General features: G+C 43.0%; 1 long non-coding RNA gene across 1 annotated transcript; it reads left to right on the forward strand.

The window, feature by feature from the left end:
• The first annotated feature begins 9,948 nt into the window (after nt 1-9,948).
• On the forward strand, nt 9,949-25,690 carry LOC107128345 (uncharacterized). Its single transcript, XR_006694738.2, has 4 exons — nt 9,949-10,241; nt 16,844-16,998; nt 20,680-20,772; nt 25,409-25,690. It is a non-coding gene; the product is annotated as an uncharacterized lncRNA (long non-coding RNA).
• Nucleotides 25,691-72,089: the final 46,399 nt, after the last annotated feature.

Here is a 72,089-nt window from a genome sequence, read left to right on the forward strand (position 1 = left end):
ACAAGTTAAGCATCTGGGGACGTGGCATTGCACCTGGAGGGGTCAGGCTGCAGCCCCAGCACTTAGTAGCCAGCAAGGCAGAGCACGCTGTCCTCCACCGACATAACCCAGCAAATACTGCTCATGAGTAAAGCTTTTAGCACCATCTTACAGACAAAGCACGGAAACTCTTAAGCAGGATGACAGACCAGAAGGTCAATGTTCTCAACCTTGACGTAAAGGTAAAATTGCAGCTGATGGAAGACAGCAGGGCCAATATCTAGCTAACTTTGAGCAACGAAACAAAAAAATCGAGGTTTAAGTATATAATTGAAAGATTATCTCTAGAACATAAGGTAATAAACTGTTAGAAATTCGGAAAGAGGGAAGAGGTGGAGAGGAGTGTTAGTTAAATCCTGATCTATTTTAGCAGTGAGTCGACAGATAATACCTTACATTGATAATCCAATAAATCGTTTCCACAAATATGGAGAGAGCTGCCAGAACTAAAAATGGGAAGCAGTTAAGAGTTTTCCGAGGCCGGACGCGGTGGCTCACGCCTGTAATTTAGCATTTTGGAAGACCGAGGCGGGCGGATCACCTGAGGTCGGGAGTTCGAGACCAGCCTGACCAACTTGGAGAAACCCCCATCTCTACTAAAAATACAAAATTAGCCAGGCATGGTGGCGCATGCCTGTAATCCCAACTACTTGGAAGGCTGAGGCAGGAGAATTGCTTGAAACCCGGGAGGCGGAGGTTGCAGTGAGCCAAGATCGCACCGTTGCACTCCAGCCTGGGCAAAAGGAGCGAAACTCCGTCTGGAAAAAAAAAAAAAAAAAAAAAGTTTTCCTAAGAGGAGGTGTGAGTTGAGGCTGGGGACTTTGGCTTTTTGTTATAAACCCTTCTGTGATCTTGCTTTTTAAGCACTTGCACGTTAAAAATAAGGGAAATTGTAGGGAAGGAATTATAGACTCAAGCTACTTTTGTCTTTCTGTATAAAACAAAAAGGACTTGGGTAATTTGAAGAGGGGAAAAACTCATCCTAAATAATTGTTGTGGGTAATAAAATTCAGGGTGTCTCTCTACCTCCCATCTTTGCTCAAATCAGCGTACCCTAACCTCATGCTGATGCTGTATCAAACAGCAGTTGACTCCAGGGTTACCTTATAGCATAGGCTGTAGGCCACTCTGGAGAAATCTTGCCAAGGACGAGACCTCCCACTGTGGAGTTGTTGCCTGAAGTTTTACCCTTCAGTCCTTAAAGGAGACTGCTGAATAGAGTGGAAAGCACAAGGGACCTAGAGTGAGAAAACCTAGAGTTCTCGCCATACTCAGTACCAGCAGAGAAGCCTTTTGGCAAAGAGTTTACAGGAAAGATGATTGTTTGCCTTGCTCACAGAGCTATCTGAATCAAAGAGAGACCCCGAAAGCAAGTATTTTGTGCTCATTTTAAATGTAAGACTGTGTGCTTGTGACCTATACTGTAAAAGTGCAAGTACCCTTGAGGACCAATTATGAGCACCACAATAAATAATCATAGGAATGGATTATAACCCATTGAATAAAAGAAGAAAGAATCCGTGAGTCCATACTGATTTAAATAAATGGGAGAGAAAAGAAAGCTCTTTCTTACAGTAGGATGCCAAGCAAAAAATGTAGAAGGAAAAACACTGTTAGGGAGTAATAATAATAATAAAAGAGGAATGGTAAACTCACAAATCCCTTTCTTCAAAAAGGCAAAATGTTACTGGCGCACCTGTAGTCCCAGCTACTTGGGAGGCTGAGGTGGGAGAATTGCTTGCGCCCAGGAGTTCGAAGTTATGATGAGCTATGATAGGTGACAGCAGAGCAAGACCCTGTCTCAAAAAAAAAAAAAAAAAAAAAAAAAAGGCTGGGTGCAGTGGCTCCTGCCTGTAATCCCAGCTCTTTGGGAAGCCAAGGCGGGCGAATCACCTGAGGTTGGGAGTTTAAGACTAGCCTGGCCAATAAGGTGGCCAGTCTCTACTAAAAATACAAAAATTAGCCAGGAGTGGTGGTGCAAGCCTGTAATCCCAGCTACAAGGAAGGCCAAGGCACAAGAATCCCTGGAACCTCAGAGGCAGAGGTTGCAGTGATCAGAGCCCGTGACACTATACTCCAGCCTGGGCAATAGAGTGAGACTCTGTCTCAAACAAAAAAAAAAAAAAAAAAGAAAAGAAAGAAAAAGAAAAAAGAAAGTGAGGTCCCCTGTAAAGCCTCTTCTACTGCCCTAGTTGTCCATATTCAGATCGAGATATTCAGAGTTCAAATAAGATCACTTAAAACAAACTATCTTAATCACTACAGATAGAGTCCTTTGGAAAGAGAGCAAGTTGGGTTTAGGAATTGCCAATGTGATTTGTGGAAGCTAACGGGGCTAGGGCTAGAATCATGCCCCTGCATGATTATTATTATCATTATTATTATTTTAAAGTCTCACGCTTGTCTCCCAGGCTGGAGTGCAATCGCGTGATCTTGGCTCGCTGCAACCTCTGCCTCCCGGATTCAAGCAGTTCTCCTGCCTCAGCCTCCCAAGTAGCTGGGATTACAGGCGCCCACCACCACACCTGGCTGATTTTTGTATTTTTAGTAGAGACAGGGTTTTACCACGTTGGCCAGGCTGGATTTGAACCCCTGACCTCACGCGATCCACCTACCTTGGCCTCCCAAAGTGCTGGGATTACAGGCGTGAGCCACCGTGTCCCGGCCCCCTGCTTGATTCTTATCACTCAGCTGCAAGGTTGAAAGTTCTGGCTGTTTACTCCATGGAAAACAAGCTCATTTTAACTTCAAATGCATATTGAAATGTTCTTTAACAATTCTCCATTTTTTTTCTTTTTCAGAGTCTCACCATGTGGCCCAGGCTGGAGTGCAGTGGCACCATCTCTGCTCACTGTCACCTCCACCTCCTGGGTTCAAGTGATTCTCGTGCCTCAGCCTCCTGAGTAGCTGGAATTACAGGCATGTGCCACCACATTCAGCTAATTTTTGTGTTTTTAGTAGAGTCAGGGTTTAGCCATGTTGGCCAGGCTGGTCTGAAATTCCTGGCCTCAAGTGATCCGCCTGCCTCAGCCTTCCAAAGTGCTGGGATTACAGGCGTGAGTCACTGCGCCCAGTGAACAATTCTCCTTTAAAAATGAAAAGAAAAGAAAGATACGGAGAATTAAAGTTATTGAGGGCCAGGCGAGGTGGCTCACACCTGTCATCTCAGCACTTTGAGAGGCCTAGGTGGGCAGATCACGAGGTCAGGAGTTTGAGACCAGCCTGGCCAACATGATGAAACCCCATCTCTAGTAAAAATACAAAAATTAGCTGGACATGGTGGCTCACGCCTGGAATCCCAGCTACTCGGGGGGCCGAGGCAGGAGTATCACTTAAACCTGGGAGGCAGAGGTTGCAGTGAGCTGATATCATGCCACTACACTGCAGCCTGGGCAACAGAGTGAGACTTCCTCTCGAAAAAAATAAATAAGTAAATAAATAAAGTTATCGATAGTTTAAAAAAGCAAAAAACCCCACAAACTTTATGTCTTTTGGTATGTTATTGGGTTCTTTTTAAGGACACTATTTAAGAAAACTTCTTTTCCCCTGGAAAATCTTGAACGAAAATTGCATTGAAAAACTGGTGTCAATTTTCAGTGCTAAATTTGGAGGAGTTTTCATTGTTCTTTTAGAGTCTCCTTAGTCATAGTTTAGAAGCAATCATAAGTAACCTCTTCAGCAACATTAATATTATTTGGTTTGATAGGTTAGTAAATAACTACCCAAGTTGATTCCAAAAGGAGAATTTATGGTGTTCATAATAATTCACTGTTATTTAATGAACTTGCCCAGCCTAACTAACCATTGCACCATTTTGCTACTATTTAAGTCTTTTTGTTTGTTTGTTTGTTTGTTTTTGAGACAAGATCTCACTCTGTCACCCAGGCTGGAGTACAGTGGCGCTATCACAGCTCACTGAAGCTTCAACCTTCCAGGGCTCAGGTGATCCTCCTACCTCAGCCTCCCTAGTAGCTGGGACTACAGGCATGTGCTACCACACCTGGCTAATTTTTGTATTCTCTGTTGAGACAGGTTTTCGCCATGTTGCCCAGGTTGGTCTTGAACTCCTGGGCTCAAACAATCTGCCTGTCTCAGCCTCCCAAAATGCTGGGATTACAGGCCTGAGTCACCATGCCTGGCCAACTTTTTAAGTTTTCTATATGAAATATTTTGTGATAAATAAGATCAGATTCAGAAATCCTTTGTCTTTGGTTGTAAAGATAAAATGCTCTTTTCTTGTGTTTTATTACTATAGTAAAGTCATGTAAGAAGAGTTTTTAGGTAGCAATGGGGGCTTTAAAAAAATTGTAAGTGGTGATTTTCAGTTTGATACTTACAGAAATAAGCATTTACTATGATGACAGTAATCTAAAGCAAAATATTAATGGCTCCTTTTGCAGAAGGAAATAAGAAAGATTTTTACTTCACACAATGTGTAAAAACAAAGAAAAGTTCAGACTGTAGACTTTTTTGTTTGTTTTGTTGTTTTGTTGTTTTTGTTTTGTTTTTGAAACAGTTTCTCTGTTGCCCAGGCTAGAGTGCAGTGGCACGATCTTGGCTCATTGCAACCTCCACCTCTCAGGTTCAAACATTCTCCTGCCTCAGCCTCCCACGTAGCTGGGATTACAGGCACCTGCCACCACACCTGGCTAAGTTTTGTATTTTTAGTAGAGACGGGATTCCACTGTGTTGGCCAGGCTGGTCTCAAACTCTTGACCTCAAGTGATCTGCCCACCTCGGCCTCCCAAAGTGCTGGGATTACAAGCATGAGCCACCGTGCCCGGCCAAGAAGTTCAGACTGTAGAGTTTTTCACAGTGCGATTAAAACCTTATATTCTTATGTTTCAGACAGGCTGGGTACTTAACTTAAATCTTTGAAAAAAAAATTGAATTCAACTCTCAGAAAGCTTATGGCCTTTTGCAGAATTGTAAGTTTACAAATACCTGCCATGCGACATAATGATAGATCAGATTAGAAAGGTGCAGCATGCTTCTTGTTTTAGCATACCTGAAATAAAACTAAGAAAAACAAGAGTCCCTAGGTTTTGGTAGGCTAAATTTGTGTCTTGGCTTTTGGTTCTACTGTCTCCCTTATTTTTGACTCTTTTAGTAACCAAGCAACCTCTAGCCTCAGTCTTCATTCTCAGGGATGAACTTAAAGTGAAGTTTTCACTGGTAGTTCCCAGCATTTTGAAATCTGAGAATTACTTTTAAAGTCAAAAATGTTGGCTGGTCTCCACACAATAGTAGTTTTGAAGTGTTTGGGAACTGCATCATGATGAAAACAATCAGATTTGTACTTTTAATCATTACAGCAGAAGCTACAAACATTTTAAGAATACAAGTACACATGTGGACAAAACATTCTTTATTCTGTAGACAATGCTTGGTATGCATATGGGTTTGATAACCCATTTTTGATAATTCTAGGACCCTGCCACTCATAGAATTAGTCTTTTTTTTTTTTTTTTTAATTTGAGACAGGGTATTGTTCTGTTGCCCAGGCTAAAGTGCAGTGGCAAGATCATAGCTCATTGCAGCCTCAAACTCCTAGGCTCAACCAATCCACCCACCTCAGCCTCCTGAATAGCTAGGACTACAGGTCTGCACCACCACACCCAGCGGAGTTATAATCATTCTTGAGTCTACTTGGTGCAAAGTGAAGTGTAGAGACCGTAAATAATTTGGTCATTTGAGCCAAATGCCCACTTCTTCCTTCTGACTTGCCCTCTTTTTCCCTAAGAAATTTGGCAATGTAGACCGAACTGCCTGCTTAATTCTGTTCCTGGATCTACAAAGTTAAAACAGAAGCCCAAGGATTACTCAAGCAAGTAACATCCTTTGACTTATCAGAATTTGTTTCTGTTTTCTGACTCAGTAAGATGCAGAGACCTGGCCAAATATTCAAGTAAGCCAGGAATAGAACAGAAAGATCATGGTATTCTCTTTAAACTATAGTCAAGATTGAAAGGAAGATGAATCTATGCCTTTCTCTTGCTGGGTTAGCCTTTTCCTGTTTTCCACTTATAAAAATCAAAGGGTAAGACGATAGGCTAGATTTAAGAGAGGCCCGTACAAGGATCTCATCAAGGATCAGAGTGTGTTATTTCTATATCCATTGTAGTTACGTCCTTGTGGTCAAAGCTACAGAATATCAAGAATAAGTCTTCAAATGCAAGTCTGTACTACTGAATGAACAACTTTATACTAAGATGAGGGGCTTACTTTCTTTTTGACTTGAGCAAAAGGCTGTCACCTTGTTGTTCTGTTTCTGTTGCACCCTACCAAGTAGGGAGGATAATAATGGCATAAACATATCTCCTTGACACTAGTTAATCATGTCCAAGCTCTTGGATGAATCCCACTTTATTTTATATATTTTTTTGAGGTGAAGTCTTGCTCTGTCGCCCAGGCTGGATTGTAGTGGTGCCATCTCAGTTCACTGCAACCTCTGCTTCCGGCGTTCAAGCAATTCTCCTGCCTCAGCCTCCTGAGTAGCTGGGACTACAGGTGTGTGCCACCATGCCCAGCTACTTTGTGTATTTTTGTGGAGATGAGGTTTTGCCCTGTTGGCCAGGCTGAAATCCCACTTTATAAGTTTGAAGAGATAGATAAAAATATAAGTGGAGTCACACTCTATGCAAACTAGGTTTCCTGGCGAGCATCTCAAAAAATATTGAGTGAATAGATAAGGAAGTCAGGTGTTAAATCTGGGGACATACAGCTCATAGGTTTGGACTCTTATTTAACTAAAATTAAGTACTGGCCAGCAATGTTTTGGCCCCCATCCACTACTGTGTGCAAACAGTGAATTTTAACCTTTTTTTTTTTTAACAAAGGGAAGAAGAGTTCCTCTGCATGGAAAATGGCACTTTTAAATATCAAACCCATTGCTTGGGCATACTCTATGATGACATTAGGGACTGAAATGCTGAATTCTGTCTTTGATTTCTACCATGTGAAACTTTTTCTACATCTGTACACGATTTCAGAAGTGGCCTTTTCTCAAACCCAGGTGAGATGGAATCTTTACTGTCCTTTCACATAGGACAGATCTCCTTCCTTTGAGGGAAAGAGAGATTTTTATTTTTTATTTTAGTTTTTGAGACAGAGTTTTGCTCTGTCACCCAGGCTGGAGTGCAGTGCACGATCTCGGCTCACCGCAACCTCCACCTCCCCAGTTCGAGTGATTCTCCTGCCTCGGCCTCCTGAATAGCTGGGATTACAGGCCCACACCACCACTCCCGGTGAATTGTTGTATTTTCAGTAGAGACAGAGTTTTGCCATGTTGGCCAGGCTGGTCTCAAACCCCTGACTTCAGGTGATCTACCCACTTCGGCCTCCCAAAGTGCTGGAATTACAGGTGTGAGCCACCTCGCCCAGCTGGAAAGAGAGATTTTTAAAAGATTGTTATTTAAAATGTAAAGGTATTAGAATTTAAAGAGTAAGCTTAGGTTGTCTGGAAAATTAATTTATGTGGAAAAATCGGTATTATTACTAAGATATCCAGTCTCCGTCCCTCTCTTTTTTTTTTTCCTGAGACTGCTCTGTTGCCCAGGCTGGTATGCAGTGATGCAATCATAGCTCACTGCAGCTTTGACCTCCCTAGGATCAAGCAATCCTCCTGGCTCAGCTTCCTGAGTAGGATGACAGGTGTGAGCCACCACACCTGGCTTTTTTTTTTTTTTTTTTTTTTGTAGAAATAGGGGTCTCACTATGTTGTCCAGGTTGGTCTCGAACTCCTGGGCTCAAGCAATCCTCCTGCCTCAGCCTCCCAAAGTGTTGGGATTACAAGCATGAGCCACCATGCCCAGTCCTAAAATATTCTGTTTTGAAAAGGCCCGCAGTATTCACAAATTGTATTGTAAGTCATTACCAATTAGGTGGTCAGGCTAGAAGAGTTCATGGTTTTAAAACCCTTATATTTTGTAATGTTACTCATTTATTACCAGTAATAACATACTAATTAGATTTAATTCGAAATGCCAAACATTGATATTTTAACCTTTCCTAATGAAATTATGTAAAACTATGCCTTGGTGTAAACAGGCCATCAATCTTTGCAGAGGCATGGCCCTGTGTGCTGTTGTTGGAAGGCAGTCTAGCACAAGATTGAAAGCACATGCTGTGGGGTCATCTACCTTGGGTTAGACCCTGGCTCTGTTGTTTATTAGCTAGGCAAGTTGCTTAACTTCTCTGGCTCTCAGTTTTCTCATTTGTAAAGTCAGAGTAATAATAGTACTTGCCTCAAAGGATTGTTTTTTGTTTGTGTGTTTGTTTGTAATGGGAGTCTTTCTCTGTCACCCAGACTGCAGTGCAGTGGTATGATCACGGTTCACTGCACCTTGACCTTCTAGGCTCAAGCAGTCCTCTTACCTCAGTCTCCAAGTAACTGGGACTACAGGTGCATGCCACCATGCCAGGCTAATTAAATAAAAAATAATTTTTTGGCCGGGCATGGTGACTCATGCCTATAATCCCAGCACTTTGGGAGGCTGAAGCGGATGGATCACCTGAGGTCAGGAGTTCGAGACCAGCCTGGCCAACATGGCGAAACCCCATCTCTACTAAAAATACGAAAATTAGCCAGGCGTGGTGGCATGTGCTTGTAATCCCAGCTACCCACTAGGCTGAGGCAGGAGAATAATGGAACCTGGGAGGCAGAGGCTACAGTGAGCCGAGATTGCACCACTGCACTCCAGCCTGGGCAACAGAGCAAGACTCTGTCTCAAAAAAAGAGAATTTTTTTCTTTCTTCTTTTTTTTTTTTTTGTGGAGATAGGGTCTCGCAATGTTGCCCAGCCTGGTCTTGAATCCCTGGGCTCAAGCAATTCTCCTGGCTTGGCCTCCCAAAGTGCTGGGATTACAGACATAAGCCACTGTGCTTGGCTAGGGTTTTTAAGGATTTGATAAAATAATGAATGTAAACACTTATACAATGCCTGAATACAAAGTGAATGCAAGCTGGGCGCAGTGGCTCACGCCTGTAATCCCAGCACTTTGGGAGGCTGAAGTGGGCAGATCACGAGGCCAAGAGATCGAGATCATCCTGGCCAACATGGTGAGACCTCATCTCTACTAAAAATACAAAAATTATCTGGGCATGGTGGTGCATGCCTGTAATCCCGGCTACTTGGGAGGCTGAGGCAGGAAAATCACTTGGACCTGGGAGGCAGAGGTTGCAGTTGGCCAAGATTGTGCCGCTGCACTCCAGTTTGGCGACAGAACGAGACTGTCTAAAAAAAACAAAAACAAAAAAAAACAAAGTGAATGCACATTGGCTTTTGAGTAGTATTTGCTGTTATTAAATTTTTTAGCTGGTTCTGAAAACAATAGCTTTTCTACTGATCACCTTTGGTTATTTCACATAAGTAAAAAAAAAAAAAAAAAAAAAAAAATCAGGGGTCATTTTTGTCCTATACTGAGTGCAGTAGTTTATTCTACTACACTGAAATAATCCTGTGTGTTTGTTTTCTTCCTAGATAATTTTAATGATATGGAATGTTCTTAATGACCTGACTGGATATTTTCCCAACAACTCTAAGGCCGAATGCTGTTCAAGTTGTCATATTTCTGTCTTGTACTGTGTCCCTTTCTATGCAGTAGCCTTCCTGCTCCTGTGGTTTCCTTGGAAATACTATTAAGAAGGTGACTGGCTTAGTGGACTTCACCTGGTGGTATCGTTAGGTGCTTTTGATAGCACGCTCACCTGTGTCCAACAAGCCCAGTGTAAACTGTTTGCAGAGATTTTCACTAGACATGAAAGTTGGTTTCAGCTTATTAAAATTAACCAAGTGGCATCACTTCTAGGCTCTACCGGTATCCTCTTCTGTCGCCCGATCTCTAATAACATGGAAATTTTGCCCCATTTCCAGGCTGTTGCCATTGTCATTGCTTTCCTTGCTACTGCCAGCCTTTACGCTGGGATGTATCATGTGAGGTGTTTTGAACCTAAAAGAAACCCCAAAGAGAACCTCCTCTTGGAATCTGAACAGGATCTCACCTGGACTCCTATCATTTTATCCGTGAGACAGATCTTATCCCAGAAATACTTTTACCTTTTTCTGATCATGAATTTCTTTCGAGTCTTTAACCTTCTTCAGCAACTTCATGATGATCTTTGCAGATATTCTCATTCTCAGAGATGTACTATCTTCTTCCATAAGGAGCATTATGTAGGGGGCAGGCTTTATTTGCCCACAGGTATGTAATAGTTCTTTTTTTTTGAGACGGAGTCTCGCTCTGCCGTTCAGGCTGGAGTGCAGTGGCCGGAATTCAGCTCACTGCAAGCTCCGCCTCCTGGGTTGACGCCATTCTCCTGCCTCAGCCTCCCGAGTAGCTAGGACTACAGGCGCCCGCCACCACGCCCGGCTAGTTTTTTGTATTTTTTAGTAGAGATGGGGTTTCACCGTGTTAGTCAGGATGGTCTCGATCTCCTGACCTCGTGATCCGCCCGTCTCGGCCTCCCAAAGTGCTGGGATTACAGGCTTGAGCCACCGCGCCCGGCCTGTAATAGTTCTTTATGTTCTTTATGATCTTTATGATTATTATAATTGTTATAATTATGTTCTCTATGATTTATAATTTGTGATAATTTTTCCTGCAGGGATTAGAGATTTAACTCTTAGCTGGGTGATAGTAGAAACCTGATTTCATCAGTAGTTTTTAAAAGTGACACACAGTTTTTTGTTTGTTTGTTTGAGATGGAGTCTCGTTCTGTCACCCAAGATGGAATGCAGTGGTGTGATCTCAGCTCACTGCAACACTCGCCCTCTCAGTCCTGCCTCAGCCTCCTGAGTAGCTGGAATTATAGGTGCGCGCCACCACACCTGGCTAATTTTTGTATTTTTGGTAGAGATGGGGTTTCAACATGTTGTTCAGGCTGGTCTCGAGCTTCTGACCTTGTGATCAGCCTGCCTCGGCCTCCCAAAGTGCTGGGATTACAGGCGTTAGCCACCGCACCCATCCGACACACAGTTATTAAAAGACCCAAAGATTCAGAGCTCCAGATAGCATACAAGATTCAGTAGAAACATAATGGAAAAAAGAGACAAGATCGAGCACAGTGGCCCATGCCTATAATCCCGGCACTTTGGGAGGCTGAGCCGGGTGGATCACTAGAGGTCAGGAGTTTGAGACCAGCCTGGCCAACACGGTGAAACCCTGTCTCTACTACAAATACAACAACTAGCAGGGCTTGGTGGCGGATCCCAGCTACTCAGGAGGCTGAGGCAGGAGAATTACTTGAACCCAGGAGGCGGAGGTTGCAGTGAGCTGAGATCGCACCATACTCCAGCCTGGGTGACAGAGCAAGACTCCGTCTCAAAAAAAAAAAAAAAAAAAAAAAAAAAAGACAACAGGGGAAAAGGAAAGAGACCCCAGTGAGAACTGAACAATGTGATATTTTAAACATTTTTGCTGTGGAATTTTGTTCCTCTCAGCTTTCTCTTTTAAGCCTCAGCAGAACTATGGAAGAAAACAGCTTCCCGTGAGCATGTCGTTTTGCTTTATTTGGGTGTTTAAGATTTCTGTGACTATCACGTGGAAGAAGAGTTAGTTGGTCAAGTTTCAAAACACTTGGCTAAAAGCCTGAGTCCTGGAATTTCAGAGCACTATTAAAATTCCATGGTCATGACCATTATTGTAGAGGTCATGTCCTCTTCAAAAAATATACTGGTCTGCTGCTTATTATACCATTTGGAGAGCTGATATGTTGTTCCCTTTAACCTAAATATGTCCTCTAAAAATATGGCTTTACCTCGCCTGTGATATAGGTTTTTCCTGTTTTCACAAATGATAAGCAAAACATCTTAGCAATACTCTTCAGGTAACAGGTTATTCTAGATAGACTAGTTTTTACTGTTTACCAGCTTTCAAAAATCATTAAGCCATTTGGGATAGAAATAGTTCTAAAATGTTTTAAGTGTTGCCACAATTTATTTATTTTTATTTCTTTATTTTTTTAGAGACAGTGTCATGCTCTGTCACCCAGGCTGGAGTGCAGTGGCACAGTCATGGCTCACTGCAGCCTTGATCCCCTGGGCTCAAGCTTTCCTCCTACCTCAGTCTCCTGAGTAGCTGGAACCACAGGCATGCACCACCATGCCCAGCTAAGTTTTTTTATCTTTTGTAGAGACAGTGTTTATCAAGACCAGCCATGTTCCCCACGTTGGTCTTGAACTCCTGGGGTCAAGCAGTCCTTTCTTCCCAAAGTGTTGGGATTGCAAGCATGAGCCACAGTGTTCGGCCCACCACAATTTCTTAAGTAAAGTATATAGAATAGAATTTGCCTGTCTGCTATTTTGCCAAGTGCATTGTGTATATTACATGATGTGATCCTCATAACAATCTTGGAGGAAGAGATTCTTATTCTTATAGATGAGAAAAGGGAGGTGGTACCTTTAGAGCTGTATACTTTAAGATTCTGTCTCTAAAATGTACTGTGCTTACATCATTTATTTAGCAGAGCATACCAAATGGAATTTCATGTCTGGCTTGTCAATATAGTCCAGGTACTGTGTGTGCATGATAAAATGATGCTCTCCTTTCAAAGCAATTTGAAGTTTGTCAGGCTGTTTGCTCCTCTGTTTAACCACCAAGAATGGGAAGCTGTTTGATTTCCTGTCTCTGCTTATTATTTGCTACCAGATTCTAGGCTATATATACTTTCTTACTTTAAATCATGTATAGTACTTGCCTATAGTTTCTCCTCTTCACCAGGTTGAAAAAAAATTGTTAAATTCTTATGTAAGCCTGGGCGTGGTGGCTCACGTCTGTAATCCTGGCTCTGTGGGAGGACGAGGCAGGCAGATTGCTTAAGCCCAGGAGTTCAAGACTAGCCTGGGCAACATGGCGAAACCCTGTCTCTACAAAAAATAAAAGAAAATCCAAAGTTGCTTTAAATTTATTCTTAATTTCTAGAGAATTAACACGTGTAAATTATTGTGGTAAAAAATGACAGCTTGGCGGGTGCAGTGGCTCCTGCCTGTAATCCCAGCACTTTGGGAGGCTGAGGTGGGTGGATCATGAGGTCAGGAGTTCAAGACCAGCCTGGCCAAGATGGTGAAACCCCCGTCTCTACTGAAAATACAAAAAATTAGCCGCGCATGGTGGCAGGTGCCAGTAATCCCAGCTACTCAGGAGGCTGAGGCAGAGAACCGCTTGAACCTGAGAGGTGGAAGTTGCAGTGAGCCGAGATGGTGCCACTGCACTCCAGCCTGGGTGACAGAGCGAGACTCTGCCTCAAAAAAAAAAAAAAAAAAATGACGGCTCATTGGAATCTGTTTTTATTGTTATTTATTTGGCTAAGTCTCTTTAACACTTTATTGGGTAAAATAATGAAGGTGAGCACTATGTTTTCATTTTCTTTTTCTCTCTCCTTCCTTCCTTCCTCCTTCCCTCCCTCCCTCCCCTGCTTTTCTTTCTTTCTTCTTTCTTTTTTTTTGAGACACTCTCACTCTGTCACTCAGGCTGGAGTGCAGAGGCGTGGTCTCAGCTCACTGCAATCTCTGCCTCCCAGATTCAAGCAATTCTCCTGCCTCAGCCTCCCAAGTAGCTGGGATTACAGGCATGTGCCACCATGCCTGGCTAATTTTTGCAGTTTTAGTAGAAATGAGGTTTTACCATGTTGGCCAGGCTCGTCTCCCAACTCCTGACCTCAAGTGACTCGCCTGCCTTGGCCTTCCAAAGTGCTGGGATTATAGGCATGAGCCATTGCACCCAGTCTCAGGCTGGCTTTGTTTTTGAGGAGTTGAATAAATAAAGGAGAAAAGGATGAACAAATGTTCTGTCTCCCTAATAACTGTTGGTATAGGTCTGTCACTCTTCCACATTACACTCCCCAGAGAGGCAGAGGAGTAACTGGTTTAAAAGCATGGATCTGTACTCTGCCCAGGAGGAGCCTGGCTCTCCACTTACTAGCTCTGCAATCCTGGGCAAGTTACTCTACTTCTCTGTGCCTCAGTTTCCTCATCTGTAAAATGAGGATCAAAATAGTACCTACGGGACTGGGCACAATGGCTCCCAGTACTTTGGGAAGCTAAGGTGGGAGGGTCGCTTGATCCTAGGAGTTTAAGACCACCCTGGGCAACTTAGTGAGATGCTGTCTCTACAAAAAATTTAAAAATTAGCCAGGCATCGTGGTACACATCTGGAGTCCCAGCTACTTGGGAGGCTGAGGTGGGAGAATCACTTGAGCCCAGGAGGTCAAAGCTGCAGGGAACTATGACTGTGCCACTGCACTCCAGCCTGGATGAGAGAGCAAGACCCTGTCTCAAAAACAAACAAACAAACAACAACAACAAAAAAACATAGTGCCTACCTAAGGAAAGTATTATGAAGGTTAAATGAATTAAAACATCCAAAGTACTTAAAACGGTTCCTGGCACAATAAACCCTCTAGAAATGTTAGCTCTTATTATGCACAGCCATCTCAACGCAGCAGATACCAGACTTTCACTGTGAGCACGGCACTGCCTTTATCCCTCTGTTTTGATGTCGGCATAGGTTTGCCAACACTTATGTTGGAACACACTGTTGAATGGAGAGCCAAAATCTTTCATTTGTAGAAGCCTTTATTTTAGTTTAAAAAAAAAAAAAAAAGACAGTCTTTCTCTTTTCTTTCATGATTTTTGTAATACTACTCATCATTGGCTTATATCTTTTTATATATTGGACACAAGAAAAACAGCTACCAATTATTAAGTACTTTATATGTTGAGTATGGTGCTAGGTAAGAGAAGAGAAACGGAGAAGAGGGAGAGTGAGAGCGAGCGAGCGAGCGAGAGAGAAAGTTTGTCTTGGTGGGGGAAATGCCTCTTAGGTAAGGTAACTTCTCTATGAAGAAATAGCTGGTAAAAGTGGCAAAGCTGGAATTTAAATCTAGGGACATCTGATTTCAAAATCTTTCTTTCTTTCTTTCTTTCTTTTTTTTTTTTTTTGAGACGGAGTCTTGCTCTGTGCCCCAGGCTGGAGTGCAGTGGCGCGATCTCAGCTCACTGCAAGCTCCGCCCCGCCGGGTTCACGCCATTCTCCTGCCTCAGCCTCCTGAGTAGCTGGGACTACAGGGGCACGCCACCTCGCCCGGCTAATTTTCTTGTATTTTTCGTAGAGATGGGGTTTCACCGTGTTAGCCAGGATGGTCTCGATCTCCTGACCTCGTGATCCGCCCGCCTCGGCCTCCCAAAGTGCTGGGATTACAGGCTTGAGCCACTGCGCCCGGCCAGCCAGACATGGTGGTGCATGCCTGTAGTCAACTACTTGGGATGACCGCTTGAGCCCAGGAATTTGAGACCAGGCTGGGCAATGTAGTAAGACCTTGTCTTTAAAAAAATCTTGCACATTCCACTCTACCACATATTTCTTACATTATTAACTTCTTGTATTTTGTATGTTTATGTACTAGAGATGGAGAAACAGCAGCTGCATTTCAATATGTGGGAATGTGTTACTTTATAATATTATAATAATATTTAAGAATATAATTGGACTTGTTGGGGTGTTTTACATACTTCCTCTTACAGAACTCTAAGAAATGCCTTGGACCACATCAGTCACTGATCCATTGTTTTTTAGTGTCCAGAAAATGAATTCTTGTTCTTTACAAGTAGAAAAGTAAGTCAAAAAATCAGTCAGGGGAAAAAAACCCTTATGTTTACTAAAGAACATCTGTATTCTACTTACATTATTCAAAATTCTCTTCTAATTATAATGCACATACATTTGGTTAGTGAAAACTTTTCAGGGATAAACAATGTGTGCTTTTTTATTGAAAACAAAGAGTATCTTCTGATCTTTGTTAATGTACATATGTATATTTAGCATAAACTTTTCAGTCTAGAACAATGAACTTTTTCATTAATAGCAAGAAATGCAAAAAATCTACGTCTGAGCTCTTAAAATGAATGTGTTATAATGATAAAAATATATAAAGTTAGGCAGGACACAGTAACCCAGAATGCTAACTCTTGTTTTCCTCTGATGCTTGATTTTGGGGTAAAAAGTACATTTCAGGCAAGATGTGGTGGCTCACACCTGTAATCCTAACATTTTGGGAGGCCCAGGCAGGCAGATCACTTGAACCTAGGAGTTTGAGAACAGCCTGGCCAACATGGTGAAACGCTAAAAATACAGAAGTTAGCCAGGCACAGTGGTGTTTGCCTGTAATCCCAGCTATTCAGGATGCTGAGGCATGAGAATTGCTTGAACCTGGGAGACAAAGGTTGCACTAAGCCAAGATCATGCCACTGCACTTCAGCCTGGATGACAGATTTGAGACTGTCTCAAAAAAGAAAAGTTATTATTCATAATCAATTTTTGATATATATCGATAATAATGGCATTTCTAAGCAAGATAGTTTTAGTTGTGTGTTTCAATTGATACTATAATTCAGAAGCAAATTTATTTATTATGTATATTTTGAGACAGGGTCTTGCTCTGTCACTCAAGTTGGGGTGCAGTGGGTATGATCATAGCTCATTATAGCCTCAACCTCCTGGACTGAAGCAATCCTCCCACCTCAGCCTCCCTAGTAGCTGGGACTACAGCTGTACTTCACCACACTCAGCTAATTTTTGTATTATTTGTAGAGAGAGAGTTTCACCATGATGCCCAGGCTGGTCATGAACTCCTGGGCTAAAGCAATCCTCCTACCTTGGCCTCCCAAACTACTGGGATTATAGGCATGGGTCACCGCCAGCAATTTATTTTGCAATAAGAACGTTTATTTTGTCATCAGCAAGAGTGAGTAAGCTTAATAATGCATGGAGTTCCATCTTAACACAATGCCATTCTGTTTCCGTTTCAGTGCCTTGTACTTATCAGTCAGTCCTGGCTGAAAAAGTTTGGTTACTATAAGATCATCTTAATTTCTTTCTATCTACAAGGAACAGCCTCCACTGTCATGTTACTCCTGGGAAAGCAATACTATTACTGTTTGGCTCTTTATCTCACTATTATCATGTAAGTAAATGCTGGTTCCAGTCTCAAAATTACACTAAATTTTACCGTTTGCCCTTTCAAGCAGTGAAATATTTTTGATCTGGACTGAGTTTAATATTCATTTCTAGGCAAGGTCATTGTACCTTTCTGACAAATTGAATGTTAACGGCTTGTTTTTTGAAGGAATTTTATACATTAAATTTTGTAGTAAACTTACTTTTTTTAACCTATTAAAAAATTTACTTGGAAGGCTAAGGTGGGAGGATTTCTTAAGGTCAAGAGTTTGAGACTAGCCTGGGCAACAGAGTAAGACTCCATCTCTACAAAAAATTTTAAAATTTTTTGGTGGCACATGGCTGTAGTCCCAGCTACTCCAGTGGCTGAGGCAGGAGGATCATATTTGAGCCCACGAATTCAAGTCATAGTGAGCTATGACTGCACCACTGCACTCCATCCAGCCTAGGTGACAGAGTGAGACCCTGTCTCAAAAAAATACAGCATTTAGTAAATACTGCTGCCATGTATAAAAGAGGCTGACCTTCTGTTCCTCCTTCAACTCTTCCTCCTAGTTCTGCAACTTCTCCCCCTCCCACAAGCACCCACTTTGCCTCCATCATAGGCATCTCAAATTCCACAGGTCCAAATCAAGAGTCTTGCTGCCAAATCTGCTCTTTTGCCATTATTTGCCGTCTCCGGAAATGGCTCTGCCATCTATCTGGTTTCTCAAGTCAGGGACTGAGACGTTGTCTTTGCCTTTTCTCTCTTCTTTGACACCTAGGTCCAACACACTGTTAATTGTCAGCAGTTTTATCTCCCTAATGTGCCCTGAATCCATCTCTTCTCAGTTCCACTGACATTCCTATAGCTCATTTCTTACATGGAATACAGTCTTCCCGTATGAACCCCTAGTTTATAGTCTCCAGTCTCTTCAACTCCCTCTCTCATATTGCTTCTAGAATAACATGCTCTTCCTCTGCTTAATAATCTTTTTTGTTTGTTTGTTTTCTTTTTCTTTTTTGAGACGGAATCTCACTCTGTCACCCAGGCTGGAGTGCAGTGGCACGATCTCAGCTCACTGCAAGCTCCGCCTCCTAGGTTCATGCCATTCTCCTGCCTCAGCCTCCCAAGTACCTTTGCTTAATAATCTTAAGTGGCTTCTTACTGCTTTCAGGGTATTTCGAAACGATGACATATGATGTCTGGTTATATAGTCCCTCTTTATCTTTTCATCTTCATTTCTTTTTTTTTTTTTTTTTTTCTGAGACAGGGTCTTGCTCTGTTGCCTAGGCTAGAGTACAGTGGCACGATCATGGCCCACTACAGCCTCCACCTCCCAGGCTCAGGTGATCAGCCTCCTAAGTAGCTGGGAATACAGGTGTGCACTACCATGCCCAGCTTAATTTTTATTTTTTGTGGAGATGGGTTTTTGCCATGTTGCCCAGGCTGGTGTTGAACTCCTGAGCTCAAGCGATCTGCTCACCGTGGCATCCCAAAGTGCTGGGATTACAGGTGTGAGCCACTGTGCCCAGCCTTCGTCTTCATTTCTTGTTATTCCTCAGCTTACACTGTACTCTCTGCCACACAGAAATACTTTGCAGTTCCTGGTTCAGACACCTCTGTGTCTAGAAGATGCTGTTCCCTGTGCCTGGAAAACTGTTCCCCATTTCTTTTTTTTTTTATTTTTTTATATATATATATTTTTTGAGACGGAGTCTCACTCTGTCGCCCAGGCTGGAGTGCAGTGGCCGGATCTCAGCTCACTGCAAACTCCGCCTCCCGGGTTCACGCCATTCTCCTGCCTCAGCCTCCCGAGTAGCTGGGACTACAGGTGCCCGCCACCTCGCCCGGCTACTTTTTTGTATTTTTTTAGTAGAGACGGGGTTGTTCCCCATTTCTTGCTTGGCTCTGTCCTCATGTGTCTTAGGCCACAACTCAGGTGTGTGCTTTTCTGGGAAGCCTTCCCTGATTTCCTCATCTGGATTAGGTGGCCCTCCTATATGACTCCAGTGCCCTATGCTTACTTCTGCTGCGGTGCTTTTCCCTCTACCTGCGACTATCTATGGTCCCCACTGGATTGAGTTTATGGTGAATAGGGTCTAGTCTCTTATCACTGTGGCCCATTACCTACTGCGGTTCCTGCAAATAGTTGGTCCTTAGAAAATGTGTTTTGGGGCCGGGCGCGGTGGCTCACGCCTGTAATCCCAGCACTTTGGGAGGCCGAGGCGGGCGGATCACAAGGTCAGGAGATCGAGACCACGGTGAAACCCCGTCTCTGCTAAAAATACAAAAAATTAGCCGGGCGCGGTTGTGGGCGCCTGTAGTCCGAGCTACTCGGGAGGCTGAGGCAGGAGAATGGCGTGAACCTGGGAGGCGGAGCTTGCAGTGAGCCGAGATCCCGCCACTGCACTCCAGCCTGGGCGACAGAGCAAGACTCCGTCTCAAAAAAAAAAAAAAAAAAGAAAATGTGTTTTGGGCCAGGCACAATGGCTCATGCCTATACTCCTAGCACTTTGAGAGGCTGAGGTGGGAGGATCCCTTGAACCCAGGGGTTCAAGACCAGCCTGGGCAACATGGCAAAACCCTGTCTCTACACAAAATAAAAATGTAGCCAGGTGTGGTGGTGCACGCCTGTAGTCTCAGATATTCAGGAAGCTGAGGTGGCAGGATCACCTTAGCCCAAGAGGTGGATGCTGCAGTGAGCTGAAATCATGCTACTGCACTCCAGCCTGGGCAACAGAGTGAGTTTCTGTCTCAAAAAAGAAAAAAAAAGAAAAGGTTTTTGTTTTTGTTTTTGTTTTGTTTTTTGTTTTTGCCTCAGCCTCCCGAGTAGCTGGGACTACAGGCGCCAGCCACCATGCCTGGCTAATTTTTGTATTTTTAGTAGAGACAGGGTTTCACCATGTTGGCCAGTCTGGTCTTGAACTCCTGACCTCAAGTGATCCACCCGCCTCAGCCTCCCAGTGTAGGATTACAGGCGTGAGCCACTCATTTTGGTTGAATGAATTATAAATTCTATTCAGGTCCCTGCTGGAACAACTTGAGAAAATTTTCATGAAGGCGTATTTGCATTTTGAACAAACTGGTAGTGGAGACTGTTTTAATTGACTCAAATGACTGAATCCCTGTGAAACTTCAAGACATTAGAACCCTACATAGATAACTATTCTGTAAGTCTGTAAGGGTGGCCCTGGCTGTATAGTATGTAAAATGATATTTTATAATAATTTTTAGAATGAAAATTTTTGTTTGCTTTTTTCACTTAAACCATCCCCCTCATTTTTATTCTTCTATCATTAAAATGCTATATGCCCTTTCTCAGTTCGTAATGTATCCTGTTTCTGATATCAAGAGAAAGATGTCTGTGTGATTAATTTCCCCGGTATGTCCTGTCCTTTAGAATCTATTAATAATTTAAGCAGATTAAATGAGTTTAGTCATTTGGAATGAGGAAGAAGCATAAAAATCATTTTTAAAATTCCCAAGTGAAAGCAGTTATTACATTTTTAAAAGAGAATTATATATTCACAGATATATAATATTTGGGAGGATAGAAGTGTATGTCTAATATAGCTTTACTTTTATAGTATATCATTTCTTCTTATCTTCTTGCAAATCAAATGTCAACTTTCATTTTATTCTTTTTAACAAAAGCTGTGCCTCCTAGTTGTAAAATTCTCATATGTGTTTTAACATTTTTTCTAGGGTTATTGTGCAAGCTTCGGTTTCCTTGTTTACCCTGCCACTAGTTGACATGGTTGATGCAGATTAAACTTCAGTAATGAAGTTTAATCAGCAGTAAGTATATTTATTCAAATGTTAGCTACAAAATATCACATGTAGGCAGGACCTATCAGTCTCCATACCTCAATTATATTGCCACTACAAATCATATATCTGAAAGACAATCATAAGAGGCATCGCTAGGAACCAGGGGGCAGAATATAATCAGATATTCGTGCTTGTTTGCCCTGGGCAACTTTTCCCCATTTCCAAAAGGACATCACAGTTTTTCATTTCTCAGGTTCACATAGCCAATATTACAACACGGTTAAATCTCAGAAACCAAAGTGGAATCTCAGTTAGCTGTATGTTCTACATATGGCAATATGCCTTATTACATGGGATGATTGGGCAAAATGACCTTTACTCTGTGACATTGCAAGAATTAAAATTAAAAATCAAAGTCCATCTTATCCTTTCTTACTTGAAAAAGCCTATGCCAATGATGAGAGGTTCTATTCTTTGGTATGATTGTAAGCACTTTAGATCAGCTATAAAATGTACTTGATTGGCAAATATTTTCTCATACGTGTCCTATTTTGCATATTAGAGAGGAATGTATTATTTTAAGACAGAGGCACATTTTTTTTTTTTTTTTTTTTTTTTTTTTTTTTTTTTTTACATGGAGTCTCGCTCTGTCGCCCAGGCTGGAGTACAGTGGTGTAATCTCGGCTCACTGCCACCTCTGCCTCTCAGGTTCAGGCGATTCTCCTGCCTCAGCCTCCTGAATAGCTGGAATTACAGGCACGCACCACCACGCCTGGCTAATTTTTTTGTAATTTTAGTAGAGATGGGGTTTCATGATATTGGGCAGGCTCGTCCCAAACTCCCGACCTGATGATCCACCCACCTCAGCCTCCTAAAGTGCTGGGATTACAGACGTGAGCTACCACGCCCGGCCAGACAGAGGCACATTCTTTATTAGTTCTGTCAAAACATTTATACTGCAAAGTCTCTTTGTTTGTTTTTGTTTTCGAGACAGGGTCTTGCTCTGTTGCTCAGGCTGAAGTGTGGTGGTGTGATCATAGCTCATTTCAGCCTCAAACTCCTGGGCTCAGGGGATCCTCCAGCCTCAGTCTCCCAAGTAGCTAGGACTATATAGGTGCATACTACCACGCCCAGTTAATTTTTAAATATATATGTGTTGTAGAGATGAGGATCTCGCTATGTTGCCGAGTCTGGTCTTGAACTCCTGGTCTCAATCGATCCTCCTGCTTGGCCTCCCAAAAGTGCCGGGATTATGGATGTCAACCACTGCGCCCAGCCCCCTCTTTTATTTTTAATGCAAATTAAATTGAGGAAAGATTTGTCAGCTACCCGGACTTCTCTTCATATAATTCCTTTCCTGTTGCAGGATTTTGTTGCTAAGTTCTTATTTGGGTGATAGGCAGGGTGTAGTCCAGGGCCCTGTCTTCACTTTTGTCTCTTTTGTACCTGGAAAACGGACTAGCTCAGAACTCCTTCTTTTGAATGAATACATAAACAAGCAACAACTTTAGTAAACATTTTTCACCTTTCAAATTCTTTTGAATTAGATAGGTTACAAATAAATAAAATGTCTTGAACAGTGAGAAAGGGAAAGGCATTAACATTTACCAAATGCCAGTGTCCAAATGAGCTTGTATGGCTGTTTGCTCATTCAGGTCTTGCAGCAGCCTTGAGTGGTAGATATTATTGACTTGACAAATATTTATTGATTTCTTCCTTTGTGTTAGGCGATGTGGTAAATGCTGAGTATTCAATACAGTAGGTCTTGTAATGAACTCTCCAAGTTATCTGATGCTCTTCCTTCTCTCTAAAACAGGGATCTCCAACCCCTAGGCCACAGACCAGTACCGGTCTGTAATAATATTAGAAATAAAGTGCATAATAAATGTAATGCACTTGAATCATCTCAAGACCAACCCCCCGGTCCGTGGAAAAATTGTCTTCCATGAAACCGGTCCCTGGTGCCAAAATGGTTGGAGACCATTGCTCTAAAACGTACTTATTCACATGTGTGCAGTAGGTTTGTGACCAAATGGCTACTCTTGAGGACACCTGTACTTTTCTACTCCCATGATTCAGTGTATCATTACCAAGGGTAGTGTTTTTAAATTCAAATCTATTAATGTCAGATGTACTTGTTACTGTAATTGCAAAATTTAATTGTGCTTATATTTTATAAACTTAGGAAATATATATGTGAAATGAAAGTTACTTTTATGAAAATTAAGTTGAATGCTTTAGAAAGACTCAACATTGAGTTGTAGGGCCAAGCATGGTGGCTCATGCCTGTAATTCCAGCACTTTGGGAGGCTGAGGCAGGAGCACTGCTCAAGGCCAGAAGTTTGAGACCAGCCTAGAAAACATACAAAAAAAAAAAAAAAAGAAGAAGAAGAAGGAGGAAAGAAAGAAAGAAAGAAAGAAAGAAAGAAAGAAAGAAAGAAAGAAAGAAAGAAAGAAAGAAAGAAAGAAAGAAAGAAAAAAAATTGAGTTGTAGACAATTACTATCACGTCTGGTGCAGTGGAATCTAAACTTTTTTGGGGAAAGTCATAGAAGTCTAAAGATATTTTGGTACTCAGTTTGCTTCATAAGTGACTTTAGGTTCTCTTTATAACTGACAAGTAGAAACTGTCTATCCTGTAATATGGATACTGTTTATACAAGAAAGATGACCCAGCACTTTCATTAGTGGACCTATGCTCAATGAAAAACCCAGAGAAAAGATTTATGAATGAGTATAGTTAAGTTAAAATGGAATGGTTACTGTCTCTTCTTTTAAAAATTATTTTTTTTGCTTGAGCCAACTGTCTCACTCATCATGTCAGAGAAGACAAAAACTAGTGAGCAAAACCGGACTTAGCCTCTGCCCTCGTGGTCCTTATAGTCTAGTTGGGGAGATAGACAGCAATTATACTGTCAGACAATCAAAGTTATCCCATTTTCATGATACTAAGACCTTGCAGAAATTAATATTCCCAATGTTCTGGTTAATGTAACCAGCAGACTAAAGAACAGATAATCAAACCCAAGCTCTTACCATTAAACTAAACTTCCTCTAATTCTCAGACCTTGTCTTTTATTTTTTCCCCTCTCTTTCTTCTTTTCTCTCCTTCCCATTGTCTTCTTTTTTCTCCTCCTGAGTTGCAAGGTTTCCATCATTAGTTGAAATGTGACAAGATTTCAGTTTATGCAGTCAATGCACTTGATTTGTTTTATATGACCTGATTATTTAAAAATGTATATGGAGAGGCCAAGCGCAGTGGCTCACGCCTGTAATCCCAGCACTTTGGGAGGCCGAGGCAGGCGGATCACAAGGTCAGGAGATCGAGACCATCCTGGCGAACACGGTGAAACCCCGTTTCTACTAAAAATACAAAAAATTAGCCGGGCGTGGTGGCGGACTATAGGGTCGCAGCTATTTGAGAGGCTGAGGCAGGAGAATGGTGTGAACCTGGGAGGCGGAGGTTGCAGTGAGCCGAGATCGCGCCACTGCACTCCAGTCTGGGCGACAGAACCAGACTTTGTCTCAAAAAAAAAAAAAAAAAAAAAATTATATGGAGGATTATTATCAGGAATACATTAAAGTAGTGCATAATAAAACTTGGTCAGAAAAACTTAGGCATGAATCCCAGTTTTACCATGTACTAGCTGTGTGACTGTGGATGAGTTAATCTGCTTTCCCGTCTCTAAAACAGAGCTGGTAATATCTCACTCATGGGATTGTCGTGGGATTTAGATGAAATAATAAGAGCCCATAACAGAGTACAGGGCACAAATAGCGCTCACTTAATAGGCCTGTAAGAGATTAGCTGTGTCTTCTCTTTGGATCTTAGTTTCTTCATCTAAGAGTTAGGTTCTGCTAGGTATGGTGTCTCACACCTATAATCCCAACACTTTGGGAGGCCAGGGTGGGAGGATCGTTTGAGTCCAGGAGATCGAGACCAGCCTGGGAAACACGGAGAGACCCCATCCCCCCCGCAAAATACAAAAATTATCCGGGTGTGGTGGCGCGTGCCCTCAGTCCCAGCTAAGGCTGAGGTGGGAGGATCGCTTGGGCTCAGGAGTTCAAGGCTGCAGCAAGCTGAGATTGTGCTACAGCACTCCAGCCTGGGAGACAGAGTAAGACCCTGTCTAAAAAAAAAAAAAAAAAAAAAAAAACTTACGTTCTGGCCGGGCACAGTGACTCATGACTATAATCCCAGTACTTTTGGGAGGCGAAGTTGGGAGGATGGCTTGAGGCCAAGAGTTCAAGACCAACCTGGGCAACATGGCTAGACCCTGTCTCTAAAAAAAGAAAAAGAGTTAAGTTTTTCCCACCATGGCACATTTATACCTATGTAACAAACCTGTATGTTCAGCACATGTATCCCAGAACTTAAAGTAAAAAAAAATTTACAAAAAGAGTTAGGTTTTTCTAGTTTTATAATCCTTTATAACTAAAAGGTTAATATTTTATAATACTATACTCTTTTTATTATTGTCTACTTAGGATCAATGAAGACTTCATACACAAAGAGATTCTTGATTCAAAGATTCAAATTGTATATATGGAGATTATATATATATCTATATATCTATATCTATCTATCTATCTATCTCTATATATATATATCACACACGTAATTCGTATGTGATATAGACCCATGCTATTTTTGTCTGTTCCAGGTCACCCCTTCCCTCAGTGGTTTTTGCCATTAATGCTTTGTTGACCAAATCTGCCCAGTCGTTAGCACCCACGGTGATACTCTCTAGGCTAAACCAGTATGAATAGGGAAACACAAATAGCAGGTAAAGTTAAAAAAAAAAAAGTTCTTGAAATATTGTAAAAGAAACATGAAAGCAAACATAGCCTTTTACGTTAATTTCTAAGCAATTATCTTGACCTTTGTGTATCATTAGTCACTAACTTGTATCTTGAGTAAGGTGTAATAAAAAGTATTAATATCAAATGGACTTTCATAGGAGTATCTTTAAGTGTCTTCTTTAAATTATGTACATACTAAATGCCTTCACACTAAGCTACATATTAATTGCTTTATCTAAGTTATTCATTCATTTACTATTTCATTTCACAAATGCTTTTGAGTGCCTGTGATTATAGTCCAGGTACAAAGGTCCTTTGAATACAGGATGAATACAAACCTTCTAAGGGGCCATACAGATTACAGAAAACTGTGATAAGGGACCACGAGAAGTATAATGGGACTGTGGTAATTCAGAGAAGAGATTCCTACCTGGTCTGCCTAGGGTCAGAGTGTACTTCACAGAAGAGGGTTTCTTCAGCTGAATTTTGGAAGCTGAGTAGGATTTTTCTCCTGAACTTGGACGAATGTCATTCCAAGTAAAGAAAACAGCACAGGCCGGGCGCGGTGGCTCAAGCCTGTAATCCCAGCACTTTGGGAGGCCGAGACGGGCGGATCACGAGGTCAGGAGTTCGAGACCATCCTGGCTAACACGGTGAAACCCCGTCTCTACTAAAAAATACAAAAAAAAAAACTAGCCGGGCGAGGTGGCGGGCGCCTGTAGTCCCGGCTACTCGGGAGGCTGAGGCAGGAGAATGGCGTAAAAACCCGGGAGGCAGAGCTTGCAGTGAGCTGAGAGCCGGCCACTGCACTCCAGCCTGGGCGACACAGCGAGACTCCGTCTCAAAAAAAAAAAAAAAAAAAAAAAAAAAAAAAAAAAAAAGGAAAACAGCACAGCAAATATTTGGAAGCATGAGTGAACTTGCCATAAGCTATTCATGTATTCATCCAATAAATATTGAGAGCCTACCAAGTGCTGAGCTCTATGATATGGCAGTGAGGTGTAGCAGTAGACAAAACAGCAACAATCTCTGCCCTCACAGAGCTTACATTCTAGTGGGAGGGAGGCAGACCAAGAAATGAAATAAGTGAAATACATAGTATGTTAGATGGTTAAGAACTCTCTGGTAAGAAATAAAGCAAGAAAGAAAATAGGAAGGGTTGGGGGAAGCTGCAATTTTTTTTTTTTTTTCAATTTAGAGACAGGGTCTCACTCTGTCACCCAGGCTGTAGTGTAGTGGTAGGACCATAGCTCAGTGCAGCCTCGAACTCCCAGGCTGAAGTGATCTCCTGCCTCAGCCTCCTAAGTAGCTGGGACTACAGGCACGTGCCTCCATGCCCTGCTAATTCTTTAAAATTTTTAGGAGAGGTGGGGTCTTGCTGTGTTGCCCAGGCTTGTCTTGAACTCCTGGACTCAAGCGATCCTCCTGTCTTGGCCTCCCAAAGCACTAGGATTACAGGTGTGAGCCACTGTGCCCGGCCAAAGCTGCATTTTTTTTTTTTTTTTTTGAGACGGAGTCTCACTCTGTCGCCCAGGCTGGAGTGCAGTGGCCGAATCTCAGCTCACTGCAAGCTCTGCCTCCCGGGTTTAAGCCATTCTCCTGCCTCAGCCTCCCGAGTAGCTGGGACTACAGGCGCCCACCACCTCGCCCGGCTAGTTTTTTGTATTTTTAGTAGAGACGGGGTTTCACCATGTTAGCCAGGATGGTCTCGATCTCCTGACCTCGTGATCCACCTGTCTCGGCCTCCCAAAGTGCTGGGATTACAGGCTTGAGCCACCGCGCCCGGCCAAAAGCTGCATTTTTAATTAGAGTAATGGGGAAGGCCTCATGAAGAAGGTGACATTTGAATAAAGACCTGAAGGAAGATGGCAGGGAACCAGGGAGGCTCTCTTGGGGAAGAGTGTTCCTGGGAGAGAGCACAGCAGGTGCAAAGGCCCTGAGGTGCAGTGTGCCTGGCATTCTAGCTGGCAAGGAGGCCAGCATGGCTGGATCAGACTAAGCAAGAGGGAGGGAGGCAGGAATGGGGAGGGAGGCCAGATTGCACAGGGCCTTGCAGCCCTGTTTGTTATTTTGATTTCACTGTAAGGTGAAGGAGATGGTGAAATAGTGAAGGATTAATTGACTGATTTAGTAGACTTTGTTTTCAAAGCAGTTTTAGATTCACAACGAAATTGAGCAGAAAATATACAGTTTCCATATACCCCCTGTCCCCACACATGCACAGCCTCCCCCATCATCAGCATCCCCCACCAGAGTGGTACCTTTGTTACAACTGATGAACCTACATCGACACATTATTAGAACCCAAATTCCATAGTTCACATTAGGGTTTACTCTTTGTTTTGTGCATTCTGTGGGTTTGGGCAAATGTATAATGACATGCATCTATGATCGTAGTATCATAAGGAATAGTTTCACTGCCCAAAATGTCCCTTGTGCTCTACCTATTCATCCTTCCCTTCCCACTGACCCCTGACAACCAGTGATCTTTTTACTGGTTGTAAAAAAAAAAAAAAAAAAAAAAAAAGTAAAAAAGTAAAACTCCATAGTTTTGCCTTTTCTAGAATGTTATCTAGTTGAAATCATATACTATGTTATCTTTTCAGATAGGCTTCTTGCACTTAATAATGTGCAATTTAAGTTTCTTGTATGTCTTTTTATGCCTTGATAGCTCATTTCTTTTTAGTAATGAATAATAGTCCATTGTCTGGATGACCCATAGTTTATCCATTCACCTACTGAAGGGCATCTTGGTTGCTTCCAAATTTTGGCAATTATGAATAAAGCTGCTGTAAACATCTATGTACAGGTTTTTGTGTAGACATAAGTTTTCATTTCATTTAGGTAAATGCCAAGGAGCATGATGGCTGGATCACATGGTAAAAATATGTTTACTTTTGTAGGAAACTGCCAAACTGTCTTCCAAAGTGGCTATACCATTTTGCATTCCCACCATCAATGAATGAGAGTTCCTGCTGCTCCATATTTATGCCAGTATTTGATTTTGTCAATCTTTTGGGTTTGGGCCCGTCTAATAGGTATGTAGTGGTATGTCATTGTTTTAAATTTGTAATTCCCTGATGACATATGAGCATCTTTTCATATACTTATTTGCTATCTGTATATCTTCTTTGGTAAGGTGTCTATTCAGGTCTTTTGCCCATTTTTAAACCAAGTTGTTTGTTTTCTTAATGTTGAAATTTAAAAATTCTTAGTATATTTTAGATAATAGTCCTTTATCAGATCCTTCTTTTGCAAATACTTTTTCCCAGTCTGTGGCTTGTCATCTCATTCTCTTGACAGTGTCTTTCACAGTTTAGTTTATCAGTTCTTTCTTTCATAGACCATGCCTTTGTGCCATATCTGAAAAGCCATCACCATATCCAAAGTCACCTAGATTTTCTCCTGTGTTATTTTCTAGGAGCTTTCTAGTTTTGCATTTTATGTTTAGGTCTGTAATCCATTTTGACTTAATTTTTATGAAGGGTATATGGTTTGGGTCTAGATTCATTTTTTTTGGCATGTGGATATTCATTATTCCTGCACTCTTTGTTGGAGACTATCTTTTCTTCATTGTATTGCCTTTGCTCCTTTGTCAAAGATCAGTTGACTATATTCTTGTGGGTCTATTTTGAACGATAGAACTGAATAGTTCTATTGCTCTATTTCATCAACACCACACTTTTTTATTACTGTAGCTTTATAATAAGTCTTGCAGTTGGGTGGTGTCAGTCTTCTGACTTTGTTCTTGTCTTTCGATATTGTCTTGGCTATTCTGGGTCTTTTGCCTCTCCATATAAACTGTAGAGCAAGTTTGTCAGTATCCAAAAAATAACTTACGGGGATTTTGACAGGGATTGCATTGAATATGTAGATCAAAGAAGAGCTGATACATTACAATATTGAGTCTTCTTATCCATGAACGTGGATTCTTTCCATTTATTTTGTTCTTTGATTTATTTGATCGATTGATTGATTTTTAGAGATAGGGCCTCATTCTATTGCTCACGCTGGAGGGCAGTGGTATGATCATATCTCACTGTAACCTCAAGCTCCTGGGCTCAAGTGATCCTCTCACCTCAGCCTTCCAAGTAACTGGGTCCACAGGTGTGCACCACCATGCCCAGCTAAATTTTTTTTTAGAGATGGGGTCTTGCTATATTGCCCAGACTGGTCTCAGACTCCTGGCCTCAAGCATTCCTCCCACCTGAGCCTCCCAAAGCACTGGGATTACAAGCATGAGACATGCCCAGGCTAATTTCTTTAATTAGAATTTGTAGTTTTCCTTATATAGATCTTGTACTTATTTTGTTAGACTTATACTGAACTATTTCATTTTTGGAGGGTGCTAATGTAAATGGTATTGTGTTTTTACTTTAAAATCCACTTGTTTATGGCTTGCATATAAGAAATAGATTGACTGTTGTATGTTAATCTTGTATTTTGCAACCTTGTTATAATTGCTTATTAGTTCCAGGAGAAAGTTTTTTTTGTTTACTATTTTGGGTTTTCTACATAGAAAAGGATATTGTTTGTTTGTTTGTTTTTGAGACAGAGTCTTGCACTGTCACCCAGGCTGGAGTGCAGTGGTGTGATCTCGGCTCTCTGCAACTTCTGCCTCCCGGGTTCAAGAGATTCTCTTGCCTCAGCCTCCCAAGTAGCTGGAATTACAGGTGCCCACCACCACACCCAGCTAATTTTTGTATTTTTAGTAGACATGGGGTTTCACCATGTTGGCCAGGCTGGTCTCAAACTCGCAACCTCAGGCAAGGTAATCTGCCCACCTCAGCCTCCCAAAGTGCTGGGATTACAAGTGTGAGCCACCTCACCAAGCTAGATTTTTTTTTTTTAAGTTTTTCTTAAAGCTTTTCCTCCATTCTTTTATTTATGAACATCTTCTTTTCTTTCTTTCTTTCTTTCTTTCTTTCTTTCTTTCTTTCTTTCTTTCTTTCTTTCTTTTTTTTTTTTTTTTTTTTTTTGACAGAGTCTTGCTCTGTCGCCCAGGCTGGGGTGCAGTGGCCGGATCTCAGCTCACTGCAAGCTCCGCCTCCCGGGTTTAGACCATTCTCCTGCCTCAGCCTCCCGAGTAGCTGGGACTACAGGCGCCCGCCACCTCGCCTGGCTAGTTTTTTGTATTTTTTAGTAGAGACGGGGTTTCACCGTGTTAGCCAGGATGGTCTCGATCTCCTGACCTCGTGATCCGCCCGTCTCGGCCTCCCAAAGTGCTGGGATTACAGGCTTGAGCCACCGCGCCCGGCCTCTTTCTTCTTTCTTTCTTTCTTTCTTTCTTTTTTTTTTTTTTCAGACTGAGTTTCGCTCTTGTTGCCCAGGCTGGAGTGCAGTGGTACGATCTTGGCTCACCGCAACCTTTCCCTCCCAGATTCAAGCAATTCTCCTGCCTCAGCCTCCCGAGTAGCTGGGATTACAGGCATGTGCCACCACATCCGGCTAATTTTGTATTTTTAGTAGAGATAGGGTTTCTCCATGTTGGTCCGGCTGGTCTTGAACTCACGACCTCAGGTGATCCACCCACCTCGGCCTCCCAAAGTGCTGGGACTACAGGCATGAGCCACCATGCCCGGCCAAACATTTTCAGATATACAAAAAAGTTTTAAAAGTTGCACAGTAATCTACATTCAACTATTTACAACCTGTTATTAATTTTATCATGTATTAATTAATGTATCCATCCGTCTGTCAATTAAACCATCTTATTTTCTTCATAACTTTTTATTATAAAATTTTCCAAATATAAAAAAAGTTTAAAGAAAATTACAGAGAAAATAAATGTGTACACCCACTTCTTAGATTCATCAATTGCTGATATTTTGCCATATTTGGTTTATCTGTATCTCTGTGTGTATGTGTATTCTGTTCTCTGGACTATTTATTTTTATTTTCTATTTTTATTTTTAGAGACGGGATTCTGCTTTGTCGCCCAGGCTGAGAGTGAAGTGGTGCAATCATAGCTCATTGCAGCCTCAAATTTATTTATTTATTTTTTTTAGAGATGGGGTCTTACTGTGTTGTTCAGGCTGATCTCCAACTCCTGGCCTCAGTGATCCTCCCACCTCACTCTCACTAGTTGCTGGGATTATAGGTGTGAGCCACTGTGCCTGATCACTTTATATGTTGAAGTTTGTGTTATGTCATGACATAAGGTGCTTTCTCATTCTTCCCTTTTTTTTTTTTTTTTTTTTAAGAGACAGTCTTGCTTTGTCGCCCAGCCTGGAGTGCAGTGGCGTGATCTCATCTCACTGCAAACTCCGATTCCTGGGTTCAAGCGATTCTCATGTCTCAGCCTCCTGAGTAGCTAATTTTTATGTTTTTAGTAAAGACAGGGTTTCACCACGTTGGCCAGGCTGGTCTCGAACTCCTGACCTCCAGTGATCTGCTTCCCTTGGCCTCACAAAGTGCTGGGACTACAGGTGTGAGCCATCGCACTTAACCTATATATCTCTTGTTTTTTTTTTTTTGTTTTTTTTGTTTTTTTTTCTGGAGACAGGGTCTTGCTCTGTCTCCCAGGTTGAGTACGGTGGCACAATAATGGCTCATTGCAGCTTTGAACTCTTGTGCTCAAGGGATCCTTCTGACTCAGCCTCCCTAGTAGCTGGGACTGCAGGTGCACTGGCTAATTTTTTAATTTTTTTGTAGAGACGGTCTCACTAGATTGCCCAGGCTAGTTTGAAACTCCTGGGCTCAAGTGATCCTTCCTTCTTAGCCTCCCAAAGTGCTGGGATTATGGGTGTGAACCACTGCACCCAGCCTTCTCTGAACCATTTTAAGTTAAATTGCAGATCTAGTGGCATGTCGCCCCTGATAGTCAACCATGCATCTTCTAGAAGAAGAAGAAAAAAAACCAAAACAAAGAAACAAACAAACAAAAAAACCAAAAAAAACGGTGATTGGACAGTTTTGAGCAGGGTAGTGACCTGATTTGACTTACTTTTTTTTTTTTTTTTTTTGAGACAGAGTCTCATTCTGTCACCCAGGCTGGAGTACAGTGGCGCAATCTCGGCTAACTACAACCTCTGCCTCCTGGCTTCAAGTGATTCTCCTGCCTCAGCCTCCCAAGAAGCTGGGATTACAGGTGTGTGCCACCACACCCAGCTAATTTTTGTATTTTTAGTAAAGATGAGGGATCGCTATGTTGGCAAGGCTGGTCTCGAACTCCTGACCTCATGTGATCGCCTGCCTTGGCCTCCCAAAGTGCTGAGATTAAGGCGTGAGCCACTGTGCCCAGCCTTGACTTACTTTTTAACAGTATCCCTCCAGGTGCTGTGTAGCGAATAGACTGAAAGGAGTCAGGAGAAGTCACATGGAAACTGTTGATTAGTGGCATGAGGTACAGCACAATCGATGGCAGCTAGAGGGGGTGAGGTTGAAAAGGCAATCAGGGCTGATGATGTGTAGGATCTGTACACTGGATTTAGAAGATGTATAGGATTTTAATCCTATACATTAGGGTTTCACGAATATGATGGATTTTTGACATTTGTTATATGAGTACTCTATGTACTAATAGTTATTCAATATTTTTCTTTAAATTTATTTTAAATCACTAACTTAAAACAAATCTCAGCTGCCATAAGAAAAAGCATCCATAAAATCATTCATTTGGTAGATTTCAATTTTTCTAATGCCATTAAAATAAAAAGAACTGGCTGGTGACTCACTCCTGTAATTCTAGCACTTTGGGAGGCCAAGGCATGATCACCTGAGGTCAGGAGTTCGAGACCAGCCTGACCAACATGGTGAACCCCCATCTCTACTAAAAACACAAATGTTAGCTGGGTGTGGTGGCAGGCACCTGTAGTCCCAGCTACTTGGGAGGCTGAGGCACGAGAATCGCTTGAACCTGGGAGGTGGAGGTTGCAGTGAGCCAAGATCGCGCCACTGCACTCCAGCCTCGGTGAGAAGAGTGAAACTTCATCAAAAAAATAAAAAATAAAAATAAAAAGAACTATTATGTAATGTGTAAAAATTATCATGTATGCCAGCAGGGGTCCAGATGCTGTATTTTGGGAAAGACCACTCTAGGTAAAGGGAAATCACTGAAGATTTTAATGCATGAGACAAACATCATCTGGGCCAGGTATAGTGGCTCACACCTGTAACCCAGTACTTTGAGAGGCTGAGGCAGGTGGATTGCTTGAGGCCAGGAGTTTAAGACCAGCCTAGCCAACATGGCAAAACTCCATCTCTACTAAAAATACAAAAATTAGTTGGGCATGGTGGCACGCACCTGTAGTCCCAGGTACTCGGGAGGCTGAGGCACAAGAATCGATTGAACCAGAGAGGCAGAGGTTGCAGTGAGCTGAGATGGTGGCACTGCACTCCAGCCTGGACAACAAAGCAAGACTCTGTCTCAAAAAAAAAAAAGAAAAGAAAAGAAAAGAAAAACATGATCTGAATTTTGTTTTAGAACAATCTGTTTTGGTGTAAAAGAAGCACTGAAGGCTTAATTACTAAATGGAAAAATGAAGGCTTAATTACTCGTTGCCTATTATATCATAAGTGCTCAGAATATGAAAATAAATAAAATAGGTTGCTTCCACTAGCTGTTTACAATCTGGTAAAGGAGACAGACATGAGGAGAGATTTTTGCAGGACAAAAAGGTAGATACTATGATTAGAAGTATATATAAGATATAATGGTGGCTAAAAGGTGGGCATGATCATCACTATCTGTGGAACCAAGTCCAGGAAGGCTTCACAGAGAAAAAAATGCTTCAGCCAGGTTTCAGTGGAGGCATAAATACTGTGCATGGGGCCAGGTGCCATTGCTGATGCCTGTAATCCCAGTGCTTTGGGAGGCTAAGGCAGGGGTCCCTTGAGGCCAGGAGTTTGAGACCAGCCTGGGGAACACAGCAAGATCCCATCTCTACAAAAAATTGAAAAATTTGCCAAGTGTGGTGGTACCTAGCTGTAATCCTAGCTACTTGGCAGGCTGAGGTGGGAGGATTGTTTGGGCCCAGGAGTTGGAGGCTGTAGTGAGCTATGATCATACCACTGCACTCCAGCCTGTGTGACAGAACAGGATCCTGTCTCAAAAATAATAATAATAATAATGTGCATGGAGATTGCATGTACCCAGTGAAGAGAAACAGCATAGATATATGTATAACGCATAGACGTGTAAAATGATACAGCATTCATTCAACAAATATTAACACCCACTGTGTACCAGGTCCTGTGCTAAACCCAAAGGAAAAAGAGGCAAAAGATGCAGCCCCCCACTCTGAATAAACTCACAGTCAATTATAGTGAGAATCCTAATCCTGGGTGCTAGGTTCTATTACAGATGTAAGTGTGGGCTGTTGAGAGAGTACCCACTGGCTTAGAGTACAATTCAGACTGAGGAGAAAATAAATGATCTCTCTAATAAATTTTGAAAATTCATAGTAGCAGGGAGTCTGTGCAAGCACAGAGAGGCATGAGGTTGTAGGATGTGCTTGGAGGAATGGCTGATGGTTTAGTAGTAGAGCTTGAGAAGTGTAGACTTGATCCTAAAAGGAATGGAGCATTGTAATTATTAAACCAAGAGGTAATAATATCAGATTTGCCTTTTAAAAGATAGCCCCAGACTGGGCATGATGGTTCATGCCTATAATCTCAGCACTTTGGGAGGCCAAGGTGGGTAGATCTCTTGAGCTCAGGAGTTCGAGACTAGCCTGGGCAACATGGCAAAAACCTATCTCCACAAAAAATGCAAACACTAGCCAGGCATGGTGGCACGCACCTGAAGTCCCAGCCACTTGGGAGGCTGAGGCAGGATAATTGCTTGAACCCGGGAGGTGGAGGTTGTAGTGAGCCGAGATCACGCCACTGCACTCCAGCTGGGATGACAGAGTCAGACCCTGTCTCAAAAAATAAATAAGTAAAAATAAAAGATTACCCTGAAGTGTGTTTTGAAGGGATGTTAGCTGGATTGCAAAGAACAGCTGGAAGGCTAACAAAGTGATTTTATATGAGGAATGCCAGTTCCACTGGTTAATATTATGCATGGGGCCAGTGTGGTGGCTCATGCATGTAATTCCAGCCCTAAAGTAGTGGAAGACAGAAGGCAAGAGGAGACTGACATGAGAGATTAAGGAGTTAGAACCGTAGAACTCAGTGATATTTCATTATAGAGGCATGGCTCAAAATTGGTTAATTGTGGCTAAGAAATGAGTATCTGAATGAAGGAAGTGAATGTGGACTGTCTTGGACCACATTTCTTCTGTAGAATGTGAAGAATTCTTCCTCAGACTCAGTTTCTCCATCTTCGAGGTGACTGTTTTCCACCTGAACTGGGGACATTGCTTGACAATCCAAGTAACAGTAAAAGCCTCAAGCAGGCCAGGTGCGGTGGCTCACGCCTGTAATCCCAGCACTTTGGGAGGCTGAGGCAGGCGGATCACGGGGTTAGGAGATCGAGACCATGACTAACATGGTGAAACCCTGTCTCTACTAAAAATACAAAAAATTAGCCGGGCGTGGTGGCAGGCGCATGTAGTCCCAGCTACTGGCAGGCTGAGGCAGGAGAATGGCATGAACCCGGGAGGCAGAGCTTGCAGTAAACTGAGATCGCGCCACTGCACTCCAGGCTGGGCGACAGAGCTAGACTCCGCCTCAAAAAAAAAAAAAAAAAAAAGCCTCAAGCAATATTGTAGTAGAAAACTCTGGTGACGGTCAAGTGTGGTGGCTCTCATCTGTAGCTCTCATCTTCCAGCACTTTGGAAGGCCTGAGCAGGAGGATCACTTGAGGTCAGGAGTTTGAGACCAGTCTGGGCAACATAGCAAGACCCCATCCCTACAAAAAATGTTTTTAAAAATTAGCCAGGAGTGGCCGGGCATGGCGGCTTACGCCTGTAATCCCAGCACTTTGGGAGGCCAAGGCGGGCAGATCACGAGGTCAGGAGATCGAGACCATCCTGGCTAACACAGTGAAATCCTGTCTCTACTAAAAGTATAAAAATTAGCTGGGCATGGTGGCGTGTGCCTGTAGTCCCAGCTACTCAGCAGGCTGAGGCAGAATAGCTTGAACCCAGGAGGCGGAGGTTGCAGTGAGCCAAGATTGTGCCCCACTGCACTCCAACCTGAGCGACAGAGCGAGACTCCGTCTCAAAAAAAAAAAAAAAAAAAAAAAAAAGCCAGGAGTGGTGGCACATGCCTGTAATCCCAGCTACTCAGGAGGCTGAGGTAGGAGTATCACTTGAGCCCAGGTGTTCGAGAATGCAGTGAGCTATGATCTCACTACTGTACTCCAGCCTGGGTAACAGAGTGAGACCCTGTCTCACAATCAATCAATCATTAGGCTGGGCTCCGTGGCTCATGTCTGTAATCCCAGAACTTTGGGAGGCTGAGGCAGGCGGATCACCTGAGGTCAGGAGTTTGAGACCACCCTGGCCAACATGGTGGAACCCCGTCTCTACTAAAAATACAAAAATTAGCCGGGCGAGGTGGTGTGTGCCTATAATCCCAGCTACTCAGCAAGCTGAGGCAAGAGAATCACTTGAACCCAGGAGGCAGAAGTTGCAGTGAGCCAAGATCACGCCACTGCACTCAAGCCTGGGCAATAGAGTGAGACTCTGTCTCAAATAAACAAACAAACAAACAAACAAATAAATAAATAAATAAATAAATAAAAGTGAAACCCTGGGCAATAGAGCGAGACTCTGTCTTAAATAAATAAATAAACAAAAGTAAAACCCTGGTGGCTAAAAGAGGACAGGAACAGAAGAACAGAATCTGGAATGGAAAAGAGGCAAAGCCCTGTATTTCCTGTGATAGCTTATTTGCTGATAGATGTGACAGCAATGGAGGAATGGAGAGTATGTTTTTAACCTATCTTTCTGAATTTTCTTTGTATTCTCAAAGAACACGAAGGCCCTGTAGCAATAGTTCTCAACCTTGTTGCACATTAGAATCATTTGGAGCTTGAAAAAGTCGTGATGCCCAGACAATACCCTAGACCAGTTAAATCAGAATGTCTGGGGGGTGAGATCCAGGCATAAGTACTTTTTTTAAAAAATATAAAACAATACTTGATTGCCTTTATTACCTAGTTGTATGGTTAAAATAAGAACAAATACAGTGGAATGGAATACTTCATATGACTTCGTATGAAAAATACTTCATTATACAATAAACAACCCTCATGCATTTCAACATTGCCACCAGCAACACTAAGGACTCCCAGTTCTATTTAATTCTGATCATCACTGCCCTACACCCCACCTCCAGCTCCTCCAAGCTTCAACAGGCATCAGAATTTTTCATAGCCCCTGGCTTATTCCATCATGCAGCCAATGTGGGAATCTAGAGATTGACTTCCTTGGAAACAGAGGCTCTAGAGACTAATTCTTGTTGGCTCAGCTATAGACACGTTGGCAGCCAGACACGTTGGCACACTAATCTCATGGTACTATAAGCATTTTTAGAGGTATGAACTCAAACAGCACACTCAAGTGTCATTTATCTTTGAGTGATAATTTAACAGTTGGCATTTGGTGGCCTCACATAGCTAATGCTAATCTGAAAATGTCCGACTGAAGTCCACAGGTTAATTGCACACTTAGCAGGATATGGTGTGATGATGAGAGAATTCTTTGAGATTCGCCAGTGTAAAGAATTTAGCAAAAATGTGGCTGGGCATGGTGGCTCTCACCTGTCATTGGATCCCCTGAGTCCAGGAGTTCAAGGCCAGACTGGGCAACATAGTAAGACCCTGTCTCTACAAAAAATACACAAATTAGCCACATGTGGTGGTACATACCTGTCGCCCCGGCTACTCAGGAGGCTGAGGCCAGAGAATTGCTTGAGCCTGGGAGGTCAATGCTGCAGTGAGCTGTGACCGCACCATTGCACTCCAGTCTGGGTGACACAGTGAAATCTTGTCTCTAAAAAAAAAAAAAAAAAAGTATTCAGCAAAAATATATATTTGAAATAAATGTCATACCTATAAGTTTTCTGACATCCAATTATTATTTTACTGTTAACATACTCAGACCTGTATAGCTCAGGGGCATGATTCTTCCCACTGACATTTTCAAAATGTGGTCTATGATTCCTTGATACAATTACAGAAATGTTGGTTCTGCAGGGAAGATTATTTTCCTACATTTTGTAGATCTATTTACTTAATAGTGACCCAAAGATATACTATCCAGCAACCAGTGAATGTAATGGTTAAGTTTGTTGTTAATGGAGATCTATAACTGGGGTAATTAATTGGGCAAGAAAACCAACATATAATCTCTTCTAATTATCTGGGATAAGGTATTTCATATAGTAAAGTTAGAAATGGGTTGTCTTAATTGTTTTATACATCCAACTCCTATTAAAAATTTGTGGCTAGGGCCGGGCGCGGTGGCTCAAGCCTGTAATCCCAGCACTTTGGGAGGCTGAGACGGGTGGATCACGAGGTCAGGAGATCGAGACCATCCTGGCTAACACGGTGAAACCCTGTGTCTACTAAAAAATACACAAAAAAAACCCCTAGCCGGGCAAGGTGGCGGGTGCCTGTAGTCCCAGCTACTCGGGAGGCTGAGGCAGGAGAATGGCGTGAACCCGGGAGGCAGAGCTTGCAGTGAGCTGAGATCCGGCCACTGCACTCCAGCCTGGGCGACAGAGCGAGACTCCGTCTAAAAAAAAAAAAAAAAATTTTATGGCTGGGTGCAGTGGCTCATGCCTGTAATTCCAGCACTTTGGGAGGCCTAAGCTGGCGAATGACTTGAGCCCAGGAGTTCGACACCAGCCTGGGCATCATGGTGAGACCCCATCTCTACAAAAATACAAAAATTAGCCAGATGCAGTGGTGCACACCTATAGACCCAGCTACTCAGGAGGCTGAGGCTGGAAAATCACGTAAACCCAGGAAGCAGAGGTTGCAGTGAGTCAAGATCATGCCACTGCACCCCAGCCTGGGTGACAGTGAGACCCTGTCTCAAAAACAACAACAACAACAACAACAAACTTGCAACACAAATCCACGTTTTGCACAAAGAAGAAACAATGACAATGAAGTTCTAGTATATGAAAGGAAAAGGGCTATTCCTTCCACTAGACCTACTAAGCATGCTTGCATTCTTTTTCAGCGAACATTTTTGAGTGCCTGCTAGTATTAGCACTGAGCTGGGAACTGGGGCACAGAGTCCTAATACTTTTTTTTTTTTTTTTTTTAAGAGACTTGCTGTATCACCCAGGCTGGAATGCAGTGGCATGATCATACCTCACTGCAGTCTTGAACTCTTGGGCTCAAGCGATCCTCCCACTTCAGTCTCCCGAGTAGCTGGGACACAGGTGCATAACACCACGCCTGGCTAATTTTTTTTTTTTTTTTTTTTTTTTTTTTTTGAGACGGAGTCTCACTCTGTCATTGAAGGCTGGAGTGCAGTGGCATGACCTCAGCTCACTGCAACCTCCACCTCCTGGGTTCAAGCAATTCTCCTGCCTCAGCCTCCTGAGTAGCTGGGATTACAGGTGCGTGCCACCACACCCAGCTAATTTTTGTATTTTTTGTAGAGACAGGGTCTCACCGTGTTGCCCAGACTGGTCTTGAACTCCTGGGCTCAAGTCATCCACCAGCCTCAGCCTCCCAAAGTGCTGGGATTACAGGCATGAGCCACCGCGCCCAGCTCTTAAAACTAATTTTAAAACTGCTTTTTGAAAACAAGTGCTTTCCATATTTACTAAAGCAAAAACCTGGAAATTCTCAGGCAAGAACTGGCTCCTGCTTGTTTAATGACCTCTGTTCATATTAGGACTAAATTGGTGGTTTTATGTAATGTTAAAGATTAAGTTACTTAGGAAGAAATGAGTTAATCTTATGCATTATACTTGGGGCTGGTGAAGTCATTATTATACTTGGGGCTTGATGAAGTTCTAGGATATGAAAGGAAAAGGGCTATTCCTTCCACTCAACCTACTAAGACAGTATTAAAGACATGAGAAGTATGAGAAGACAGTATTTAAAAATATGCACAAATTACAATTCCAAAAAATTGTGTACATATAATCATATACATTTGTTGGGGTTGCTGAAATGAACATTGGGATAATCACTGTGTCTTTGACAAAGTTCTTTAAATTAAGTCCAGTTGCTAACTGTAATGAACATGAGTACTTGTGGCATTCTAAATTATGAAGAATATTTGGCCCAAAAGATTATGGCTCATGCCTGTAATCCCAGCACTTTGGGAGGCTGAGGCAGGAGGGTTGCTTGAGCCCAGGGGTTCAAGACCAGTCAAAACATTTTTTGTAGAAACAAGGTCTCACAGTTGCCCAGGTGTAGGTCTTGAACTATTAGGTACTTGATGGGATTTGTCAAAGGTGATCCCTTCCAGCTGAGAGTGTCTTAACTCATTTCCACTAAAAGCATATGACCATCTTTTTAGAAACTGAGTTTTTTCCTTCTGATAAGTTTGTATTAGAGGCACCATTTTATTTATTTTTACTTTGTTTTATTTTATTTTTGAGACAGAGTCTCGCTCTTTCACCCAGGCTGGAATGCAGTGGTGTGATCTCAGCTCACTGCAGCCTCTGCCTTCTGAGTTCAAGTGATTCTCCTGCCTCAGCCTCCCAAGTAGCTGGAACTACATGAGTGAGCCTCAACGCCCAGCTAATTTTTTTTTTTTTTTTTTGTACTTTTAGTAGAGACAGGGTTTTACCATGTTGGCCAGGCTGGTCTCAAACTTCTGACCTCAAGTGATATGCCTGCCTTGGCCTCCCAAAGTGCTAGGATTACAGGCATCAGCCACTGCGCCTCACCATCATTTTATCTTGAAAAGGTTTTTAGTTCATATCTAAGTAAAAAACCTCAGCTCCAAACTCATTAGCTGTGTAACTTTGGATAATTTAATTAACCTGTCTAAGCCTCAGTGTCTTCTTCAGGGGTATTGTAGAATTAGTAGCAATGAGGGAAACGTTCCAGCAGGGTGCTATGGATTAAATTTTGTCTCCCTAAAATTCATATTTTGAAGCCCTAAACTCTAAAGAGATGCTATTTTGAGATGAGACCTTTGGAGGTGATTAGGTTTAGTTGAGGTGATGAGGGTGGGCCTGCATGATGGGTTTAGTGTCCTGATAAGAAGAGACATGAGGCCGGGTGCAGTGGCTCATGCCTGTAATCCCAGGGCTTTGGAATGCTGAGGCGGGTGGGTCAAAGGTCAGGAGATGGAGACCATCCTGGCCAACATGGTGAAACCCTGTCTCTACTAAAATTACAAAAATTAGCTGGCCACGGTGGTGTGTGCCTGCAGTCCCAGCTACTCAGCAGGCTGAGGCAGAATAGCTTGAACCTGGGAGGTGGAGGTTGCAGTGAGCCGAGATAGCGCCACTGCACTCCAGCCCGGGTGACAGAGTGAGATTCCATCTCAAAAAAAAAAAAAAAAAAAAAAAAGAAGAGATGTGAGAGAGCTCTCATTCTCTCTCCCCATTCCCCCTCCTTCTCCCTCTCCCTCCTTCTCCCTCCTTCTTCCCTATCCTCTTCCCTCCTTTTCTCTCTCTCATACAAGAACATAGTTTCCTGTCTATAAGCCAGGAAGACAACCCTCACTAGAACCCAACCATGCTGGCATCCAGATCTCAGACTTCTTGGCCTTCACAACTGTGAGAAATAAATGTCTGTTGTTTAAGCCACCTCGGCCGGGTCTTGGGGCTCACACTCTAATCCTGGCAGTTTGGAAGGCCAAGGTGGGAGAAGGCTGAAGCCCAGAGTTCAAGACCAGCCTGGGCAATGGTGAGAACTTGTTTCTACAAAAACTGTTGAAAAAAATTAGCTGGGCTTGATGGTGTGTGCTTGTAGTGCCAGCTGTTTGGGAGGCTGAGATGGAAGGATCACTTGAGCCTGGGAGATTGAGGCTACAGTGAGCTATGATGGCTCTACTGCACTCCAGCCTGGGTGACAGAGCAAGGCCCTCTTAATAAATAAATAAATAAATAAATAAATAAATAAATAAATAGCTACCCAATCTGTGCTATGATATTTTGTTGTGGCAACCCAAGCTAAGACAGGGCCAGGCAAGTAGTAAGCCTTCAATGCATCTCACAGCATTATTGTTAAAACGGACATGTCAGGCTGACCCCAGAAAAAAGAAATTCCCTCTCTATTCTTGAAGTAGCAACAGTGTATAGGGACTCAAGTTTTCTTGACACAAATTCAAAGGAAACTATACGGGCACATTCACCCTACTGAGGTTTCTCTGGCCTTCTCCATTCTGAGCTCCTGTTTTTTTCTGCAGAGGTGCTCATTGATACTGATTTGGTGTCTTTGAAAGGATTCTCTCTCTCTCTCTCTTTTTTTTTTTTTTAATAGAGATAGGGTCAGTCTTGCCATGTTTACCAGGCTGGTCTGAAACTCTTGGCCTCAAGTGATCCTCCCACCTTAGCCTCCCAAAGTGCTGGGATTATAGGTATGAGCCACTGTGCTGGGCCAGGGCTGTCTGTTTTTGTATGAATGACCATAAAGTTATTTCACTGATGCCATCAGGAAGCAACCTGAGTAATTTTACATATTTTTGAGCTGATGTTGATAGTAGAAGAGTGGAAAGGAGCCAGATTTTGCTTTAGTCTCGTGATGTAGAAGATCCTAAAGATAGGATTCAAGGTGAGAGTATGATCATTTATATGGTCCCATTCACCTCACAGAGCTGAATTTACCAATAATTTGGCAGGTATAAGCTAGGAAAATGAAGTAAAGGGCTCCAGACAGTAATATTTTAGAATTCTGTTACCTGCGGGTGGATTTTTTTTTTCTTTTGCGAATAGACTATTAGGCTGGGTGCAGTGGCTCATGCCTGTAATCCCAGCACCTTGGAAGGCTGAGGCAGGCAGATCACTTGAGTCTAGGAGTTTGAGACCAGCCTGGACAACATAGCAAGACCCTGTCTCTACTAAAACTACAAAAAAAAAAAAAAGTAGCTGGTTGTGGTGGTGTGCACCTATAATACCAACTACTCAGGAGGCTGAGGTAAGAGAATCACTTGAACCTAGGGGTTGGAGGTTATAGTGAGCCAAGATCATGCCACTGCACTCCAGCCTGGGCGACAGAGCAAGACTCTGTCAGAAAAAAGAAAGAAAAGAGAGAGAAAGGAAGAAAAGAAGGGAAGGGAAGGAAAGAAAGGAAGGAAAGGAAGGAAGGAAGAGAGGGAGGGAGGGAGGGAAAAGGAAGGAAGGAAGGAAGGGAGGAAGGAAGGAAATAAATAAATAGAAGATTAGTTAGGCATAGTGGCTCACGCCTGTAATTCCAGCACTTTGGGAGGCCGAGGTAGGCAGATCACTTGAGTCTAGGAGTTCAAGACCAGCCTGGGCAACATGGTGAAATTCCATCTCTACAAAAAATACAAAGATTAGCTGGGCGTTGTGGCATGCGCCTGTAGTCAGAGCTACTTGTGGGGTTGATGCAGGAGGGTCACTTGAGCCCAGGAGGCGGAGGTTGCAGTGAAGTACGATTGTGCCACTGCCCTCCAGCCTAGGTGACAGAGTGAGACCCTGTCTCAAAAAAAAAAAAAAAAAAAGAAGATTGTGAGCAAAAATTGAATGCAATTTTTTTCATAAGCAGAGGTATAATGGTTATTACAAAAGATGATATTAAACATAGTTATTTATTATCTCTTTGCCTCCACCAGAATGTAAGCTTTGTTGAAGGCAAGGATCATTATTGATTTATCTACTCTGTATCCCAGGCATCAAAAACAGTAAGTGTGCAATAAATATTTGTTGAATGCATCAAAGCATAAGCAAGGCTTCAGATTCATTTTTCTATCAGAGATTCATTTAAAAATGTTAAGGAAATGAGAGGTGAAGACACCTTAAAGGCATAATATTCAAAGTAGTCAGTAGGGTCATTGATACCCCAGAGGAAAATATATAATATTACAGAGGAAAAGAAATTCTCTGAAATCATGGCATCTCTCTTAGCTTAGAATAACATTTTAGCAGAAAGACCAAAGAACTTTTCCAAGAAACATCAAGTGATTCAATGAAGTAGTAGAAAAATCACCAGTACTTTAAAGTAGATGAAGCCATTAAAATAGTTGCACCTTCAGTAATCACCATGTAAGCCTGTAAGTGTTGGGTCTTAGACCACAACATGGTAGTTATCAAATTGCTTTATTCATCGAAATGTTCATTCTCCTGGTTGCCCTTGAACTTCCAGCCTAAGGCTTTCTCTCTGCAGGGTTGTCAGCATGCTCATGCAAGGCTTTGCCTCTGCAGATTATCAGAGGTGTACTCCATGCCCCTCTCACCATGAAAAAAGGGAGAAAAAGATAATTCCGTCTCAGAGATAGAAAATCTCCCAGAGAGAACCCCTGGCAGCTGGAATCCATTTTTTTTTTTTTTTTTTTTTCTGAAGCTGGAATCTGTTATAACTACAGAACACTGAAGGATAATGGGGTCCTGCTGCTAACCAAATGCTGGGACAAAAAGCACAGAGGTGCTGCAGCCAGGCAGAGATGGGGCTTTTCATGAAACCCTGTGTCTCTGAGCACATATTGTAGTCATTCTGTGATTAGCCGCTCATGGCCATGACTTCGTGACTTTTTACCCCGTTTAAAGGTCTTGATCAGGCCACTTCCTTTTTTAATGTTTGAGACATGTCTGATTTATGCTGCTTCAAAGTGGAACTTGGGTTTCTATTACCTTTCTGGCACCTTGCACCCATTGTTGGCCTAGTTCTGCTGTCTCGTCTGTCTTGCAGTTCCAATCAGTAAACAAAGTCCAGGAGAGGCGTCATGCTTGTGAACACCTCCAAAATCAAGTTCAAAAGTACAGTCGTGATCTTGTCCTGTCGTTCTCGGAATCTGGGCTCAGCTGTTTCAGAACTCCTGTGTCTTCACTCGTAGTGGTCAATTAGAAATCACTGAATCCTTTCCCTAGAGCGGTCAGAGGCAGCCAGTTTATGGTAATTTGGGCACAAGTGCCAATTGGAAAGGTGCATTATTCAACCACTTTGGCTACAAGTGACAGAAATTCAATGCAGGTTAGCTTAAATAAAAAAGGAATTTGAGTCAGGGACAGTGGCTTATGCCTGTAATCCTAGCATTTTGGGAGGCCGAGGCGGGTGGATCACCTAAGGTCAGGAGTTCTAAACCAGCCTGGCCAGCATGGTGAAACCCTGCCTCTACTATAAATACAAAAAATTACCTGGGCATGGCGGTGCGCGCTTGTAGTCCCAGCTACTTGGGAGGCTGAGGCAGAAGAATCACTTGAACCCGGGAGATGGAGGTTGCAGTGAGCCAAGATCGCGCCACTGTACTCCAGCCTGAGCGACAGAGTGAGAATCTGTCTCAAAAAAAAAAAAAAAAAGGGAATTTATTGGCTCCTGTAGCTGAAAAGTCAGGCAGATTTGGATCTCAAAATATGTCATGAACTGGTTTCTCTGACTTACCCTCTGTGTTGGGTATAAGCTTTTCATCGCATGGCAGCAAGATACCTCCATGTTCACATGGGGCTAACAGCCCAAGATGGTGAGGAAACATGTACTTTTGTTCCAGTAGCACAGGAAAAGTCCCCAGGTGGATGCTAATGGGCACTGTATGAGTAAGTGCTCATTGCTGAGGCAGTAGTTGTACCTTGACACATGGAGTCCTCTGACCAGATCTGGGTATGTACCTGACCTTGGGGATGGAAGTGAGGCAGTCCAGCTCCACCAACTCGTAAGGACTGAGACAGGTTTACTAGCGAAGAGGGGAAAGGGTGTTTCTTACAGGAAGAAATGCAGGCAGACAAAACATCGTATACCTCTTAAATTAGGTTTTCCATAGATAATTGAGGTGCAGCAGAAGTGTAACCACATTTTGACAGCATCATCAGTAATGTTGGGAGTGGCCCAGTGTTTGACTCTGGACTCTGTGGTCATCTCAGAGCCCAGAAAGTAGCAGCAGAAGAGCAGAGCGTGGGTAGGTAACCATCAGTTCTTGGATAAGTGAAGGGTGATCTTTAGCAGCAGGGAGGTGGGAGGGATGGCCATGCCTAACAAATGTCATCCAATTCAGAGCACCAAGGACATTCCCAGCTATGGTTTTTATCTCCTCCTCCTCCTCCCCCTTCTTTTTTTTTTTTTTTTGAAAAAAAAAGCAGAGACTGGTTTTGCTCTGTCACCCAGGCTGGAGTGTAGTGGCATGATCTCAGCTCGCTTCCACCTCTGCCTCCCAGGTTCAAGCAATCCTCCCACCTCGGCCCCCTGAGTAGCTGGGACTGCAGCTGAGCACCACTACACCCAGCTAATTTTTCTATATTTTGTAGAGATGGGTTTTCACCATGTTGATCATGCTGGTCTTGAAGTCCTAGGCTCAAGCAATCTGCCTGCCTTGACCTCCCACAATGTTGGGATTATGTGGCATGAACCATGCCTGGTTCCAGCTATGGCTTTTAGAGGAGGAGGTAGTGGTGGCTGGAGGTTTTGCACATGATTCTAGGTAGAACCCTCCTAGTTAATGCCTACTTGTCCTTTAGAACTCAGCTCAAATATTTCCTCTGGGAAGCATTCTCTGGCCTCCACTTGCCTAGCATGAGCCAGACCCTCTAACAACGAGCTCTCATTTAATACCTTGATTTTCTATCATAGCACTTTCTACAGTCATCTTATATAATCATGTGTAAATCGAACTTACTTATGACTATTTAAATAAGATGTATCTCCCACACTAGGAGGTAGGCTCCATGAAGACAGAGACTTTAGCAGTTTCACCTACCATTGAATACCCAGTATTTAGTCCAGTGCCTAGCACATTAATCATCGCATGGGACCTACTTTTTGTTTTAGATGAATGAGTTATATACACAGGTTCTGGTAATAGCCATTGGTTCAAGTATGAAAATGTAACAAACGGTCTCCTCTTCTTCTATCATATAGTTTGACTTTTTCACATCTTTCCTTAATTGGTAGAATTAATAAGGTGCTATTGTAGAGAACCCATGTCACCAAAAACAAGATGCAGACTGGACAATCAGCCTCTAAGTAATCCAGGGCCCCCTTTTACTGTGCATGGTTTAAATGAAAAATACAATCTATCTGGAATGTAACTGAGAACCATAGGAATCTTTGGACTTCATGAAAGTTCTCAGCAGAAAATCAGGCCATGTCACTTCTGAATAATATCATTAACCCTGGTTTCCTCTTGTAACCTCTAAGTGTGTTGAATGGAAGTTTAGTACTAGAAAGGAATGCACAAATCCTACCACTTTGTTTAAAACCTGATGGATGGGCCAGGTGCAGTTACTCACTCCTGTCATCCCAGCACTTTGAGAGGCCAAGGCGGTGGAATTGCTTGAGGCCACGAGTTTGAGACCAGCCTGGGCAACATAGTGAGACCCTGTCTCTACAAAAAATAAAAAATTAGCTGGGTGTGGTGGCACATGCCTGTAGTCCTAGCTATTTCGGAAGCTGAGGTGGGAGGATCACTGGAGCCCAGGAGTTCAAGGCTGCAGTAAGCCAGGATTGTGCCACTGCATTCCAGCCTGGATGACAGAGAAAGACTCAGACTCTAAAAAATAAATAAATAAAAACCTGTTGGATGGTAATTTCAAGACTAAAGTATTACAAGTACACACATGTATGTGCCTATCCTTTGTGCCCTTGTCCCCATCCTTGGTCCTCTGTTGTAGCTGTTGCACTTTTCACCAGGCTTTGTGATCACAGATTGACATGTCAGCTTCCTCTGGTATGAGCAACTGGAAGGTAGGGATGACTCAGCTATCCATAATTTGAAAGAATCAAAATTGTTTGATAAAATCTCTTACTTTTTTTTTTTTTGAGACTGAGTCTTACTCTGTCGCCCAGGCTAGAGTGCAGTGGCACAATCTCGGCTCACTGCAACCTCCACCTCCTGGGTTCAAGCAATTCTTCTGCGTCAGCCTCCAGAGTAGCCAGGATTACAGGTGGCTGCCACCACACCCAGCTAATTTTTGTATTTTCAGTAGAGACAGGGTTTCACCATGTTGGCCAGGCTGGTCTCGAACTCCTGACCTCAAGTGATCTATCCGCCTTGGCCTCCCAAAGTGCTGGAATTACAGGCCTGAGCCACTGTGCCTGGCCAAAATCTCTTACTTTTTAAATGGTTTCATAGATAAAATTTTTCCAAATCCTTTTGTTAAACAAATTTGAATTAATAAGAAGCCACTGGAGAAACTATGTTCTCTTTCTTCCCCCCTAGTACACTTTTAGATCTTCATGATGCTATGTTTAGTTTGATTTGCCTGGTCCCACTGGGCATTGCAATAATTCAGATTCTGGCATGGAGCCCATTTTCAGTCAGAAACAAGAAAGACTACATGGGGACTCTTTAAGGCCAACACCGGCTGTTATGGGATTCAAACAAAACTTCAAATGTTTGTTCTTATAGCATTTACATCGTGCCAGAAGGCAAAACTGTTCCTTTTAATCTCTAATTTGTTTGGAAAGCAAAGCAAATAAAACAAAAAAGAAATTCAACAAGTTTTAGGGCTTTTTGACTCTCTAATTAGAAAGTTAAATATCAGGTGTAAGGCCTGTCTGTTGGCTGTTTCCAAGAGGTCTTGCAGCTTGGACACAGCTGTAACTCTTCATCAATGAATTTTCATATGTGGATTGGTTTGGGTTTCCCAGAGCCCACTGGGAAAACCAACTACATGGGCTGTGCATGCCACTTCCTTTTATTTTATTTTATTTTTTTATTATTTATTTATTTTGAGATGGAGTTTCACTCTTGTGGCCCTGGCTGGAGTACAATGGCATGATGTCGGCTCACTTCAACCTCCGCCTCGCAGGTTCAAGCAATTCTCCTGTCTCAGCCTCCCAAGTAGCTGGGATTATAGGCATCAGCCACCACACCTGGCTAATTTTTTGTATTTTTAGTAGAGACAGGGTTTCACCATGTTGGCCAGGCTGGTTTTGAATTCCTGACCTCAGGTGATCCACCCACCTCGGCCTCCCAAAGTGTTGGGATTACAGGCATGAGCCACTGCGCCTGGCCTATTTTTAATTTTTTTTGAGAAAGAGTCTTGCTCTATCACCCAGACTGGAGTGCAGTGACACAATCTTGGCTCACTGAAACCTCTACCTCCCAGGTTGAAGCAATTCTCATGCCTCAGCCTCCCGAGTAGCTGGGACCACAGGCAAGTGCCGCCACGACTGGCTAATTTTTTGAAGTTATTTTTCTATTTTTAAATTTTTTATTTTATTTATTTTTCAGAGACAGGGTCTTGTGCTGTTGCCCAGGCTGGAGTGCAGTGGTGCAGTCACAGCTCACTGCAGCCTCAATTTCCCAGGTTCAAGAGATCCTCCCACCTCAGCATCCCAAAGTGCTGGCATTATAAGCATGAGCCACCATGTCCAGCCTCTTTTATTTTTTTAAACCTCATGTTGCTTCTCTGACCAATTTTATTAGTGAGACAACAGTTTTGTTTTTTTTTTTTCATTAATACTGCATCATCATCATCTATAGATTCACCTGTGATTTTGTAGTGGAGAAGGTCACTACACAAGGTGGTTTCAAAATAAATTATAAACTATTATAATCAAGACAGCATGGTGCTGACATAAAAACAGACCAGTGGGCTGGGCGCTGTGGTTCACACCCATAATCCCAACACTTTGGGAGGCTGAGGCAGGTGGATCACCTGAGGTCAGCAGTTTGAGACTAGCCTGGCCAACATGGTGAAACCCCGTCTCTACTAAAAATACAAAAAATTAGCCAGGTGTGGTGGTGCATGCCTGTAATCCCAGCTACTGGGGAGGCTGAGGCAGGAGAATTGCTTGAACCTGGGAGATGGAGGTTGCAGTGAGCAGAGATCACGCCACTGCACTCCAGCCTGGGCAACAAGAGTGAAAACTCCATCTCAAAACAAAAACAAAAACAAAAAGCGAAAACAACAACAACAACAACAACAACAACAAAAAGCCCAGGCCAATGGAATAGGATAGAAAGCTCAGAAAAAAACACAGACATTTACAGTCAATTGATTTTCAACAAAGGTGCCATGAACACACAATAGAGAAAGGACAGTCTCTTCAATAAATGGTGATGGGAAAACTGGATATCCGCATCCGGAATGAAATTGGACCCTTTGTCCAGGCGCGGGGGCTCATGCCTGTAATTCTAACACTTTGGGAGGCCGACGTGGGCAGATCATGAGGTCAAGAGATCGAGAGCATCCTGGCCAACATGGTGAAACCTCGTCTCTACTAAAAATATAAAAATTAGCTAGGCGTGGTGGTGCGTGCCTGTAGTCCCAGCTACTTGAGAGGCTGAGGCAGTAGAATCACTTGAAACCGGGAAGCAGAGGTTGCAGTGAGCCAAGATCGTGCTACTGCACTCCAGCCTGGTGACAGAGGGAGACTCCATCTCAAAAACAAAACACAAAAAACAAAACAAAACAAAAAAACCGAGAAATTAGACCTGTACCTCTCACCGTATATAAAAATCAACTCAAAATGAAGTAACAACTTAAACATAAGACCTGAAACTGTAAAACTACTAGAAAAAACAAAGGAGAAAGCTGCAGGACATTGGTCTGGTCAATGATTTCTTGGGTAGGACTCCAAAAGCATAAGCAGCTAAAGCAAAAATAGACAAAAGGGATTAGATCAAACTAAAAAGCTTCTGCACAGCAAAGGAAATAATTAACAAAGTGAAGAGATAGTGCACAGAGTAAGAGAAAATATTTGCAAACTATCTGACAAGGGGCTAATATCCACAATATATATGGAACTCAAAACAACTCAATAGTGAGAAGATGTGACTAAAAAATGAGCAAAGGATGTGAACAGATTTTCTATTTCTCAACAGAAGACATGTGAATGGCCAACAGATATATGAAAAAAATGTTCCACATCTCTAATTATCAAGGAAATGCAAATTAAAACCACAATGAAGGCCAGGTGTGGTGGCTCATGCCTATAATCCCAGCACTTTGGGAGGCCGAGGGCAGGCAGATCAACTGAGGTCAGGAGTTCGAGACCAGTCTGGTCAATGTGGAGAAACCCCCGTGTCTACTAAAAATACAAAAATTTTAGCCAGGCATGGTGATGGGCACCTGTAATCCCAGCTACTCAGGAGGCTGAGGCAGGAGAAGAATCACTTGAACCCGGGAGGTAGAGGTTGCAGGGAGCCGAGATTGCACCACGGTACTCCAGCCTGGGTGACAGAGCAAGACTCCATCTCAAAAATAAATAAATAAATAAGTCTACAATGAGGTATCACCTCACACCTATTAGAATGGCTATTTCAGCTGGGCACAGTGGCTCATGCCTGTAATCCCAGCACTCTGGGAGGCCGAGGTGGGCAGATCATGAGTTCAGCAGATCGAGACCATCCTGGCCAACATGGTGAAACCCCGTCTCTACTAAAATACAAAAAATTAACTGGGCATGGTGGCATGCGCCTGTGATCCCAGCTACTCGGGAAGCTGGGGCAGAGGAATAGCTTGAACCCGGGAGGCAGAGATTGCAGTGAGCCGAGCTCATGCCACTGCACTCCAGCCTAGGCAACAGAGCGAGACTCTGTCTCAAAAAAAAAAAAAAAAACAAAAAAAACAAAACCTGTTATCAAAAAAATAAGAGGTCAGTGTGGTGCCCAGCACTGGGAGGCTGAGGCGGGCAAATCCGCTTGAGTCCAGGAGTTCAAGACCCGCCTGGGCAAAATTACGGAACCCAATCTTTACAAAAAGAAATAATAATACAAAAAATTGGCCAGGCATGGGGGTCCATGCCTGTAGTCCCAGCTACTCAGGAGGGTGAGGTGGGAGGATCACCTGAACCCACGAGTTCGAGGCTGCAGTGAGCTGTGATCAAGCCACTGCACTCTAGCCTGGGTTACAGAGTGAGACTTCTACCATGTTCAGTTTCAAGATATCAATGTGATATCACTGAACCCAAACTTGGAAATTGATGAGTAGTCACATACCATTATAAAGTATTTCCATCAGGCTGTCTCAAAAGAAAAACAAAAGGCCAGGATCGGTGACTCACACCTGTAATCCCAGCACTTTGGGAGGACAAGACAGGTGGATCATGAGGTCAGGAGATCGAGACTATGGTGAAACCCTGTCTCTACTAAAAATACAAAAAAAAATTAGCCAGGCACGGTGGCGGGCGCCTGTAGTACCAGCTACTGGGGAGGCCGAGGCAGGAGAATGGCGTGAAACCGGGAGGCAGAGCTTGCAGTGAGCGGAGATCTCGCCACTGCACTCCAGCCTGGGCGACAGAGCGAGACTCTGTCTCAAAAAAAAAAAAAAAAAAAAAAAAAAAGACAGGCCGGGTGTGGTGGCCCACGTCTATAATCCTAGCGTTTTGGGAGGCCGACGTGGGCAGATCACTTGAGGTCAGGAGTTCAAGACCAGCCTTGCCAACATGGTGAAACCCCATCTCTACTAAAATACAAAAAATTAGCCAGGCGTGGTGGCATGTGCCTGTAATCCCAGCTACTCGGGAAGTTGAGGCTGGAGAATCACTTGAACCCAGGAGGCGGAGGTTTCAGTGAACTGAGATTGTGCCCCTGCATTCCAGCCTAGGCGACAGAGTGAGACTCCGTCTCAAAAAAAAAAAAAAAAAAAGAAAAAGAAAAAGACAAAAGATAACAAAGGATGGTGAGGATGTGATGAAATGGAAACTCCGCTACATTGTTGGTGGGAATGTAAATTAGTACAGCCATTGTTTTGGAAAATAGTACAGAAGTTCCTCAAGAAATTAAAAATAGAATTACTGTACGATCTAGCAATTCCACTTCTGGGTATTTACCCAAATTATCTGAAGTCAGTATGTGAAGAGCTATCTGCACTCCCATGTTCACTGCAACACTATTCACAGTCGCCAAGACATGGAAGTGACCTAAGTGTCCATCAGTAGGTAAATGGGTAAAGAAAATGTGGTACATATACACAATAAAATATTATACAGCTTTAAAAAAGAAAATTCTGTCATTTAGCACAATATGGATGAACTTGGAGGACATTATGTTAAGTGAAATAAGCCAGGCACAGAAAGGCAAATATCACATGATCTCAGTCATATGTGGAATCTTTTTTTGTTTTGTATTTTTTTTTTTTTTTGAGATGGAGTCTCACTCCGTCACCCAGGCTGGAGTGTAGTGGCACTATCTCAACTCACTGCAACCAACCTCTGCCTCCCGGGTTCAAGCAGTCCTCTGCCTCAGCCTCCCGAGTAGCTGGGATGACAGGCGCACACCACCATGCCCGGCTAATTTTTTGTATTTTTAGTAGAGACAGGGTCTCACCATGTTGGCCAGGCTGGTCTCGAACTCCTGACCTCAAGTGATTCACCCACCTTGGGCTCCCAAAGTGTTAGAATTACAGGCGTGAGCCACTGCACCCAGCCCATATGTGTAATCTTAAAAAGTCAATCTCATAGAAGCAGAGAGGCCACAGAAGCAGGCAGTTACGAGGCTGGGGGAGCAGGAAAGATGGAGAAAGGGGAGTTGTTGGTTAAAGGGTACAAAGTTTCAGTTAGATAGCAGGAAAAACTTTTAGTGATCCATTGCACAGCATGGCCACCATAGTTAATAACAATGTGTATTTCAAAATTGCTAAAAGAATAGATTTTAAACATCCTCACCAGAAAAAATGAGAAGGAGGTGAGGTGATAGATATGTTAATCAGCTTGATTTAATCTTTCTACAATGTGTGTGTGTGTATATATATCAAAACATCACATCGTACCCAATAAATACATATAACTATTGTCAATTAAAGAAATTGGCCAGGCTCTGTGGCTCACACCTGTAATCCCAGCACTTTGGGAGGCCAAGGAAGGCGGATCACCTGAGGTTGGGAGTTCGAGACCAGCCTGGCCAACATGGTGAAACGCTGTCTATACTAAAAATAAAAAAATTAGCTGGATGTGGTGGTGGGCGCCTGTAATCCCAGCTACTCAGGAGGCTGAGGCAGGAGAATCGCTCGAACCCAGGAAGCGGAAGTTGCAGTGAGCCGAGATCATGCCATTGCACTCCAGCCTGGGTAACAAGAGTGAGACTCCACCTCAAAAAAGAAAAAAAGAAAGTTGCAGTGAGCTGAGATCACACCACTCTACTCCAGCCTTGGTGACAAAGAAAGACTCCGTCTCAAAAAAAAAAATAAATTAATTTTAAAAAATAGTGCAGGCCAGGCTCGGTGGCTCACACCTGTAGTCCCAGCATTTTCGGAGGCCAAGGTGGGAGGATCACTTGAACTCACGAGTTCAAGATCTCAGCCTGGGCAACATGGTGAAACTCCATCTGTACAAAAAATACAAAAATTGGCTGGGCACGGTGGCTCACGCCTGCAATCTTAGCACTTTGGGAGGCCAAAGTAGGTGGATTGCCTGAGCTCGGGAGTTCAAAACCAGCCTGGGCAACAGAGTGAAACCTCATCTCTACTAAAAATACAAAAAATTAGCCAGGCATGGTGGTGGGCACCTGTAATCCCAGCTACTCAGGAGGCTGAGGCAGGAGAATCGCTTGAACCTGGGAGGCGGAGGTTGTGGTGAGCCAAGATCGCGCCATTGCACTCCAGCCTAGGCAACAAGGGTGAAACTCCATCTCAAAAACAAAACAAAACAAAAAAATTAGCCAGGCATGGTAGTGCGCACCTGTAGTCCCAGATACTCTGGAGGCTGAGGCAGGAAGATTGCTTGAACCCAGGAGACCAAGGTTGCAGTGAGTGGAGATCACGCCACTGCACCCCAGCCTGGACAAGTGAAACTCTGTCTCAAAAGAAAGAAAGGAAAAAAAAAAAAAAAAAGCAAAAGATCAGATTTGGGAAATTCGAGACCAGAATTACAGAATAACCCAGATTTATATGGCACACTCTTAAGGTCAAGAAAAGGGAATTCAATTTCATTGATTTTAAAGAGAGGTTTTTTGGAAGTATACAGTAGGCAAACTCATAGACATCCAGGAACAGAAAATCACAGTTAAGCTATACAAAGACTGGAGTGGGAAAGGCAGGGACTGAGGTGACTTTTGTTGCTTCTGACATCTCTGCTTCATTTTTCTCTCTCTCCTTTTTTTTTTTTTTTTTTTTTTTTTTTAAGATAGAGTCTCGCTATATTGCCTAGGCTGGATGCAGTGGCATAATCTAGGCTTGCTGCAACCTCTGCCTCCTGGGTTCAAGCCATTCTCCCACCTTAGCCTCCCAAGTAGCTGGGATACATGTGTGCAATTCACCACACCCAGCTAATTCTTTTGTATCTTTAGTAGAGATGGGGTTTCATCATGCTGGCCAGGCTGGTCTTGAACTCCTGACCTCGAATGATCCACCCACCTCAGCCTCCCAAAGTGTTGGGATTACGGGCATGAGCCACTGTACCTGGCCCCTTCCCCCATCCAACACACACACACACACACACACAGAGTACAGAATGGTATATTTCCTAAATTTGTCTGCGTTTTGCTTTCCCTGAAATCAGCAAAATTCTCCTGTCAGGGCCTAGAGTTTGAGCGAGCTAGGCATGGAGAGAGTGATTGCATTACCTTCCAGAGAGGTCTTATCAGAAATTCACACTTAATCCTAAGAGGGAAGCATAAGAGTGTGAAGAAGTTTAGATCTGTGCAAGACAGGTGGTAAATTAAATTCAACCATAGCGATATGTCATTAAATACAAATGATCTAAACATACCAATTAAAAATTGTTATATTGGATAAAAAAATTAAAATCAAACTACATGCTATATACAAAAACCCACTTTAAAGATATAGACATGGGCAGGGTGCAGCGGCTTATGCCTGTAATCCCAACACTTGGGGAGGCCGAGGTGGGTAGATCACGAGGTCAGGAGATCAAGACCATCCTGGCTAACATGGTGAAACCCCGTCTCTACTAAAAATACAAAAAATTAGCCGGGCGTGGTCGTGGGCACCTGTAGTCCCAGTTACTTGGGAGGCTGAGGCATGAGAATGGCATGAACCCAGGAGGTGGAGCTTGCAGTAAGCTGAGATCATGCCACTGCACTCCAGCTGGGGCGACAGAGCAAAACTCCGTCTCAAAAAAAAAAAAAAGATATAGACATGTTGGCCGGGCGTGGTGGCTCACGCCTGTAATCCCAGCACTTTGGGAGGCCGAGGTGGGCGGATCACCTGAAGTCAGGAGTTCCAGACCAGCCTGGCCAACATAGTGAAACCCCCATCTCTACTAAAAATACAAAAATTAGCTGGGCGTGGTGGTGGGCACCTGTAGTCCCAGCTACTCGGGAGGCTGAGGCAAGAGAGTTGCTTCAACCCAGGAGGCAGAGGTTGCAGTGAGCCAAGAGCATGCCACTGCACTCTAGCCTGGGTGACAGAGCAAGACTCCGTCTCAAAAAAAAAAAAAAAAAAAGAAAGAAAAGAAAAAGAAAGAAAGATATAGACATGTTATCAGGCACAGTGGCTCACACCTGTAATCCCAGCACTTAGGGAGGCGGAGGTGAGACGATTACTTGAGCCCTGAGACCTGCCTGGGCAACATAGCAGGACCCTGTTCTCCCAAAAGGAAAAAAAAAATAAAGATACAGACATGTTAAAAGTAAAAAGACTTAGGTCGGGCCCAGTGGCTCATGCATGTAATCCCAGCACTTTGGGAGGCTGAGGCGGGCAGATCACTTGAGGTCAGGAGTTTGAGACCAGCCTGGCCAACATGGTAAAACCCCAGCTCTACTAAAAATACAAAAACTAGCCAGGTATGACGGCAGTCCCCTGTAATCCCAGTTATTCGGGAGACTGAGGCAGGAGAACTGCTTGAACCCGGGAGGCAGAGGTTGCAGTGAGCCGAGATCGTGCCACTGCACTCCAGCCTGGGCGATAGAGTGAGACTCAGTCTTAAAAAAAAAAAAAAAAAAAAGATGAAAAGACTTTAAAAAAATAACAGGCAAGGCCGGGTGCGGTGGCTCACGCCTGTAATCCCAGCACTTTGGGAGGCTAAGGTGGGTCTGTCACAAGGTCAGGAGTTCAAGACCAGCCTGGACAATTGGTGAAACCCCATCTCTAATAAAAATACAAAAATTAGCTGGGCATGGTGGCAGGCGCCTATAGTCCCATCTCCTCGGGAGGCTGAGGCGGGAGAATCACTTGGACCCAGGAGGTGGAGATTGCAGTGAGCGAAGATCACGCCATTGCACTTCAGCCTAGCGACAGAACGAGACTCCATCTAAAACAAAAACAAAAACAAAAAACAGGCAAACACACTAAGCAAAGTTGCAGTGACCGTATTCACAGTAGACAAAGTGGACTTCAGAAGAAGGAATGTTATCAGTGATAAAGAGGAAGATCATATTATGATAAATGGGTCAATTAATCAAGAAGATAAAATAATCCTAAACATGTATGTGCATAACAACAGAGCTTCAAAATGCATGAAGCAAAAACTGATAGAAGAGAATGGAGAAATAGACAAATCCACAATTACAGGTGGAGACTTCAATACCTCTCTTTTAGAAATTAACAGAAAACACTGGGCAGGGTGGCGCACATCTGTAATCCCAGCACTTTGGGAGGCTGAGGTGGGATGATAGTGTGAGCTTAAGAGTTAAGAGACCAGCTAGGGCAACATAGTGAGATACTGTCTCTACTAAAAACAACAACAACAGCAACAACAAATTAGCCAGATATGGTGGTATGTGTCTATAATCCCAGCTACTTGGGAGGCTGAGGCAAGAGGATCATTTGAGCCCAGGAGGTTGAGGCTGCAGTAAGCAGTGATCACGTCACTGCACTCCAGCCTGGGCAACAGAGCGAGACTCTGTCTCAAAAAAACAAAAACAAAAACAAAAACCCACAGAAAACACCAAAATCAAACAAACAAAAAAATCAATGGAACAAGTAGACAGAAAACCAACAAGTATATAGAAGATGTAAGCAATACTCTAACGAAACTTGACCCAATTGACATTTATAGAACATGCTGCCCAACCACAAGAGAATACATATTATTTTTCAGTGCAAATGGAATATTTACCAAGATACACCATCTTCTGGGAAATAAAGCAAACCACAACCAATGTAAAAGAATTGTAACCATATAAAGTATCTCCTTTGATCACGATGGAATTGAATTAGAAACCAATAAGAAATATACTTGGGAAATTCCCAAATATCTAGAAGTTTTAAAATACACTTAGAAATAACTCATAAATCAAAGAGGAACTCACAAAGGAAATTAGAAAATGTTTTTCTAATGTAACAAAAACAGTGCACAGAGGGAAATGTTTGGCATAAAATGCTTATATTAGAAAAGGGTCTCAGTCAGGGGAAGTGGCTCATGCCTGTAATCCTAGCACTTTGGGAGGCTGAGGCAGGAGGATCACTTGAGTGCAGGAGTTTGACACCAGCTTGGGAAACACGGCGAAACCACATCTCTACAAAAAATACAAAAATTAGCCGGACATAGTGGTGTGTGCCTGTAGACTCAGGTACTTGGGAGACTGATGTGGGAGGACCACCTGAGTCCGGGAAGGTCAAGGCTGCAGTGAGCTGTGATCATGCCACTGCATTGCAGCCGAACACAGACAAGACCCTGAGAAAGAAAGAAAGAAAGAAAGAAAGAAAGAAAGAAAGAAAGAAAGAAAGAAAGAAAGAAAGAAAGAAAGAAAGAAAGAAAGAAAGAAAGAAAGAAAGAAAGAAAGAGAAACGAAGGAAGGAAGGAAGGAAGGAGAGACAGACAGAGAGAGGGGGAGGGAGGGAGGGAAGGAAGGAAGGGGCTCAAATCTATGATGATGATCTATGCTTTTATTAAGAAGTTAGAAAAACTAGAAAAAGAAGAGCAAATTAAACCCAATTTAAACAGAAGGAGGATATAATAAAGATCAGAAACCAAAAAATTCAAAAAACAAAATCAATTATGCCAAAACTGTTTCTTTGAAAACACCAATAAAAGCGATAAACATCTTGCTAGACTAGTCAAGAAAAAAAGGAGACATGAATTTCCAGTATCAGAAATGAAAAAAGAGGCATAAGTCCAGATTCTGCAGATACATAAAGGATAATCAGAAAATATTATGAAATCTTTATATCAATAAATCTGACAACTTAGATCTTTTCCAAGAAAACTCCAGACCCAGATGGTTTTACTGGCAAATTCTACCAATATTTAAGAAAGAAATAATACCAATGTAACACAAACTCTTTCAGAAGATTGAAGAGAACACTTCCTAGTTCATCTTATCAGTATTACCCTGATACTTCAATCAAAGACATAAGAAAACCATAGACCAGTATTCTTCATGAATATAGATACAAAAGTCTTCAACAGAGTATCAGCAAATCTAATCTAGCTAATATGAAAAGGAAAATAAATACAACTAAATGGGGCTAATTGTGGAATGCAGTGTTGATTCAACACTCAATGTTGAAATCAATCAGTGTAATTTACCATATCAACAGAAAAAGAATAAAAGCCCCATGACCATCTTACGTGATGTAGGAAAAGCATTTAATGAAATGCAATATCCACTCACGCTAAAAACTGTCAGTCGACTAGGAGTAGGAGTGAAATTCCTCAACCTGACAAAGTCCTCTACGAAAAAATGTGTGGCTGATATCCTGCAGAGGTGATATTACTGAATCCTTTTGCTCTAAGATTGGGAACAAGGCAAGGATGTTTGTTTTTTCTACTTCTATTCCAAATTATACTGGAGATCCTACCCAGTAAAATAAGGCAAGAAAAATAGATTAAAGGCGTACAAATTCGAAAGGAAGAAATAAAACTCTATTAGGAAATGTTTAGCAAAGTCACAAGATACAAGGTCAATATATATATATATATAAAAGGTCAATATAAAAAAATTTTAAAAAAAGGTCTATATACTGGAAATGAACAACTGGAAAATTTTTATTTATTTATTTATTTATTTATTTATTTATTTATTTGAGATGGAGTTTTGCTCTTGTTGCCCGGGCAACGTCTGGGCAATTGTTGTGCAATGGTGCAATCTCTGCCGCCGCAACCTCTGCCTCCCGGGTTCAAGCGATTCTCCTGCCTCAGCCTCCCAAGTAGCTGGGATTATAGGCATGTGCCACCACACCCGGCTAATTTTGTATTTTTAGTACAGATGGGGTTTCTCTATATTGATCAGGCTGGTCTCGAACTCCTGACCTTAGGTGATCTGCCTGCCTTGGCCTCCCAAATATTATTATTATTTTTAAAGAGACAGTATCTTGCTCTGCCACTCAGGCTGGAATGCAGTGGTGCAATCATAGCTCACTGCAGCCTTAATCTCCTAGGCTCAAGTAATCGTCCCACCTCAGCCTCGTGAGTAGCTGGGTTTACAGGTGCATGCCACCATGCTCAGCTAATTAATTTTTTTTTTTTTTTTTGGTAGAAATGAAGTCTCACCATGTTGCCCAGGCTGGTCTCAAACTTCTGGCCTCTGGCCAGGTGCTGTGACTCATACCCGTAATCCCAGCACTTTGGGTGGCTGAGGTGGGCGGATCACCTGAGATCAGGAGTTCAAGACCAGCCTGGCCAACATGGTGAAACCTTGTCTCTATTAAAAATACAAAAAAATTAGCAGGGCGTGTTGGTGCATGCCTGTAGTCGCAGCTACTCAGGAGGCTGAGGCAGGAGAATGCTTGAACCTGGGAGACAGAGGTTGCAGTGAGCCGAGATCACACCACTGCAGTCCAGCCTGGGCGACAGAGAGAGACTGAGTCCCCGCTCCACCAAGAAAAGAACAAAAATGAATCTCAACCAATACCTTGCACCAATGGATTTTAGACCTAAATGTAATTACTTAAAACCATACGTCTTTTAGAATAAAACATAAGAAAAAATCTTTGTGACTCTGGAATGAGAAAATTTTCTTAAATATGATATCCAATTGCAAACCATATTTGAAAAAAATTAGTAAGTTTGATTTCAAAATTTAAAACTTCTGATCTTTGAAAGACATGGTTAAGAAAATGAAAAATGTGAACCACAGACTGGAAGAAAATATTTTAAAAACAAAATGCCTATTTGATAAAAACTTCTATGTAGAATATGTGAAGAACTGTCACAATTCAATTATAAAATAACAATCAACCTAACTTTAAAAATGGTGGGCTGGGCCAGGCGTGGTGGCTCACACCTGTAATCCCAGCACTTTGGGAGGCTGAGGCAGGTGGATCACAAGGTTGGGAGATCAAGACCATCCTGGCTAACATGGTGAAACCCCGTCTCTACTAAAAATACAAAAAATTAGCCAAGCGCGGTGGTGGGCGCCTACGGTAGTCCCAGCTACTCGGGAGGCTGAGGCAGGAGAATGGTGTGAACCTGGGAGGCAGAGCTCGCAGTGAGCCGAGATAATGCCACTGCACTCCAGCTTGGAGGAAAGAGCTAGACTCCATCTCAAAAAAAAAAAGCAAACAAACAAACAAAAATGGTGGGCTGGGCACAGTGGCTCTTGCCTGTAGTCCCAGTACTTTGGGAGGCTGAGGTGGGAGGATCATTTGAGGCTCAGAGTTCAAGACCAGCCTGGGCAAGGTAGGGAGACATCATCTCTACACAAAATTAAAAATTAGCTAGGTATTGTGGCATACACCTGTAATCCCAATGACTCAGGACGCTGAGGTGGGAGGATCACCTGAGCTCAGGAGTTCAAGGTTGCAGTGAGCTATGATGATCATGTCACAGCACTCCAGCCTGGGTGACAGAGGAAGACCCAGTCAAAAAAAAAGAAAAATAAATAATAATAATAAAAGCAAAGTTCGTAATATGGTGGTTAGGCTTTGTTTCCCTACCCAAATCTCATCTTGAATTGTAATCCCTGTAATCCCCAGGTGTCAAGGGCGGACCAGGTGGAGGTATTTGGATCATGAGGGCAGTTTCTCCTGTACTGTTCTCATGATAGTGAACGAGTCTCAGGAGATCCGCTGGTTTTATAAGCATCTGGCATTCCCCGTGCTTGCACTCACTCCGTCCTGCTGCCCTGTGAAGAAGGTGCCTACTTCTCCTTTGCCTTCTGCCATGATTGTAAGTTTCCTGAGGCTCCCCCAGCAATGAGGAACTGTGAGTCAATTAAACTTTTTCCTTTATAAGTGACCCAGTCTTGGGTATTTCTTCATAGCAGTGTGAGACCCGACTAATACAGTTTGTATTCCATGTATTGCTTGAAAAAAACAAAATAAAAATCGGCAAAGATTTGAACAGACACTTCACCAAAGAAGATATACAAATGGAAGGTAAGTCCATGAAAAGATGCTCAACATTATTGGTCACTAGGAAAATGCAAATTAAAGCCATAATGAGACATCCCTACATAACAATTAGAATAGCTAAAATAAAAACTGAATACCAAGTGCTGACAAGGATGTGGGGCATCCAGAACTCTCATACATTCCTGGTAAGAATTAAAATGATACATCTACTTTGAAAAACAGTTTGGCAGTTTCTTATAAAGTTAAATATACAGCTGACATATGATCCAGAAATCCCACTGCTAGCTTTTTTTCCAAGAGAAACAAAAACTTATGATTGGGCGTGGTGGCTCACGCCTGTAATCACATTTGAGACCAGCCTGGCCAACATGGTGAAGCCTCACTTCTCCTGAAAATACAAAAATTAGCCGGGCATGGTGGCAGGTGCCTGTAATCCCAGCTACTTGGGAGGCTGAGGCAGAAAACTGCTTGAACTTGGGAGGTGGAGGTTGCAGTGAGCTGAGATCGCGCCACTGCAGCCTGGGCCTGGAGCAAGACTCCATCTCAAAAAAAAAAAAAAAAAAAAAAAGAGAAAGAAAAACTTAGGTTCACACAAAACATGTGTACAAATGTTTATGGCAGCTTTATTCATAATCACCAAAAAATGAGAAACAATCCACATGTCTTTCAACTGGTTAATGGGTAAACAAATTGTGGTAAATCTACACCATAGAATACTACATAGCAATAAAAAGACTCTTTACTGATACAACAGTATGGATAAATGTCAAGTGCATTGTGCTAAATAAAAGAAGGTAGACTCAAAAGACTATCTACTGTATGATTCCATTTATATGATGTTCTGAAAAAGGAAAAACTATCAGCGTAGAAAACATACCAGTGGTTGCCACAGCCTAGAAGTGGGAGACGGATTGATTACAAAGGGGCACAGGGAATTTTTTTAGGTAATGGGAATATTCTGTATCTTGATTTCAGTGGTGATTACACAGTTATATATATTTGTCAAAACTCATTAATTGTACACTACAGAGGGTGAGTTACTTGACTTAAAAAAATTTATAGATCATTAGCCAGGCGTGGTGGCCCAGACCTGTAATCCTATCACTTTGGGAGGCTGAGGTGGGCGAATCGCTTGAGCCCAGGAGTTTGAGACCAGCCTGGGCAACATGGCAAAAACCCATCTATACTAAAAATACAAAAACTTAAGTGGTAGGATTACCTGAGTTTGGGGAGGTCAAGGCTGCGGTGAACCATGATCACGCCACTGCACTCCAGCCTGGCTGACAGAGTGAGACCCTGTCTCAACAACAAAAAATTTACAGATTATAAATACTGTTTCATTTTTAGAAGGTTGTCCTCAAATAATTCACAAATTCCATTTAAGAAATGGAGCAGGCTGGGTGCAGTGGCTCATGCCTGTAATCCCAGCACTTTGGGAGGCCGAGGTGGGCAGATCACTTGTGGTCAGGAGTTCGAGACCAGCCTGGCCAACACGGTGAAACCCCATCTCTACTAAAAATACAAAAATTCGCCGGGCCTGGTGGTGCATGCCTGTAGTCCCAGCTACTAGGGAGGCTGAGGGAGGAGAACAGCTTGAACCTGCGAGGCAGAGGTTGCAGTGAGCCGAGGTCGTGCCACTGCACACTAGCCTGGGCGACAGAACAAGGCTCCATCTCAAAAACAAACAAACAAACAAAAACAAATGGAGCAGAATAGAGAGTCCAGACATATATAAAAAATTAATATGAAATGTCACTTTCTTTTAGGTTATCTCAACATATTATTTAAAAATAATTACCTTTGGGAGGCTGAGGTGGGCAGACCACGAGGTCAAGAGATCAAGATCATCCTGGCCAATGTGAAACGCTGTCTCTACTAAAAAATACAAAAATTAGCTGGGTGTGGTGGCGCACACTCAGCTACTCTGGAGGCTGACACAGGAGAATCGCTTGAACCCGGGAGGCAGAGGTTGCAGTGAGCTGAGATTGCGCCACTGCATTCCAGCCTGGCAACAGAGCGAGACTCTGTCTCAAAATACATACATACATACATACATACATACATACATACATACACACCTCATTAAAAATAATTTTAAGACGTTTAAGGCCGGGCGCAGTGGCTCACACCTGTAATCCCAGCACTTTGGGAGGCCAAGGTGGGTGGATCACGAAGTCAGGAGATCAAGACCATCCTGGCTAACATGGTGAAACCCTGTCTCTACTAAAAATACAAAAAAATTAGCCGGGCATGGCAGTGGGCGCCTGTAGTCCCAGCTACTCGGGAGGCTGAGGCAGGAGAATGACGTGAACCCAGGAGGTGGAGCTTGCAGTGAGCCGAGATCGCGCCACTGCACTCCAGTCTGGGCGACAGAGCGAGACTCCGTCTCAAACAAAACAAAACAAAACACTAAGGGGCTGGCCAACGTGGTGAAACCCCATCTCTACTAAAAATACAAAAATTAGCCGGGTGTGGTCACAAGTGCCTGTAATCCCAGCTATTCGGGAGGCTAAGGCAGGAGAATCACTTGAACACAGGCGGCAGAGGTTGCAGTGAGCCAAGATTGTGCCACTGTACTCCAGCCTGGGTGAAAAGAGCTAAACTCCATTTCAAACCAAACCAAACCAAAAAACAAACAAACAAACAAACAAACAAAAAAACCACTAAGGCCGCCAGGTGCAAGAACTGTCTTGGGCCACACATAAAATACACTAACACTTGCTGGGCATGGTGGCTCACGCCTGTAATCCCAGCACTTTGGGAGGCCGAGGTGGGCGGATCACCCGAGGTCGGGAGTTCGAGACCAGCCTGACCAACATGGAGAAACCCCGTCTGTACTAAAAATACAAAATTAGCCAGGCGTGGTGGAGCATCCCTGTAGTCCCAGCTACTCAGGAGGCTGAGGCAGGAGAATTGCTTGAACCCAGGAGGTGGAGTTTGTGGTGAGCTGAGATTACGCCATTGCACTCCAGCCTGGGCAACAAGAGCGAAACTCCATCTCCAGACAAAACAAAACAAAAACCTTTAAGGCCAGGTGCAATGGCCAAGCCTGTAATCCCGATACTTTGAGGCCAGGAGTTTGAGACCAGCCTGGTCAACAAGGCAAGACCATCTCTACAAAAAAAATCTCTTTTTTTTTTTTTTTTGAGACGTAGTTTCACTCTTGTTGCTCGGGTGGAGTACAATGGCACAATCTCGGCTCACTGCAATCTCCACCTCCTGAGTTCAAACAATTCTCCTGCCTCAGCCTCCTGAGTAGCTGGGATTACAGGCACGCGCCACTACGCCTAATTTTTTGTATTTTTAGTAGAGACGGAGTTTCACCATGTTGGCCAGTCTCGAACTCCTGACCTCAGGTTATGGGCCGAGGCAGGTGGTCTCGGCCTCCCAAAGTGCTAGGATTACAGGGTTGAGCCATTGTGCCCCGCCTGCAAAAAAAATCTTTTACAAAAGTAAATAAACACTAGGAGGCGGTAGAGCATTGTGGTGAAGAATGTGGGTTCTGCAAACTGACTGCCTAGTTTAAAATCCTGCCTCGTCCAGGCTCGGTGCTGTAATCCCAGCTCTTTGGGAGTCTGAGGTGCAAAGATCACTTGAGCCCAGGAGTTCGAGACCAGTCTACGCAACATAGCAAAACCCCATCTCTACAAAAAATACAAAAATTAGCTGGGCATGCCTGGGTATGGGTGCATGCCTAATGTCCCAGCTGCTCAGGAGGCTGAGGTGGGAAGATCACTTAAGCCCAGGAGGTGGTGGTTGCAGGGAGCAGAGATCATGCCACTGCACTCCAGCCTGGGTGACAGAAAGACCCTGTCTCAAAAAAAAAAAAAAAAAAAAAAAAATTCCTGCCTCAACTACTTATTTATTTATTCACTGTAAAAGCAATGGAAGCTTTCTCTGCCTTGGATTCTTTTCTATAAAAAGGTGGTAATAATAGTATCCACCTAATTTGATTGTTAGAATTAAAAGAGATGGCAGGCCGGGCATGGTGACTCATGCCTGTAATCCAAGCATTTTGTGAGGCCAAGGCAGGTGGATCACTTGAGGTCAGGAGTTTGAGACCAGCCTGGCCAACATGGTGAACCCCCGTCTCTGCTAAAAATGCATAAATTAGCCAAGCGTGGTGGTGCGCGCCTGTAATCCCAGCTACCCTGGAGGCTGAGGCAGGAGAATCACTTGAACCTGGGAGATGGAGGTTGCAATGAGCTCAGATTGAGCCACTGCACTGCAGCCTGGGCAACAGAGTGAGACTCTGTCTCAAAAAAAAAAAAAAAAAAGTAGATGGCATATGGAAAGCACTAGCACAATGTCTGGCACTTAGCGGTGCTGTCACTGTTCTAAGTGACATGCGGTACCCTTGCAGTGCTGTTGTAGGAGGCTTTCTTTCATGGAGAGTAGGCTGTGGCCCAGATCTAGAATGTCATGGAGTAAAAATATATCTATTTCCATTTCATTTCTAGAGTTTTTTTTTTCCCTCCCAGGTACTTCACAGTAGACTGGGCAAGCCTCACACTATGAAACAGAGCAGGTGGGGTGTGTGTGTGTGTGTGTGTGTGTGTGTGTGTGTGTGTGTGTGTGTGTATGAACATACAGGAGTAAGAAAGGCAAGGATTTTGATTTCAGGTCATAAGAAGGTGATAATTTGTCAAGCACATAGTTCTCAAAAGAAAAGATAATCTCCATTTATAAACATTGTCACAGGTATGGTACTGTTTATAGTAAATTATTGTTTTATGGAGCATTATGGAACTCTGAATTTATGAGACTTGGTTTTTTAAAGAAAACAAAGAAAATTATACCACTTCTCTTGCATTACTGTGTAAGTACAGATGTATTTATATTAGAATTTGGGAAAAATTCACATAATTCATAATTCACCAAAGGACGTAAGCAGGTGATGGTCCATACCTTTATGCATGGGTGGTCTTGATTGATTAGTATTTATTTTATTTCTTATTTTATTTTTTGAGGCAGAGTTTTGCTGTCTCACCCAGACTGGAGTGCAGTGGCGCGACCTCAGCTCACTGCAAACTCTGCCTCCCAGGTTCAAGTGATTCTCCTGCCTCGGCCTCCCGAGTAGCTGGGACTACAGGTGTGCACCACCACATCCGGCTAATATTTGTATTTTAAGTAGAGACAGGGTTTCGCCATGTTGGCCAGGCTGGTCTCCAACTCCTGACCTCAAGTGATCCACCCACCTCGGCCTCCCAAAGTGCTGGGATTATAGGTATGAGCCACCACTTCCAGCCAACTGAGTACCATTTTTAAAGACAAGGTAGTTGGGGTTATGAAAATCACATGGAAAGTATAAAGGATGTCAATCAAGCATGGAATTACAGGCATGAGCCACCATGCCCAGCAAGTGTTAGTGTATTCTGTGTATGGCCCAAGACAATTCTTCTTCTTCCAGTGTGGCCCAGGGAAGCCAAAAGATTGGATATCCCTGACCCCTGATGTATATGTTTACTCCAATTTTGATGGTAAAGATAGAGCTGGCGGCCAGGCACAGTGGCTCACACCTGTAATCTCAGCACTGGGAAGCCAAAGCAGGCCAATTGCTTGAAATCAGGAGTGTGAGACCAGCCTGGGCAACATGGCAAGACTCCATCTCTATGAAAAAATACAAAAATTACCCAGGCATGGTGTCATGTGCCTGTGGTCCCAACTACGTGGGAAGCTGAGGTGAGAGGATCACCTGAGCCTGGGGAGGTAGAGGCTGCAGTGGGCCAAGATCACACTATTGCACTCCAACTTGGGTGACAGAGTGAGACCCAGTCTCAAAACAAACAAACAAACAAACTATATATATATATCCCCATACATATATATATACACACGCCACATATATATATCATGGAGCCATATATGTATGCATACACATATGTGTGTGTATAATAGATTTGAAGGGCTGGGCATAGTGGCTCATGCCTGTAATCCCAGCACTTTGGGAGGCCAAGGCGGGGGGATCACCTGAGGTCGGGAGTTTGAGACCAGCCTGACCAACGTGGAGAAACTCCATCTCTACTAAAAATACAAAATTAGCCGGGTGTGGTGGCACATGCCTATAATCCCAGCTACTTGGGAGGCTGAGGCAAGAGAATCGCTTGAACCTGGGAGGCAGAGGTTGCGGTGAGCCGAGATCGCACCATTGCACTCCAGCCTGGGCAACAAGAGCAACACACCATCTCAAAAACGAAAAAAAGAAAAAAAAAGATTTGAGAAAAGACATACAAAGTCACCTTTAAAAAAGGCAGGTCCCCCAGCAGCCCATTTTTTTTTTCCTCCTATCACATTTAAGTCATGTGTATGGGATCATGAAGCAGGTGATAATTTGGATTTTGTGTGTGTTTCTGAGGGTGAATAGTTCACAGCTGACAAGCATCCAACAGAACCAGTTACACAGTAGATTGAGGAGTGGCTGTCATGGCTGTGACAGTGCATGATCTCAAGTTTTCAATCTGAGACCTCCTAAGGAAAAAAGGAAAAAAAAAAAAAAAATTGGCAGGCCTCAAGCCAAGACTTGACTTCAAATTGACTGAAGTATATGTATAGAAATAACAGCTCATTGTGGTTGGAGGGTGAGGAGGAGGTTGGTCAGTCATAAAAACATAATTTTTGTAATTTTTTGTAGAGACAGGATTTTACCATATTGCTCAGGCTGGTCTGAAACTCCTGGGCCTAAACAATCCACCTATGTCGGCCTCCCAAAGTGCTAGGATTACAGGCATGAGCCACCATGCCCAGCCTAAATGTATGTTTTAAAGTGTGGTTCTCAGATAGCAATTTTATTTCTCTATTTCCAGATATTTTTCAGGGCGATTTTATGATTAACTCCATGTACAGCTTAACATGTCAAAAAGACCTGACTTAAATTTTTTTCTTGAAACAGCCTTTAACATATGTCAAAAATATGATATATTCCTGATCCTTGTGTCCAAGCAGATATAAGTTCTAAATAGGGCAAAGGATCTAACGAATGCTTGATGTCCTCAAATGTGCTATGATTTGCCATCTGTCAAGATGAAAATACACCCATATATATGCCGCTATTTAAAGTATCATAGGCTGGGTGCAGTGGCTCACACCTGTAATCCCAGTACTTTGGAAGGCTGAGGCGGGTGGATCACTTGAGGTCAGGAGTTTGAGACCAGCCTAGCAAACATGGCAAAACCCCATCTCCACTAAAAATACAAAAATTAGCTGGGTGTGGTGGCGCATGCCTGTAATCCCAGCTACTCAGGAGGCTGAGGCAGGAGAATTGCTTTAACCCAGGAGGCAGAGGTTGCAGTGAGCTGAGATTGCACCACTGCAATCCGGCCTGGGAGACAGAGCAAGAAAGGAAGGGAAGGGAAGGGAAGGGGAGGGGAAGGGAGGGGAGGGGAGGGGGAAAGGGGAAGGAAGGGGGGAGTGCCTCCCAGCACTTTGGGAGGCCGAGGTGGGTGGATCACTTGAGGTCAGGAGTTGGAGACCAGCCCGGCCAACATGGTGAAACTCTGTCTCTACTAAAAATACAAAAATTAGCCTGATGTGGCGGTGGGCGCCTGTAATCCCAGCTACTCGGGAGGCTGAGGCAGGAGAATTGCTTGAACCAGGAAGCGGAGGTTGTAGTGAGCCAAGATTGTGCACTGCACTCCAGTCTGGGTGACAGAGCAAGACTCCATCTCAAAAAGGAAAAATAAATAAAGTATCATAATGGGCTGGGAATGGTGGCTCACGCCTGTAATCCCAGCACTTTGGGAGGCTGTGGTAGGAGTATCACTTGAGGACAGGAGTTAACGCTGTCCTGAAAAGGTAGGCTTGGGAGGGAACTGAAGGAGAGGAAGTTGAAGAGGAAGTACTAGTCCGCACAGCAAGATCCCATCTCTGTGAGGAAAAAAAAAAAAAAAAAAGAAAAGAAAAGTATAATAATGGAGAAATTCCAGCACATGAATCAAACAGGATGTTGCAGATTCTAAACATGAATCCAATGTACTGTCAAAACTGTACAAGGATAACTTAGATTTTTTTTCCTGAAGGCTTCTTTCATTGAATAATTATAGTGAGCATTGTAGATGTAGTAAAAATTATCTGTAAATATGTCTTCTTATAAAAGCAAAAACTGGATATAATGAACCTAAAGCAATTTGTTTAACTTGTAAGATGCCTGTCCAAAAAGTAGCCAATTTGGCTCCACTGTCATTTATAGTTTTGGTTATAAAAATGGATTTATGTTGGAGGGAGAACAGCATGTTCTATATTCACATGTAACAAACTACACTTTATTGTGGTTCCTGAGCAAAGTCAGCTTCTCCATGCCCTCCGGGGTGGTGTGAGGGGGGGAAGGTGGAATTTGAGTGGGAAAAATTCTTCATGGTGGGGGAGAGCTGCTAGCCTCTGATGCCTGCTGCTGTCACATCTCAAACTTCTCCAGAAGACTTAAGCATAGAAAGCTAATGAACTTAGGCCGGGCATGGTGGCTCATACCTATAATCCCAGCACTTTGGGAGGCTGAGGCGGGCAGATCACTTGAGCTCAGGAGTTTGAGACCAGCCTGGGCAACATGACGATACCCTCTCTCTCAAGGAAATACAAAAATTAGCTGAGTGTGGTGGCGTGTACCTGTAGTCCCAGCTATTCAGGAGGCTGAAGCAGGAGGATAGATTCAGCCCAGGGTGCTGCAGTGAGCTGTGATCCTGCCACTGCACTCCAGCCTGGGAGGCAGAACATTACGCTGGTCTAAAAAGAAAAGAAAAGAAAAGCTAATGAACTTAGAAATAAAGTTTCTATTGTAGAAAAACTTAATAGCTGTGATCAGTAATGACTCTGTCAATTTCAGGAAACTATAGCACAAAGAATTCTTGGTAAGAGGAGACCATAAAGGGAGATGAAAACTGTAGTGGGAGTCTTACAATGCCACAGTTTTGGTGATCTGATAGCCAAATGCCTTTCCTCTGATTGAATGAGTTGTGCACACAATAAATATGAGGAAGATCCTGGGCTAACTTGTAAAACAAGCTCAGATTAGCTGTGGCTATTAAAAAATCAATCATAGTTTTCACCAGAGAAGGGAGATAGTTCTGTCTGATTTTCAGATTGGTTGATTGCTCAAGTATCCTCTTTCATAAATGTATTCTTCCTCATTTTCTGATCAGTTTTGGTTGTGCAAAAAGAAAACAGTGGTTTTATTTCATGCCAGGAGAGATGTGGTTATTTTGTGGTATGTTTTACAAACTCTTTAAGATCACTTAGTTTCAAAATAAATACCCATGGTGAATTTGGTAGAGAGGAAGCAGTCATTCAGAAGACCAAGTCCATGAAGGCCGGGCGTGGTGGCTCACGCCTGTAATCCCAGCACTTTGGGAGGCCGAGGTGGGCGGATCACAAGGTCAGGAGATCGAGACCATGGTGAAACCCCGTCTCTACTAAAAATAGAAAAAATTAGCCGGGCGCAGTGGCGGGCGCCTGTAGTCCCAGCTACTCGGGAGGCTGAGGCAGGAG

The sequence above is a fragment of the Macaca fascicularis genome, chromosome 20, assembly GCF_037993035.2.
Source record: "Macaca fascicularis isolate 582-1 chromosome 20, T2T-MFA8v1.1".
NCBI lineage: Eukaryota > Metazoa > Chordata > Mammalia > Primates > Cercopithecidae > Macaca > Macaca fascicularis.